The sequence below is a fragment of the Grampus griseus genome (genome assembly GCF_964374135.1).
Source record: "Grampus griseus genome assembly, chromosome: 2".
In the NCBI taxonomy this organism is placed as follows: Eukaryota; Metazoa; Chordata; class Mammalia; order Artiodactyla; family Delphinidae; genus Grampus; species Grampus griseus.
The window spans coordinates 70,718,511-70,790,599 of NC_139018.1; positions in this window are offsets into that span (position 1 = coordinate 70,718,511).

The following is a 72,089-nucleotide window of genomic DNA, read 5'->3' on the forward strand; positions in this document are numbered from 1 at the left end:
ATGATAGCTATAGATTTAACAATTTGAGGAACAAACCGCCTCAAAATGGCTGTATTATTTTACACTACCACCAACAATGTATGAGGGTTACCATTTTCTCCACAGTTTTGCCAGCCTTCTTACTATATATCTTTAAAAATTTTCTTTAACCATCTTAGGGGTGGTTATCTCAGTGTGATTTTGGTTTGCATTTCTCTGATGACAATTTAATTATATTGAACATCATTCTTGCGCTTTTAACCATTTCTATATTTTCTTTAAGAAATATATTTTCAGGTCTTTGCCTATTTTTAAATTGAGTTATTTGTCTTTTTGTTGAAATGAAAGAGATCTTTATATATTCTGGGGTAAAGTCTCTAGTGCTTTTACTTTCTTGATGGTGCCCTTTGAAGAATAAAACTTTTTGATTTTGATGAAGTCCAGTTTGTAATTTCTTTTGTTACTTATACTTTGTTATCATATATAAGAAATGATTGCATGGTCCAAGTTCACAATGGTATTCCTCTATGTTTTATTCTAAGAATTTTATAGTTTTTGGTCTTACTTTTAGCTTTTTTATCCATTCTGAATTGATGTTTGTATATGGAGTAAGGTAGGGGGTCTAACTTCATCCTTTGACATGTAGATATTCCATTGTTCCAGCACTATTTGTTGAAGAGACCATTTTTTTCCCCCATTAAATGGTTTTGGAACTCTTGTTGAAAATCATTTGTCATATTGTATGGGTTTATTTCTGGAATCTCAATTACGTTCCATTGGTTTAATTGCTATTCTTATCCCAGTACTACAGTGTTTTGATAGCTGAAACTTTGTAGTAAGTTTTGAAATCAGGAAGTATAAGTCCTTCAGCTTTGTTCTTTTTAAGATGGTTTTGGCTATTAGGATCAACCTGTCAATTTCTGCCAAAAGAGGAAAATGGGATTTTTTAATAAGGATTTTGGTAAATCCACAGATCAGATCTGGGTTGTATCACTCTCTTAACTATAGTAAGTCTCCCAATCTATAAACATAAGATTTATTTTTCCATTTATTTAGGGCTTCTTTATTATTTTTTACTATTTATTTATTTATTCATTTTGGCTGTGGCGGGTCTCAATTGTGGCATGTGGGATCTTCGTTGCAGCATGTGGGATCTTTTAGTTTTGGCATGAGGAATCTAGTTCCTTGACCAGGCATCCTGGGGCTTGGGGCCCCCACACTGGGAGTGTGGATTCCCAACCACTGGACCACTAGGGAAGTCCCAGGGCTTCTTTATTTTCTTTCAATGATGTTTTATAGTGTTGAGTGTACAAGTCATGCATTTCTTTTATTAAATATATCCCTGAATTTTAAATTGTTTTGGATGCTACTGGAAATGAAATTGTTTTATTAATATAATTTCCAAATTGTTCATTGCTAGTATATAGAAATACAATGGACTTTTCTGTATTGATCTTATATCCTAGAACCTTGCTGAACTCATTTATTAGTTCTAAAAGTTTTTTTGTGGATTACCCTGGATTGTACATATATAAATCATGTCATTCACGTTGCGTCAATGAGACAGGCTGGGACTTGGGACCCTTTGCTGCAGTGCTTGCACCTGTACAAACATCTCCTTCAGCAACAAAATACAAAGAAACTATAAGAAATTAAACATAACTGCATGTATGCCCGAATTATGGCAAATTATGAACAACAGGATACAAAAAGACCAAAACCCAACTGCCACTTCTGAGGTGTCAGGAGCAAAGGCAGGGTACTGTGCATGATCCCTCCACACAGCACCACCAAGGGAGTGGGCAGACCACTGGAGCCACCCCTCCAGCCCAACCCACCAATCTGCCCCTACCCTCACCCCATTTAAGGGGTCAGCTTGCCCCCTTGGGGAGCCAGCAAGGGCACCCCTTACTTGGTTTTGCTCCCTCGTGCTACAGCACGAGCCCCAGTAAAGCCTCGCCTGAATTGATCTGGCAATTCATCATATCAATTTCAATTGATTAAGGAGTCTGAGGACCTGGTTGGTAACATAAACAGAGATAGTTTTACTTTTCCTATCTATTTTTTTTTTTTTGCAGTACGTGGGCCTCTCACTGCTGTGGCCTCTCCCGTTGCAGAGCACAGGCTCCGGACACGCAGGCCCAGTGGCCATGGCTCACGGGCCCAGCCGCTCTGCGGCATGTGGGATCCTCCCGGACCGGGGCACGAACCCGCGTCCCCTGAATCGGCAGGCGGGCTCTCAACCACTGAGCCACCAGGGAATCCCTCCTATCTAATCTTGATGCCATTTATTTCTTCTTCTTGACAAATTGCTCTGGCTAGAAATCCAATACAGTATTAAATAAAAACAACAGTGAATATCTTTTACTTTTCCTGATCTTAGAGAGAAAGTATCTGCTCTTTCATATTAATCATAGTGTTATCTATTGGTTCTCCATAGATGCCCTTATAAAGTTGAGGAAGTTCCCCTATATTTCTAGTTTGTCGAGTGTTTTTATCATGAATGGGTGTTGGATTTTGTCAAATGCTTTCTCTGCATCAATTGAGATGACAGTGTTGTTTTGTCCTTTATTCTATTAATATGGGCTACCTTGGTTGACTTTCATATGCTAAACCCGTCCATCCTCCCAAGGGATATATAGCACTTGGTCATGATATATAACACTTTTTATATATTGTTGGATTCAGTGTGCTAATATTTGTTGAGGATGTCTGCCTCTCTGTTCATAAGATAGACTGTTATGCAATTTTATTTTTTGGTGATGTGTCTGCCTACTTTTGGTATCACGGTAATACTGGCCTCAGAATGAATTGTTTGAGGTTCAAAGAATGAAGAGAAACAGATAGTGCCAGGTGGACCAACGAAGGAGCTATTGCAATAACTCTGGTGGATATGACTAATGTACAGCTTAAAGTAATGATAATGAGAGTGGAAATGTGGAAGGAAGATGTCAACATTCAATATCAGAAAAAAAAGCTGAATTTTTTCTTGGTAATCAAGGGAGAGCTGTGCATGTAAGACATAGTACCTCTCAACAAAACAAATTCTTGATCTTTCATAGGCTTTGAGGGAAAAAAATGGAGCAAAATAACATGTTCAGGACTTGGCAGACTTTCAAGGGGGTGGGGGATGTCGATTGTGGCACTGATAACTGTCTGCTACTAATTGGTTGGTTTTCAGAAGCATGGTTACTAATGTGAAGTTATAATTGATCAACTGGCATGGGTTTAAACTTGGCATGAGTTTAAAACTGATTCTATTAATTACTTAATATTATAGAAAAAGGAGAATAGGAATATATTATTCTCAGAGAGAAATGAACAGATTAAAAGTGAATTGAGGGCATATCTGATTTGATGGGGCAGTGAATTACATTAAAGATGCCATTCAGATTTCTGGACAATTAAATGTAAGCTCTGCTAGGTCAAGAATCTCTCTTTTCCTGCCTGTTGAATACAAGCTCCTAGGAAAGAACCTGGCCTGTAGTAGGCATTTTATAATTATTTCTGAATAAGAAACATTCCATTACTATAGAGTACATTAATGGAATTACAAAATCTGGACATGTTCAATTTCAGATATCTGCAAGATATCCAAAAGAAAATAGCTTATAGTAAACAGGAAATAAAAGTTTTGAATTACAACAGATGTTTGTTCTGCTTAGATTCCATAGCCTCCTGCATATAGGTGGTTACTGAAAACATAAGATCAAATGAAATATTTTCTAGATATTATGAGAGAAAAAAAACACCACTAGGACAGATATCCGTCAATCACAAACACTTAAGGAACCAGGGCAGTTATAGAAACTGCAAAGGAGACTGATAATAAAAGACCTAAAATAATGAAAGAAATGTGGAAGCTAAGGGAAGTTTCTTTTTTTTTCTTTTCCTTTGATTTTTCCCTCCTGAAGAAGAAAGAAATTAACCTTGTTAAATGATCTCTAGAGTGTGAGCAAGAGAAGGAAAAGGACTGCAAGGTAGTCACTGGATCAAACAACAATCGAGTCATTGGTGTCCTAGACAAGAGTTGTGTCAGTAGAGTGGTGAGTTGTGTGTGTGGAAGGGGTCTCAGGTGAGGAGAGTGAATCGAAGGTTTAAATGTGAAGTAGGAAAGCAGGATAAGTGGCATCTGGAGGCAGGCTTTGGATTGAGAAAAGGAGGTTATTTTTATTTTTTAAGTTGAGGGAAACTAGAGCATGTTAAATGCTGATTGAAAAGAAAAATAAACGAAGAGAGATTTAAAATACAGGAAAGAGAAAACCTGATCAAAAGGTTAATATATATAGCAAGTGGGAATTTATGATTCTACAATTTTCTCTGACTCTCAAAAACCCTTGTAGCTCTAAATTTCTATGGTGATTTGAATTGTCTACATAAATTACTATATCTTATAAGGAATTTATTGTTAGACATCATATTATAAGTAATACAAAGATACAATGTGATACATTAACAATCCTTTTTATTCTTTTATGGGGGATATACAACAGTTAAAAAATCACTGTGCTTTTTTTTTTTTTCACAAATTTTATATTGAAAGACTTTAAATTTATCAAAAGGTTGCAGGAACTTTTTGATGTTTGAAGAACAGCAAATACCTTTTCCCTATATATGTCAATTGTTAATATTTTACTAATTTTCTCCCTTTGTCTCTTTCAGTCCTATTCTCTCTCTCAGCCTTTCTCTCTCTCTCTTGCATATTCTTTAATAAACAATTTTAGCATTAGTTGCAAATATTGTGACACTTCATCTCTAATTAATTCAGCATGAAATATTAATCATCTAAGAAGAGGGACATTCTCTTACATAACCATAATAAAATTGTCATAGAAAGGACATTTAACACTGATGCAATACTATTATCTAATACATAGCCTATATTAAATTCTACCTACTATCAATTATCCCAGTAATGTGTTTTATAAACTTTAAGATCCAGAATGCAAATAAGGTTTGCACATTTCATGCAGTTATCATATATTCTTTAGTTTCCTTTAAATTATAAACTTCCCACAGACTTTTTTCTTTTTTTAAAAACAACAGAATGTTGACATTTTTAGAGAGTCTATTCTAGATTGTTTTACAGAATATCCCTTAATTTGGGTTTTATAATTGTTTCTTCATTTTTTTCCTGATTAGATTCAGGTTAAGAAATTTAGGTGGAAGTACTACCTGGGTGAATAGTTCATCATATTGCAAAGCACATGATGTCAATTTGTATTATAGGTGATATTTAGTCATGTGATTAAAATGGTCTTCACCAGATATATCTGTTGAAAAGGTACTTCTTCCCTTGGTAATTAATAAATAATTTATAAAACGATGCATTGAGCCTGCATGCATATCCTGTTTTTCAAAGATATCTTACAAATCTTACTGATATCTTATCAGTGTTTTTATCATCTATTGATGACTTTTTCCTGAGTCTATTATTACTATGGTGGTTGTGAAATGGTGATGTGCTATCTCTATAATTTCTTCTATATTTAATGGTTTATTTGGCCTTATTATTTTTTTGTAAATAAGATATTTATCTGTCACCCTAAATTTTATTTTTTTAATAGCTGTCAGTATAAATTAATGGATTGATTGTAATTCAGTATCATCATCCATTTCCATCATTGCTTATTTTCACACTTAGTATGTCCTAAATTTGGCCAGTGAGAGTCCTCTTAACATCTTTCATCTGTCAATTCATTCCCATCAGTGTTTGAGTACTTTCCTACATAATTATAAAATTACATTCATAAATGTTTAGAATTATGTATATTTGTGTACCTACCTATATGCATTATACATATATATTAAATTATGTTTTATTCTGATCTCCAAATAAAGACACAAAAGTTTTCTTTTTCCTTCCATTTTCTATTATATCTCCTTTTTTCCATAGCGAGAACTTAATTCCCAGTGATACAGATATATTAAATCATTTGCTCAATTCTATTATACAAATGAAATAGTTTCAAATTTACTGCATTATTTCCACTAACAACAACACACTTAAGTAATATTCAAGATTTCTTTTCATTCTTAAAGTATGTTCTATCCATTGATAGGAATAGTAACTGAATATTTTACTCAATCTTTAAAAAATAAGCCTGTTGATAGATGCTTTTATTAAAATAAGCCCTGTAATAGCATACTTGATCACACATGTAATTATAATGATATATTAATGAAGAGAAAGCCAACTGAAATTTAAACCAACATTATAGTGTTCCCTTCCTTACTTTTATTTTGTGACTATCACATTGGAAAATGACTTACTCGAAAAAATTGCTTTGAAGTTAAACTCATGGCAATTTGGGGTACAAAAGGCAAAAAAAAAAAAAAAAAAAAAAGAATTCCCTCTTTCAAGTTTATTAAAATATCACCCCAGTATTAAGTCTTGTGTAGAGGGAAGAAGGATCATTGGTGCTCATTAAAAATAATAATGTTCATTTCTGAATGGTTTTCAGAGATGTATATTTTGGGAGAAAGAGCCACCTGTGTTCTCAAAGGTACAAATAAAAAGGGATGAGCTCGTTTCACAGGCTTCGTTTCACATTCTATGTCTTTATTACTTCAAAATGACACCTTTGCAGTTTAGACGGACCAGTAGGCACTGTTATAACTAAAACTGAATAAAATTCCTAGCTGTGTCAAAGACATTGTTCGAATTCACTTAAAAGTGTTTTATGTCATTGCTCACCATCTCCCCCTCTCTGTTCATGATCTGCCTGTGGCAAACTGTTTCTCTCTGCGACTGAAAAGATTACTCCCACTGATACTCCTCTGACAGTGTGAATATTGACTTGCACTTATAAAGGTCAGACAGTTCCACTAGTTAATAGGAGTGAGAAGAACAGTTCCAACAAGTCTCTTTGAAAGGAATTTAACCTTCAAATGGCAAAGCATGCTGCTCTGTGGAGCCAGTTTTGGCAACTAACAGAATACATGCTTCTCTGCTTTCCAAAAATACCAACAGGAGCCTGAAAGTTAGCATTACAAAAGGGAAACAAGCATGCGATGTAGCAGACAAACTTCCATGGGAACACCATCCAGAATATGCCCTGTTATTTTTATTTTTCAAAGAGAATTGAATACTGTGAGGTAATTCTCTGGGCCTTTAACTTTCCTCAATGTATAATAGCCTTTTCAACTTTTAAGAGCCATGTGCTGTAAAATGATAAGACACCACATATATTTCTCTCCGCATCATTCTGACACAAGATCAAGAAAAAGGTTTAATCCCAGTGGAGCATGGCATCTCCTTACCTATCCTTTGAAAAGTCCTTTGCCTTCTCTTATTGTCTCATGACTGAGAGTTCAGGAAAGGCTGACATAATTTAAGGTCTCTGGGAATGTGGCCTATCTGTTAATAGCAGTGTCCTGAGGGACAATGCAAGAAGGATGGGAGTGAGAAAACAGGACAGAAAATGAAAATGAGACTTCACTTTTCATCCTGATGGAGAGTAAAACCAACATTTTTAATTTTTAATAAAACACATTTATATTGTGGCACCAGCAGCAGAAAGAACGTGCTGCATATAAATGAAGATGATTCCCTAGTTTGTCTTGAGCGGTGGAAGACAGGAGACATAATGATGAAGAGGGTCTTTTACAAGTAATAAGTAGGAAGAAGAATAAGTCCTGGGTGTCTTGGAAAGCAAAGCTTTCATGATTCCAGAGCATATTTTAGAAATGGCATTATGGCTTTCACCGCTTTAAGTCTGACATCAGCGAGATTTTAGATTGTGCTAAAACCATCCTTAATATCCTTTCTGCCTCATCAGTGGGGGACCATTCAAGTAACAAAGTGCCAATCAGGGGCTCTTGTTCCTCTTTAGCTTGGAGATATACTGTGGAGATTTCTGTAGGAGCATGATCTCTCTGCTTGAGATGCCCTTTATTGTAACTATAGTTAAAGGTCTGCTGACTTAGCCATTATAAACCTCTAATGTTCTCCACTACAAAACTCTGCTCTAAAATAAAGCTTAGCATACTAAGTTGGAGCCCAGGAGAGCTCTGATTTTGATAAATCTGAAGGGAATAAAATAGTCATTTGAGTTAAAAAGAGAGTAACAAAAATATAAATATCGAAGCTATGTGAGTTATGTGTGTCACTGCTATCTCCAAAAATAGCATCGTTAATTAAAATGAAGTTGGAAGGTAATTACCTCATAATGTGCACTAATCACTTTTGTAAGTTTGGAATATAAAAATGTAATTAAGAAAAAGAAAAATGGGTTATAGACAGGATAGGTTTCTTGATTCAGAAAATTGTTAAACTCAAATATTTTCTGAAAATGTGGGACCTGTACTGCTATTGCAGAGTCCTTGCAGTCTTTGAGTCAATGAGTCAGATACTCCTAATGCTTAAGTCTCTCCCTGTAAAGTTTCTTAGCCATATATAAAAGCTTTACTAATTGAATTGAAGCAGAAATAGAAATTTGTAAAAAAAAATGTAACAGCAACCTAGAGGCAGAGTATTATCAGGAAATAGATCTCCACATTTTTTATTTTGAAGACTATTATTAAAAATGTAAACTTTTAATGTCTTATTTTTAAGAAAACATCTAAAAATGCACTTTTCTAGTGATGCAAAATCTTTTCAGAATTTTTTTAAAAATCAAAACATGTTAATAATAAGTTTCCAAGCACATCAAACTTTCTGCAGAAAACAAAACAAAACAAACAAAACAAAACAAAACAAAACAAAAAAACTACCTTAAGTCTCTGGAAAGTAAACGATGGCAGGCAGATTGTGGGGATGCATTGATACTTGTAATATCTTTGAGAGTGAAAGGATGTCTCTTTCTAGATAGTGTGGTCAGGAAAGGCCATTCTGAGGATTCATATTGGTGCTAAGAAGTAATATATATGTCTCAGCCAAGTAATAGAATTTCTGGGGAGGAATACTGGAGTCTAAGGGAAGAACAATTGCTGATGTACTAGGGCAAAACTTGGTATGTTCCAGAAGCAAAACGGAGACCCATGGAGCTGAACACTAGAGATTAAGAGGCAGACTGATGAAAAATAAAGTTGGAGAGGAAGACAGGAGCCATATCAAAATGAAATTTACCTAAGGCCTACTTTATGCCAGGGACTGCACAGAAATACAAATAAGACACGATTCTTGCTCTAAGGGATCTCCCAATCCAGTGGTGCAATGAGTTTTTGGATTTGCTGTCAAAGAAGATTGTTGCAGGTGGATCCTAGTCAGGTCTATATTCAATCATCTCCCAGCTCAGAATTAGACAGAGAAAGTCCTCAAAAAGTGTTTTTTGGATTGACGGATGGATAAATGAACGGATGGATGACACACTGAGAAAGTCCAGCTGGCTGCTGCAACACCTCACAAGTGATATTTTCTTGGTACTGTCACCACATACAGACTCTGAAATTGAGTGTAATTTGATGGCTAAACATTCAGATAAAATGTTATAAACCCATATATGTCTACCCAGTTGGCTTCTGACCAGTTTAAGATTTGGGGCAGGTGGCATAACTTTTGTTTCCCCATCTATAAAATATCCATAACTGTACCTATCATATATATGCATATATATGATATTTTCAATTTTCTTTAGCAAAACTGAGTAGTTCTAGAAGCAATAATCAGGAGTAGGAGTGATATAAGGCATTATAATTTTTTTTTTTTTTTTGCGGTACGTGGGCCTCTCACTGCTGTGGCCTCTCCCACTGCGGAGCACAGGCTCCGGACGCGCAGGCTCAGCGGCCATGGCTCAAAGGCCTAGCCGCTCCGCGGCATGTGGGATCTTCCCAGACCGGGGCACGAACCCGTGTCCCCTGCATCGGCAGGCAGACTCTCAACCACTGTGCCACCAGGGAAGCCCAAGGCATTATAATTTGAAGGTCACAGAGAAGATTAAGAGGAAAGGAGTCTTTTGGTTGTTACAAAGTAGTCTCTTCTGGAATTCTAGTTTCTTAAGTTTTTTTTTTTCTCCCTTATTTTGTTGTATCATTATCCCTCTTTTCACTGACTTTATATAAAATATGCTCAAGTTCCTCACATCTCACAAAACTATTCTTCCTTTAACCTTGCATGTACAACTCCCTGCTGCACTATTCCCAAGCTTTCTTTCCTAGTCAAGCCTCGAGAAATAATAAGCTATACTCATCATGTCCACTTCTCCACCTTCCATTCATTCTCCAATCACTAAAATATGACTTTCATCCCCATTATTTTTCTGAACCGTTTTCTCCAAGGGTTCCATCAACACACTTAATAAATCAACTACACATACATTTTAATCCTAAGTATACTCGTCTTTTCTCAGTTTTTGCCTCTGTTAACCACGGCATCTATCTTAAAAATAGGTTATCATTTTCTATCATGCAAATTCTTCCTGACTCTCTTCCTATCCTTTCTATGAGCATTCCTTCAAGAATATTCCCACTGGTGTTTCCCCAAGTACCTAATCAAACCATCTATTTCTTCTCCTTATGTAATTTTTGGGGGCAAAAATGTTAACTACCACATGCTCTCAGATCAACCATTCATGTATATCTGGCACCTACAAGAGTTCTTGGTGCTAAGGAAGTATTTAATCAATATGTTTTGAATAAACAGATGGGTGGATGGATGAATCTATCACCACCTAGAAACCTTTGGGATGAATGTGAACCATGGACATTTTAGAGATCACATAATTTAAAATATACTGCATACCAATATTTAGAATATTTTTAATGCAGATTATAAATTCTTTTGGGAAAAAAGGGAAATCTAGCAGCATTGACCCCACATTCCAGCACGGCAATGATCCTTTCGAGCTGAGCCGTATTTGTGCCCTGTAGTGGAGCATGTGTTGTCCAATTTGGCACAAAGTCCATCTCCCTCATTTATGTTACCTGCCTCATCCCAGTAAGCATCCATTAAACACCTCAAACAAAACAGATTGCAGATATATGCATCCAATATAACACAGACAGTATTAGTTATTTCTCCTCTAATTTTCTCATCAATATCCTCCTTACCTGTGTATCCAATTGCAATGAAGAAAAATACTGTCCATGTTACTTAAGCCAGAAAACAGGGGCCTTGGATTTTGCTCCCATTTACTTACTCCAACTTATCAAGCCTACAAGGTATCAGTATACATCATAAATATCTCTAACTTATTTCCTCCTCTCTTTATTTTAGGCACACGTCACCTTTCCCCACAAATGTTGTGATGGGCTCTTAACTCCTTTTCTGGCTTGTTCTTGTCTTCTCTCTATTCATCCATCAGAAGATCTCCCATATACCTCTCAAGTCTCAGCTCTAGTGCTGTGTTCTCTGAGAAACTTATCGGATAGGAGGAAATGTATCTATTTCTCCCTGTATCTAGTAAATTAATATTTATGTAATATAGTATTAGAAAAATAATAACAATGATGATAATTACAGCCAAAATACATTAAGCACTTTACATAGAACAAGCACCATTCTAATAACTTAATATATATGTTCTCATTTTATCTGTGCAAGAGTAAGAAGTAGATAATTATCAATATACAGATTGAAGAAGAAGAGGTACAGACAGATATATTAATTTGACCAAGGTAGGGTTAGGGTTCAAAATCTGCTATTCTGATTTCAGAGTATACAGTCTCTTTTAAATCTGTATGTGATTGTTCAACTATTCAACAAACATCATCAATTTATTTTAAGGCTTTATAAGAGTTTTGTAGTTCTTGTAATCTGTGTGATTTATATAGTGACCAACACCCAAAACAAGGTAAAGGAATTTTGCTGAGTAACTGAATGAATGGCACAGCTGCCTGAATTGGTAAGGAGATCAGTCTCCCTTTTGTTGTCTAAGACTCCTCAGTGAATGCCACTTAAAAGTGAGATTTTTTTTTTTTCCTTTGTCTTAAGGCTGTCCTCTAAAGTAGCTGAAGCCTATGTTTAGATATTAAACATGCTAGAGCACAATTATGACAAAGGCATTTGCATTTAGGCCTCAATGCTTTTAACTTGATATTCAATGTGTTGAGCGATTCGTATCTGGGCAGCCCAGCCTCTGAGGGCCTAGTCGGTAGCTTAGCCTAAGTTTGTGAATCTATTCATTTATTTATTTTTGGTGTAATAGCCAAGTCATATAGAGTATAAAAGAAACTGTTTCTGGCCCCTCAGCAGCAGCTAGAAAAGTTGCTTTTGAGTAGGCTTTGTTTACTGACTATGAGATCCAGGTACAATAGAGAAATGCGTGTAGCTAGGAAGAGGCAGATGAGTTACAGAGAAAGTGAAGTTATGAAAAGAACAAAAACAGAATAAAGACATTGCAAATTCAAAATTTTGTGGGTTGAACAGTTCCACATGTTGACATGCTGCCAGTTTGAATCTACTGCCAAGTGACTAAACTGAAGAGGAATGAAGGTCATAGGGTTAAATAGTTTGAGAAAATTTAAGGTTGAGGTAGTAGCTTTAGATATAAATATTGAAGATACAGCACTTGTTGCCTGTACAACATTCTTGACATTAAACATGCTATTTCCCTAAGACATCTGCTGTCTAATATGTAATTTTTCAAGTAAGCACATCTTTTTTGTTGTTGTCATTAATGAAACTATAACTACCTAAGGGAAGGTACTAATTACTATACTTTTAGTATCTACCATGGTGCTTAGCTCAGTATACCCACTGGATTCTGGAAAAATAAAGGTGAACTATACATCAATCAACTAGAAAGCATTTTCAGCCCAGTGAGATTCAATATATTCGGGTTCTCAAGCTGATGATCTATAATTTAGAATTTGTTTATATCAGAGATTTTTTTTTCCTTTTGATCTTGTAACTTTGAAGCAGGAATTTAATGATCCCAAATAACTCTAGTTGAATAACTGTATTTGAAATAAATTTGATTTGAGAAAAGTATTGGTTAAGCCTTATTTTTTTTTTCCTGGAGAAATATGTATTTAGACTGTCAGAGCAAACTAATAATTTTCCTTCAAATTTGTATTAATATCTCACAGAAGAACAAGAGAAGTAATCTTTGTTTACAGAACTTCTTTTGTGTTAGTGGGATGATTCATACCAAAATGCAGTTTCTCTCAAATGTGTCGTTATAATGGAGGACTTCACACTTCTTTTTGTTAAATTACAATACTATAATATGTGGTAATGTTTTAAGTTTTCTTAATGAAAATATAACTTTGTGAAACATTACTGCTATTAAGAGAATAAATCCATGCATTGTGAAGTTCATGACACACTTTGAATGTATAGATGTTATGACTCATGTATATTCTAGCTTAACCTCCAGTTTAGAATTACACAATTAAATTCCAAAAAAGTTTATTCACCTTCTGCAAAATGTTAATCCCACAACAAAGTTATAAGGGTAGTATTTAGTAGGAATGGTAGCTCATTTAGATGATCATAGAAATTGATTTTTAAAGGGATTTTTGGATTATTTTATAAATGAGGAAACTGAAACTCCGGTGATGTGCCCAAACTCCTAACATTAACTGGTACTAGAAAACTATTTAAGAACTAACCTGGAATTTTCTGTTAACATCTATAATTGCTAACTACTACTAGAATAGCCTTCTTACAAAAAACAATCATAAAAGTGGATAAAATTATGAGTCAATTGTTTTTAGGCATTGGATTACAAGCAGCAGAACACTGTGGTCCCTAAAAGAGGGGAACTCGGAGGTAAACACCACAGCACTCAGGGTTGATCTTTGGAAGAGGAGGGAGGTATAGTATTGGAGCCACAGAAATCCATGTGAGGAGGTTTCCTGGGAATCCTGCGTTGGGGGCTGGGCTATGAACACACAGGGTGAGACTATAAAAAGATTACCAGAAAGCAGATGCTACAGAGTTGAGAAGAGAACAGAGATAGTAGAGGTTAAGTGTTGCTGGTAGATGTTGGAATTTTGTCCCAGACAGAGTAGAGAGATTTTAGTGATATTCTGTTGTTGCTGTTGGGCATGATCATAGGCTTGTTTATTTTTTAACTTTGTTTGTATTTCTACTTAATTATAGATTCATTTGCAGTTGTAAAAAATAATACAAAGAGATTCTAGATATCGTATCAGTTTCCCTATTGGTTATAACCATTGTACAATGTCACAACGAAGGAACTGATGTGGATAAAATCCATATACCTTACTCAGATTTCACTAGTTTGCATGTACTTTTGTGTGTGTGTGCGTGTGTGTTTTAGTTCTATGCAATTTTATAACGTGTACCAATTAGTTCAACCATTCACCTATTGAAGATCAGCTCCTATGGGCACGCAGACACCAGGGATAGGGATGCCAACCAGCGCTGCTTCCAGCTGCTTTATTTAGTCATATTGTTACCAGACTAAGGTGGAAGTTCAGATCACTGTTAGACCCCACTGACACTAAACTGTGTAAACTGGGGCACAATCTGTTTACCCAGAGTGGAGGACGCAAGATTACCTCCCTGAGCAGCACTGCAAACGCTACATAGGGGCACTGCCTGCTTTGGGTGGGGGATGGAAAATAAGCTCCCTGCTCGCCCACCAAAGCCATGTGGGGTATGGAGGGGAAGTTCTAGTCTTTTGAGTGTTGCAGCTGGAGGACTAGAATTACAAAGAATTATTGGACTCTGATTGACCAAGACAGACCCCATTTCTCCTAGGATCTCCTTCTGATAACTAAAAAACTCTGGCATAACAGCAAATTAGCACAGAAACACTTTCAAAGGTAAAAGAAGATGATAGGCTTCCTAGAACCTTGAGATTTTAGGAACAACATAGTGGTACATTTTCTGAGTTTCCTTGTTGTCATCCTTACAGCCTGGCCGGGGAGGGGGCGCGGGGGTAGGAGAAGCCTCTATCTTGGACCTGTCAATAGGAACAAACAAAACACTCCAAGGAAAGCCTCTTCCTCCTAACCAAAGGACAGGGAAAAGGGCAGTCTGACAACAAAAAATCTTTTTGGCAATACCCACCCTATTCCAGCCAAAAATCAGTGGGTGTTTAGAAAGTCTGAACATTAAAAACTAACTGGAATTAATTGACATTTACAGAACATTACACCTCCAGAGCACATACACATACACACACACACACACACACACACACACACACACAAACACACACACAAACATAATCTCAAGTACACTTGGAACATTCACCAAGATAAAACGTGCTAAGCCAATGAAATAGTCTAAATGTATTTTAAAGGTTAAATCCTATAAAGTAGTGTTTTACATCACAACAAAATTTTATTAGCAACCAATAAGAAAGAGATATTTGGAAATTAAACATTTCCAAATAACCTATAGATCAAAGAAGAAATTCTAAGGTAAATGAGAAAATATTCAGAAATGAATAATAATATAAATAAAGTATGTCAAAATATCTGGGATGCAGCTAAAGAGGTACTTGGAGGGAAATTTAGAACTTTTAATGCCTATATAAGCTAAGATAAATGATATAAGTTTCTATAAATAAAAGCCAAAAAAGAGAAATCAGATAACAAAGAAAGTCAACATATAAAAAAGCCGATCATTGAAAATTTTAATAAAGTTTATAAACACCTAGAAATGCTAATTAAGAATAAAAAGAGTAAACGTAAATTATCTATATTAGGAATGCAAGAGGAGACATCACAAACAATCCTATGCATATTAAAAGAATAAAATGAGAATATTAATAATTTTATGCAAAAAGACCCCACAAATTTTGAAAATGAACTTTAAAAATTATTATAGAAATTGAATTCAAAACAAAAATCATCCTATAAATAAAATTCTTAAATGATTTAATTCCAAGCTTTCACAAATTTTACCAGAAAACAAAACAGAACTGATTTCATTTTATGAGACTGGCATAAACCTGATACCAACATCTGACAAAGAGATTATTAAAAGAAAACCAGTGATCTACCATATCCTTCATTAGAATAGACACATAAATCTAAAACAAAATGTTAACAAATTGAATAATAAAATAGATGAAAAGGATAATCCATCACGAACACATAATCATATTCCCTGGATTATAAGATTGAGTCAATTTATGAAAATCAATCATTGCAATTCACCATACTAACAGAATAAAAAAGAAAAATCATGTAATCATACAAGAATGTTTATTCTCACCCCTCCTATTACATATTGAACTGGAGTATTATCTAGTTTGATAAGGCAAGAAAAGCTTTCATTTTTAAAAATCAGAAAGAAAAAATGAAAATTATCTCTATTTATATAGATAGTATATCTATCTAACTAGGATGTCTTAAGGAATATAAGAAAATATTGATTGAATTTAGCAATATCACAGGATTCAAGGTCAAATACAATAATCAATTTTACTTCTGAATACTAGCAAAAAGAAATTGGAAAATAAAATTTTGAAAAGTCAATAGCATCAAACACAAACTGTTATGGAAAATATTAAATATATAGAATACCTTTATACTAAAAATGATTAAACATTGCTGAGGGAAATTTATAAAGATCTAAATAAATGGAAAGATATACCATATTCATGTATTGAAAATTTATTATTTTTATGATATTCATTATGCCCCAATTTTTCTATGGATTCAACAAAATAGCAATCAAAATATCAGCAGGTATTATAGAAACTGACAAACTGTTTCTAAAACTTATTTGGAAATGCAAAGAATATAGGTTAGCAAGCATTTTGAAAAAGAAGGACTAAATTAAAGAACTTATACTACCTGATCTTCAGACTTATTTTTAACATTACAAAAAATAAGAATCTAGACTTTGTATTCTATCAGAAGTATAGGTCAATTAAACAGTATAGAAATATTGTCAATTAATGATATATGGCCAATTGACTTTTGACAATGGTTACAAAGTAAGTGAATGTGGAAAGAATAGTCTTTTCAGAAAGTGGCTCTAGAGCAACTGAATATCTACACAGAAAAAAAAAAATGAACCTCAATTCCTAAGTTGACCATTGTCAAAAGTAATTTGAAATGGGTCAATAAGAAAAGAGAAAATCTTCACAAACTTGAGGTAGGCAAGCACTGCATAACATAGGCAGGAGACGAATACCACTGAGAGTATTAACCACTAGAGAGTTAAGTATATTTAATTTAAATTAAAAACTATTGCTCTTTGAACAGACTTGTAGTTGCCAAGGGGGAGGGAGGTGGGGGACGGATGGATTGGGAGTTTGGGATTAGCAGATGCAACCTATAATATATGGGATGAATAAACAACAAGGTCTTACTGTATAGCACGGGGAACTATATTCAATAGCCTGTGATAAAGCATAATGGGAAGGAATATGTATAACTGAATCACTTTGCTGTACAGCAGAAATTAACACAACATTGTAAATCAACTGTACTTCAATAAAATAAATTTTTTAAAAACTATTTCTCTTTTAAAGATACTATTATAAAATTAAAAATACAAACCAAAGACTGGAAGAAAAAATATATACACATATGTATATGTAATATATGTATACACACATGCACACACACACACACACACACAAACAACTGTACACAGAATCCATAAGGAACATTTAGAAACTCAATAATAAGAAGACAAATAACTAAATAAAACAATGGGCAAAATGTTTGGACACAAATTTCATTAACAGCTCTAAGCACAACTATGCTCAACTTCAGTCATTAGAGAAATGTAAATTAAACTCACTCTGAGAATATTTTTTTACACTTACTAGAATGATTAAATTTTAAAATAATGGCAACCATTTGATAATTTAATAAAAATTTAAAATTAAGTGCTGGTAAGCATGTGGTATAACTAGAAGATTCATCAATGCTGCAAAGTATTTTAGTAGTTTTAATCCTAGGCATTTTAGACAAGAGTAATGAAATATAAGTTCAAAAAAGAAAAGCCTTGGGACTTCCTTGGTGGTCCAGTGGTTAAGAATCCGCCTTCCAATGCAAGGGACGCAGGTTCAATCTCTGGTCAAGGAAATAAGATCCCACATGCTGCAGGGTAACTAAGCCTGCGCGCTGCAACTACTGAACGCATGCACTCGAGAGCCCGAGCGCCACAACTAGAGAGAAGCCAGTGTGCTGCAACAAAGATCTCGCGTGCCACAGCTAAGACCTGACGCAGTCAAATAAATAAATAAATGAAAAGCTTTACACTAGAACCAATTCTAATTTCCATCAACAGGAGAATGGAAAACAAATTGTGATATATTCCTACAATGGTGTGTTATTCAACAATAAGGAATAAACTATTGATAAATGCAGTCATAAGGATGAATGTATCTCAAAAATAGTATGCTCTGTGAAATAAGCCAGAGACAGAAGAGTACAAATGATATTTTTCTATTTATATGGAATTCTGGAATATCCAAAATTAATCTATACTGATACAGCAGATAAGTGATTGCCTGAGGTAGGATGGGTACTGTAAAGAGGAAGAAGCAGCTTTCTGAAGTGATGGAAGTGTTTCATATCTTGATTGGTGTATCATTTGCCAAAATTTATCAAACTGTGAATTTATAATTTGTGCATTTTATTTTATGTATGTTATTGGGTTGGCCCAAAAGTTCATTTGGGTTTTTCTGTAAGATGTTATGGAAAAACCTGAACAAATTTTTGGGCCAACCCAATACATTCTGGTAAACGGAAAAAAAAAAAAAAATACTAACCTAGTTTAATACTACTGCCTTTAGAAAATATGATGATGTCTGTCCTGGGTTTTGTAACTTGCAAACTTTTAGAATTAGAGGGATTCTTGCATATTATTGCATCCTAAGCTTTTGATATACAATGAAGGACAACTAAGTCCTTAAAATATTATAATTTCCTCTCTATTCAGAATTTTTTACAGAGTTGGGGCTAAAGTTCAGACTCCTTAATTATAATCTAGTGTCATCTCAGTGATACAATGTGGTCCTCCAACAAATTAGCACTGTTAAGGATATGGAATGTTTTGGGAATTCCCTGGTGGTCCAGCGGTTAAGGCTCCATGTTTCCACTGCATGGGGCACAGGTTAGATCCCTGGTTGGGGAACTAAGATCCCATAGGCCATGCAGCACAGCCAAAAAACAAGAATGTGGAATATTTTATTATCGGTGTTTTACTATGACGCGTATTCATGCACCAAACTTAAAATGACTCGTGGTTCGGTCTATCTCCTTAGTTTAAGAAAGAATAAGCCATATATTTTTTATCTTATTTTTAGAAAGTTGCCAATTTTATGAAAACTAAGTAGATTCTTATGGCAAAGAAAATGAATTCCCCCTCCAGCGTGCAGCCCACTGCATGCTGATAGGGCCCACTCTCTAACCCGTCCTCCTGTGCCAAAGTTGATGCAGAAAGAAAGTACCCATGTCACTCTGTCTCATTTTCATAAATCTCAAAATTCTCAGTTTTCTTATTATACACGAGAAACACACAGACCTCAAAGATATATAAAATAAGGCAGGGGCTTCCCTGGTGGTGCAGTGGTTGAGAGTCCGCCTGCCGATGCAGAGGACACGGGTTCGTGCCCCGGTCCGGGAGGATCCCACGTGCCGCGGAGCGGCTGGGCCCGTGAGCCATGGCCGCTGAGCCTGCGTGTCCGGAGCCTGTGCTCCGCAACGGGAGAGGCCACGACAGTGAGAGGCCCGCGTACCGCAAAAAAAAAAAAAAGGCAAAAGTAACTGAGTGGACTGACAAGATTGCTTTTAGGTACTTTCTATAGTTCAGCCTCATACTGAAGAACTTTATTTTCATAGTTTTTTTAAGCTAAAAAGTTATTGAAAACAAAATTTTTTTCATTTATAGACCATTAGAAATAATTATCACCTTCTCTCTAAGGAGAACTCTTTGCCTTTTTTTATATAACTGTGATTTTATCTTCTATTTTTGACATAATTTCAACTTTTCAACCCACCAACAATGTTGTCAGCTAATTCTTTCTAACTTATAATATCCAACTTTACATAAAATATAATTTGTGGGAATATCTCTCTTAATTGATAATACCTTTTCCTTGATCTGTTGCCTCATTCATACAATAATCTCTACAGTAAATAAAAAGAAAATGTAATTAATACTCATTATTTTGCATATTGACTAATATTACTGAAAGTCTAGCTTTAGTTTATATACTTCATATGCTAATATATTTTAATCCATTACAATCTTTTCTCCTTCCTTCCAGTCTGGAAATGCTTCTACTCACTTTACAATGATCCATCACTTTACAATGATCCCCAAATGATCTATATTCAATCGTTAATCTCTTTGACTCTTATTAACACAATTGTCCTTGTTCACCATTCTAACTTTTTTTTTTTTTCCTGCGCTACGCGGGCCTCTCACTGTCGTGGCCTCTCCCGTTGTGGAGCACAGGCTCCGGACGTGCAGGCTCAGCGGCCATGGCTCACGGGCCTAGCTGCTCGGTGGCATGTGGGATCCTCCCAGACCGGGGCACGAACCCATGTCCCCTGCATCGGCAGGCGGACTCTCAACCACTGCTCCACCAGGGAAGCCCCACCATTGTAAATTTTTGAAATTCTCTTCTCCTATGAATCTTGGACATCATGTTTGCCTAGCTTACTTCCTATTATCTGAAAATACTATTTCTTTTTCATTTATTGGCTCCACTTTCAATACTCGTTATCACATTTTAGTATTCTCTGAGATTTTGTTCTTGGCCTTCTTACATTTCTCTGTACACACTCCCTGGGATAATTTCATGATTGCTTCTACCAAAACATGACTAGTGATTCTCAGATCTTTATCTCTTCTTTTGTTCGAGAGAGCTCTTGAGCTCCCAATCCAATAATACTGGCAACCAAAACTTAGGACATCAAATATGGTACTCAGTACCTTCATTCTCACTCCAATCTGTTTCTCCCCTACTCATTATCTCAGTTATTGATGTTCTGATATCCAGTTAGATATGATGGTACCATCTTTGATTCCTCTATGCTCTTCACAGGTGATATAACATTAGCAAAGAAGTCTTAACACATTCAACAATTAAAACATCTCTTATTTCTGTTTATCCTGCTCTGCCCCCACTGCTACTGCCTTTGTTCAGATTCTTATCATTTCTTGTCTGAATCATTATAGCAACTTCCTTTTTGAACTTCCTGTTGTCAATATTTCCCCTTTCTGGTCTTTCCCCTACCTGCTGCTACACTAATCTCTGTTTAAAACCTAACCTAGGGCTTCCCTGGTGGTGCAGTGGTTGAGAGTCCGCCTGCCGATGCAGGGGACACGGGTTCGTGCCCTGGTCCGGGAGGATCCCACATGCCGCGGAGCGGCTAGGCCTGTGCTCCACGGCTGCTGAGTCTGCGCGTCTGGAGCCTGTGCTCCACAATGGGAGAGGCCACGACAGTGAGAGGCCTGCGTACCGCAAAAAAGAAAACCTAACCTAATTCTACTGCATTGCTAGTTATAAATTTCAAATCCATTACTTCTCATAAAAGATCCTTCATTATCTGCCTTTAAACTACTTCTTCAATCTCACTGTCTCTTACTTATACCTGACATTTCAAACAATAACCTTTTGTTTTGAATATCTTGAATAAACTAGTGTTTTTATGTTTGTGTCTTTGTACATATTACTGCTCCATGTTTACATTTCTTCTCCTTATTATTCCACTTGGAATCATCTATTTACTCCTCAGTACTTAATTAAAATGTTTTTTCTTCCAAAACAATGTTTCTATGACCTCAAAGACTTTAATATATGCCATCTATCTATCTATCTATCATCTATCCATTCATCCATCTATCTACACAAGCACATAAATGCACTCTTGCTTACACAGAAAAAGAGAGACTAAAGACTTGTTCTTCCTGCTACTTACAAAGAAAAACATTTCCTGGAAGAAATCCCCTCCAAAAATAGTACTGAATGGGAAATTTCCAGACCACTGTTTATCAGATCTTCTCAGAAACTCAGAAACTTCTTCTTAACTTCAAAATACAGATGCAATACTTAACTAATTTCTATTATAAATTACATCTATGGTAGACATATAGATGTGATAGTCTTTGGTAACTCATTTCACTTTTCTGGACCTTATTTTTCTCTTCTTCAAATGAAGTGTTTATACAAGCTCTCTAAGTTTGCTTCCATACATAAAAGTTAAACCTAAATGGTTCTAAATATATCCTCATGTTTTACTCAGAAGAAATCATTTACATTAATCCCATCACTCAGATTACAGTCATTTTTATGTGCATAGATTTGATAGTCAAATATATACATATCATATATTCTCAGTATATTTTAATATTTCACTATAGTAAGATTTTAAAGCTGAGTTTACAACTAAAGAGGAAATACAAATATGGAAACACTAGCACATTATATTTCCATCTGCAGTGAGATGAATTAAAGTCATTCCTTTGCTATGTGCGGTTGTTCTAGTTTATAAAGCGTGTCTCTGCCTTTGGAAATATGCCGACAAAAGGTTAAGTTAGATATTCTATTCTGTGCCACTACTGCAGTTTAGCCTCTTTAGACCTTTATTAACTTCTTACATTACTAGCTCACTGAAAACAATGCTTGTTTTCCTGGACTGTGAAAAATATATCTATTAGGAGGCAAAATGGTGCAGTATCAAGACAAGCAAGCTGGAACTCCAAAGGTTTGAATCCCTCTTTTGTCACGGTCACATGCATCCTCGAGTGAGCTCCTTATCAGTCTGTGCCTCTGTTTTCTCAGGTGGGCAATGGGGTTCACATAGCATCATGTCTTTTGTTTTCTCTAAAGGATTTTGCAACAATAAATAACAGTTATGGAAACAAAGTGACCTTTTAAAGAAAAAGCCACTTTATCATTTGGTAAAACATTATTTCATATTGGGATGTACACATACATTTATTGCCTTTTATCATCTTTATTTCTTTATACTTATCCAGCTGTAAACTAAAAGATAGGAATACAGGAGCTAGTATCCTTGTTCGTCATCTGCTTTCAAGGAGACAAACTGTTCTTTCCAATTGCTGTAATATATTTTCAGTGAGGAAGGAGGAAGAGAGAGCACAGATAGAGGCTTACCAGCTATTTTTCTAATTGTTAGAAAATGTAATGGATTATGAGTTCTGTGGGTTTTTTTTTTGCAGTACGCAGGCCTCTCACTGTTGTGGCCTCTCCCGTTGCGGAGCACAGGCTCCGGACGCGCAGGCTCAGCGGCCATGGCTCACGGGCCTAGCCGCTCTGCGGCATGTGGGATCTTCCTGGACCGGGGCACGAACCCGTGTCCCCTGCATCGGCAGGCGGACTCTCAACCACTGCGCCAGCAGGGAAGTCCACGAGTTCTGTTTTATTGTGACTCACACTCCAGAGAATAAGAGAGAGTGAGGAATAATCCTGTTCTGACATTGTCTGCTGGAAAAAACACCATGCACAGAGCAGCAAACAAAACCCAAGACAAAAAGGTAGAGTAAGTGATGAATGATCTTGTGGGAATTCTCATAATTACTAAATATTCAAACTTCTTTATCCCATGGCAACTATTGAAACGGACCTCACTGTAGCAGAAAAAAAAGACTAAAGTAGCCCTCCAGGACCAAATTGGAAAAGATGTGGAAAAATTTCACATGAGCAAATAAATTTCAGAATAAACAAATTTGCTTCTCTGTGGCATGAATTTAATCACAGACTTGCAGTAAGCCTTAATAAACATCTTTGCCCTAACTAGACATCGTATTAGTACAACTGTACTCACCAAGATAAAAATCATACTCATCTACCTCTTGAAGCAGAACTTCGCAGTTTTTCTGGATAACAGTAGAAACATTTAAATACACAAATTCTTTTCACTGACTGTGGTGGTAAACATTGCATGGCATAAAACAGAAACCAAAGTCTATGAGGCAACAGAGAATCAGGAGAAGACCTTCCCTTCTTTAGCCTTATTTTTAAATATTTTATGTAATCTCTTAACCATATGTATTTTCTCAGTATTGCTTGCTTTTACAAAGATTCAGGCAGCACTCCTGCTGCATTAAAGTCACAGATTTAAAGTACCATCTTTCTAAATGTATTTTTTTTTCTTAATTTTCATGTGAAGAGCTGAACCTTAGTGGATGTCTTCTGGAAACTGACCCATTATGAAAATGTCTTAATAAACTGTGGAAACTCCTAAAGCTTCTAAATTGGAGTATAGAGTCATATACACTTTGTCTAACAGAGGACACTTTCCCTTTCAGTACCAGGTAAATAAACCATAAAAATGTGAGAATACTGATTATTATAAAGACAGAACAATACAGTTTACAGTATTATCATCACACAAATGCTTTCCAGGGTGAAACCCTAAAATGACGAATTCAAATTTCCAATTTTCATCAAATATCTATCTCTTATAAAGTACTACACAAATAGCAAAAGAAATATCTCTAAAAATATCACTGCTTTAGGAAATATTCCCTAAACAGAGCTGGGTAATAAGGAAAAGCCTGAACAAACTGTGTATTCATCACAAGAACAGGTGAAATTTGATGTGGATAAAAATATAGCACAAGTTTTTCTTTAATTATTTACTTTTTTCACTTTCTTTTATAAATCTATTCCAGTAATATCTATAAAACACAAAATGGAAGTTATTATCACAGAAATTTAGCTTCAGATCACCTTAAGATAACCCAAAAATTGTATAGTAGATCTAATTCATTTAAAAAATTTTTAATTTGCATCATCTAGTGTTTATCCCCATGTGAAAGTCAGGCACAGGTATGATTCTGAGATCCTACCATTATACTCTGCAACTTCAAGACAGCTGGTGAAGTTTGATACATCAGGGAATTAATAAATCTCACTGTCGGTGCTACTTATTGAACGAATGACTGACAGAATTTGGGATTTGGCATTGTGGGATTTATAAGATGAAGATAAGACCTAATCACTACACTTCCATAAAAGAATTCCATGAAAGAATAATATACTTAAGAAACTACCAGTGAGCACTTTCCTGTCGATGCTTCTTGACCACTCTCTACTACTTAACACATGACTTGGTTTGCAAAGTAACTTCCTTCTGGCTCCATCTTTGGGATAATTTCGTGATCAAGAGGATAATGGTCATAACATATGAAAATGGTAGGAAATTCAAAATTTTACAGCAATCCTAGAAATGTTCTAAATATTTTATGCCCCAAAGTAGAAACCTGCCAACCTATCTCTTCTTCAGACAAATTACTAAGATATATTTCTGGGAAGCATATATGTGACCTATAACCATGGCCCCAAAGGGAAGAACTCCGACTGAACATCTTCATGGATTTTTGGAATCTAATGCCGTTAGAGCTATCCTCATCTGACCCTATTCCATCTTCAGAGCTAACCTGACCACAGGTATGAGTCAGAGACCCTTTTACACACTTAAGGACATATGCTGTCATGTGATTTCATTCTGAAGTTGTTATTTGTGTGTTTGTGTGTGTGTACATTAATTCTTATTAATGTCTGCTTCTAATTTCTGGTGTGCTGTTTCATTTCTCATTATGATAATGTTTTTGCACTACTCCTTGGTTCATTTCTTTGAAGAGTTCCCCTTCCAATTACTATATTATCATTAGACATACTCCTTCCAATTTTTTCACAGAAAATTAACATTTATGATATTTTAATTTAAATATATTGTGTTTTTTAGGATGTTCTCTTGTTGAAAAGATAGAAATCTAGCTGATTTCATATCTTAAATAAAAACTATATACATATAATAGGCTTTGTTAGATTTTTTTTTTTTTTTTTTTTTTTTTTGCGGTACACTGGCCTCTCATCATTGTGGCCTCTCCCGTTGCGGAGCACAGGCTCCGGACGCGCAGGCTCAGCGGCCATGGCTCACGGGCCCAGCCGCTCCGCGGCATGTGGGATCTTCCCGGACCGGGGCACGAACCCGTGTGCCCTGCATCGGCAGGCGGACTCTCAACCACTGCGCCACCAGGGAAGCCCTGTTAGATTCATTTTAAGACCACTTTCTATCCCTTAATACTTTGAATCTATGAAAGTCTGCCTGTGGTATTTAGAGGTTTTCCTATATAATCGTATGTTGCCTATATAAATGATACCTGGGTTCAGACTGCATAAGGAAAAATATAATCACCAGGATATTTTCCAGGGCATTTTCTTTCTATGCCTCAACAAGAATTGAGTTAATGGAGGATTTAGTACCCTGGGACGTAGAAGAGATTAACTGTACTAATTCTGGGCCTATTCATATATTATTACACACAGAAAAGGCCCCATATAGGCAGAGTGTGGAAGAAGGGTGTGAGGTATCAAATGTTCATGCTGAAAATTTCATTTCTAAGAATGGGATGATGGTGACCAAATAGTTTCACTTTCTCCTGTATAATCTTACAGTTCAAAAGATTCATGAAGAACTACCTTCATCATAGCTGCAAATCATAGAATTAGGCCCTAAATTTTCTGCACTCTTCCATAGCACAAAATGGAATTTCTGTCAATGTTCCAATCAATTCCATTTCATAAAAATCTGGACAGATCTTTCAAAATGAAAGCAAAACTAGAAACATACTCTTCCCCAAATCTAAATATATATCTATACACAAACACACATACACACACACACACACACACACACACACATATCTCCAAACACTAAAACTGTGGGTCTTATTGAAATGGATCTTAGTTCTGTCATTCAATTATTTAACCTACTCATAATCTAAGAAGCTCTAAGTGTGGCTTGTCTGGGTAACCTTGATGAAGTCCTGAAGTTCCCTGAATCTGTACTTCCTTATCTTCTAAATAGGAATTCTAAAGTCTTACCAATTATCACTCATTTTAAAAATGAAGTGCTAAGGTGGCTGGCACTCTGTAAGCCTCTAATAGGACACCATTTTAAACTCATCATTAACATGTGTCCTTAGGGTATGCAACTCAGGAACTAGCAGTCCTTAATTGGACTTTATTAGATTTAAGGGAATCCAGGGCTCTCTCCACAGTGAGAACAGCTCAAGTGCAAACCATGGAGTCAGAAGAGTCATGGAGAATGTCAGGAGAAGGACAAAGTAACATTTTCAGGGCTCTAGGAATAGAAGTGATTATTTTTCTTGTTTTGATATCATCAACATGCTTTCACAATCCCACAGGCCAGAATAACATAATCAGCAATTACTTGGGTGACCTAAAAGAAATTTTTGAACTTTTAAAATAAATTTGTAAAGTTCATACACATACACAAAAACAAAAACCCACAACTGATAAAGGTCCAGAAAGTAAAATGATTGTTTTTAAGTGAATGAGCAAATGTGTACAATATTTCTGTGGCTGATACTTAAACCATAAAGTTATAAATGTTACAGATAAATAATAGTATTTGTTTAGAGATTCTTAAAGTATACAGGAATATAAGAAAAATAATTTTTTTGGATAAAAATTTTGTGGTATATACTGAAGGGCTAAACGTAGGAGGAACTCTAATTGAGTAAGAAGCCAATACTCAATTTTTCTCAGATTGTTTCATATGTGTGTCACCCACCAGTTCAACCCTTTATTCCCAGTATCGTTATTATAGACAACAGTCAATATTATTTTCAATAAAGGATCTCAGAATTCTACTCAATGTATGATCTAATCCTTCTACTTCTTAGTTATATGCAGAAATTTTTTATTAAAGTGTTAAGCATCTAAGAGACAGTCAATAGATGTTTTTATAAGAAAGAAAAAGGAAGGGAAGGGCAAAGTTGAAACACCAACGTGAGTTGGAAGAGAAGAAAAGTTAGAATTGTCTAGAGTTAATGCCTAGAACAATTTTTCCCTACTTTTCATTCTAAGGAGATTATAAAAAACAGATTACTAGGCCTACTTATGTTGCACCCCACACTTGTATTTTTTAAAACAGTCTCCTGAGGCAAAGCTGATGTGCAAATAAAGTTGAACACAGTCGACTCCAGAATATTCCCAAATATTCTGCTAATAAATACTTTTAACTTCTTAGTAAATAATCAATAGTACATAAATGAAAAAAGAAAGTTCCTTGCTATGCCAGATCCACTAGGCATCATTAATAATACATGTTTCATACAACAGCAAAACATTAGAAAATTTGGAATCAGATAGATGTGGGATCAGATTCTACTTCTGCTACTTACTGGGTTTATGATTGTGACAAGTTATTTCATACCTTTAAGGCTGTTTTCTTATATATAAATTGGAGATAAAACCTAACTCCCAGAATTTTTGCTAAGATTAAATGACAAATTTTAATGAAAATCATAATAAAATGCCTATGTGATGTGCAGAAAAGGTCAGTATCAGTGCCCACCATCTTTGTCTTAATTTGTTGTTATAAATTCAGACATTTTTACTTTTAAAGCCAAATAACTTTTAACATATATTATGAAAAAAATGTCATTGAGAAACCTTTAAATTATTTTAAATATCATGATTTCTCTCCATATTTTTTCTATTCGGTATTCCACCCACTCTGTCTTCATCTTTTCTCTCCTTTCCTCTTCCAGCAAATATCTGATAACTGAGAACTACACACCAAACAATACAGTAGATGACAAAAAGAATTGTTAGTCATCTCTTGCTGTGTAACAAATTAATCCAAACCTAATGGAATACAACAAATATTATATCAGTGATTTTGAGAATCAGAAATACAAGAGCAGCTTACTGGTGGTTCTGGTTTGGAGTGTCTCATGATGTTAGAGTTGAGATATTAGCTGGAGCTTCAGTCACTTTAAGGTTTACCTGGACTAGATGATACCCTAGCAAGTTGGCTCAATCGCATAGCCATTGGCTAAAGACTTCAGTTTCTCACTGGTTATTGGTAGAATATCTCAGTACCTCAAAATGTGGACTTTATATAGTTGCTGGAATGTCTTTACAACATGCCAGGTAGATTGTCCAATGCATGCAAGAACTTTTGAGGATCAAAATTACATTGGCAAAATTACCACCAGTTTAAATTGTCCCTTTCAGTCCAAGATGACATTGTTTCTACCAAAATAACTCTTTTAAAACTGTTTGGATCTCCTGTTAATCTTAATGTGCCAAAGGTCACACTGACAAACCTCTTTTGACATATGCCCTTTTCTACTTTAGACTTTTGCTGATGGGCAATTTCCTTAAGCTCCTTAGTACCTCTATTATTTGATTTACAGGATCTGCAAGGCATACCCTTAAAATGTTTGGAGGAGCTTTTTTCTGACTGAATGGTATTCTGAAGCTTCACCTCAGAGTCTTATGAGATCTTAACAAAGATTTTACAGTCCCAGTCTTGATTTCATCTGTACAGCATGTTTTCGTGGCAGTGTTTACTATCTGGAGTCGTTGAGAATTTTCAAAGCAATCAAATCTTGCTTCCTTGTGTTTAACAATACTTACTTTAGTTCATCTCTCTTTTCTCACATTTTACCATAAGTATCAAAAAGAAATCAGATGGCATCTTCCAACACTTGTTCTGGAAAGCTCCATAGCTAGATCTCCCAGTTCATTAGGTATATTTTCTACTTTCCATGTTTTTGCAGGAATCATTGATAGCTTTATTTTTAGCCCTCACACAAAGCCTTATGAATTATCACCATTCTTCTACATAGAGTTTTTTTCAATGCTTTTAAAACCTTTACCACTTTTCTTTTCAAAATCCTACCAGTTTTATTCATTGTCCAGCCAAAGAGATTTTACATCTCTGTCATGGCAGCATGATGGATCACTTCCAGGTACTAAATTTTGGGTTGATTATGACCTAGTCTTGGAAGTTATACTCTGTGATTTCCACTACATTCAGTTTGTTATAAGGGAGTCATAAAGTACAGCCCACACTCAAGGAAAGGGGATCTAAATGAAATCTTTGGAAGGAGGAGTGTAAACACTGCAGGAAGACAAAAATTGAATAAGACATATCCTTTAACTTTAAAGCTTTCATAACTAGTAAAAGTAACAAATACATAAAATAAGCACGATACAACATAAAATATACTTGAATAGATTTATGGGAAGTACTATTTTTGGATACAGAGAAAAGAATAATATATTTATGTAGTTTGAATGAATTTGTAAACTTTAAGGATGAATAGCAATTCACAACTCAGAGAAACTGGGAAATGGTTATTTTAGGCAGAGAGAACAGCATGAAAGAATTCAGAGATGCACAAAGAGCATGGGAAGTTTGGGGAACGGTACTAGTAGTCCATCAGAGATAGCTCAGAGAAATGTAAGTAGTAAGGAGTCACAGGATACGGTGTTAGCTGGGGTCCAATTGTTAAAAGAATTATACACTATGATAAGGAGTCTGAACACAAATCCAAAGAAGATTGATTTTACAAGCATGACATTTCTTCAAAGTTTCTTATTTTATTTCAAAATTCATATGGCATTTCATGCTATTCTGTAATAAATCGGTATTTTTTATTTAAAGAGTTTACCCAACATTTAAGTAAAATTGCCATTCCTGGAATAAGTGCAGTTGTTTATAATCTGGTTTCACATACAGTTTGCATGTTACAGAGTAATCTTTGAGCAAGCCAAAGTAAAGATGCTACTCACGGCACAGACAGCAAGGCTGAAACACAATGAGATACTTTTAAAGAGGGTATCATAGTAAGATTTGCATTCGAGAAAGTTAACTCTGGTGATAATGACTACAACTTGCATTTGGGGAAATTCGGAAGGGCAGGTTGAAGGTTATTGTAAGAGCTGACTGATGCTTGAACAAAAAGTGTAACTTGAGAGAAGGAACAGCTTCGAGAGAGTTACAGGATAAGGGACTGCTTCCTGAAGCTAACTGAATTATTTATATTTTATAAAATATTTGTTTTCAAACAACTGGCTCAGATAACTATGTGCATAGAATGTATTTCTCTTGGGGAGCCACTCATTCATTTCTTGGTCCATCTTGTAACAATCACCATCAGGGAATAGACTGTAAGACAATACTCAGTCAGAGCACATCCTACTCCAGAGATTCTATTTCATTTTTCATTAATGACTAGCTATTTCCATAGCAAGTCTGAAACAAGTCTAATTAAATGATCTTATCTTTATTTATTTTATTTAGCCAGGGAAACTAAAGGGTGTAATTTGTAATTTTAAAGTTATTGTATTAAAGAGGCCAAAAACTGGTTCAGAGATTAGATGCTATGCATATAGACTCCTAATCTACCAAAATCTAAATTCATGAGTTAATTTTCACAGAAAAGAAGTGATATTTATCTGGCTAACACTCTATTTTCAAATGAAAATGTAGTATTTTTTTCAAATAAAATTCAACTATAGATTAGTTATGTAAAAAACTAGCTGTCCTTATACCCCTGTAACTTCAACTTTAGCAGTTCACTACTATTCCTGGAAGAACTCAAGTAGAAAATAAAATCTGTCTCCCAATCCATCCCACAAACCCAGTTTCTGATGTGACAGAGGAAAAAAAAAAAAAAAAAAAGAATGACTGCTCCCTAAATCCTGTTTTTTAAGAGGGTGATATAAATCATGTATACTGAGAAGATGTGGATGTTTAAATGCCTTACTTATCTTCCATTAACAGTCAATTAGCCTGAGGAGAAAACTTTTGGTGGAAGGTGTGAGAGGAATTATTGGACTGCTTACTGGAGATGGATCAAAAAGTAATAACAATCTCCAGGCCAGGATGCCTGCTACTCCCCAAATCCCCATGAAATCTCAACAGTCCCTGAGTTAAGCAGATGCGATTCTATATGCTTAAAACAGAGAGAAGGAAGAGAAAACAAAAAACAACAACAAAAAACAGAACTAGCAATATGGAAAGAATTCACTTAGAGAGGAAGAAACAACTTTAAACATTTTAGAGTGAAAAATAACTGAAAACTAAGCTAGAAAAAGGTCTTTACAATAGTGGTTGCTTGAAATTGTAATTAGAGTAAGGAAACAGTTCTGTCCTTTAAAAACCTTTCAGGAGGGTAGAACGTAACCCTTAAGAAAGAAGATGTGCAAACAGGTACATTGAAGGTTTTCCCCTAGAATTCCATCTCAACATAGTTTATACTTAGTAGTGAGCACAGAAAATGTGAGTCAGGAAACAAAAGAGGAATTGGTGTTTTACTGAGGTTATAAACCCAACTTTCCAAGTAAGATGGGGTTTCCCGAACAGTAAGTCAGGATATATCTTTACTTACAGAATTTGTATACCTTATATTAACTTCCACAACCTGGCATTGCCCTCCTACCTCCACGCCAGAACGCTGTTTGCTGGAAGTTAGAAGAGTATAGCATGCAGCAGCAGATAGGAACTCTAGCTCTGGAGAGGTTAGAAAGTCAGCAGCATGTTCTTCAAGCTGTGTAGGATCTTAAATGAACTACTGACAATTTTTAAATGTTTATTTTGAAAAAATTATAGATGTATAAAAAGTTGAAGAGGAATGTAAAAGGAGGTCCAATTTACCATGTATCCAGTATCCCCCAGTGTTGACATCTTGTATAATAATAATGCAATCTCAAAATCGGGTAATTATCATTGGTATGATTTAGAGTTTATTCATATTTCACCAGCTATATATGTACTCATATTTATTAAGATGTGAGACATAGGCAGAAGGTTGTTTTTTTTAATGCCTTTGTATGTAAAATTTCTCCAAAACAATTCCTTCCTCCATTGAATTGCTTGTGTAACTTTGTCAAAAAATGATTGCATATACCTGTGTGGATCTATTTCTGGTTCCTCTATTTGGTTCCATTGATCTATGTAACTTTCTCGTAACAGTGTTACAATGTCTATTTCACTTTACTATATAACTACTATAACATAGTGAGTCTTAACAGTAGAAGAGTGATTTCTCCCAATTTATTTTTCGTTTCCAAAATTGCTTTCAGTACTCTAGGGCCTTTCCTAAATACACTTTAGAATAAGCTTACCTATGTGTACAAAAATCTTGCTGGGAATTTGATAGGAATTGCGTTAAATTTATATGTCCTATGTTGAATCCTCCAATCCTTGAGCAATCTTTCCATTTACTCCAGTCTTCTTTTATTTCTTTCATCAACATTTTATACATTGCAGCCTATAGCTCTTGCATATGTTTGTTAGATGTATGGCTAAGCATTTCATATTCTTTGGAGCATTTAAAATGGTACTGCATTTCTGATGTAAGTTTAATGTGTTCCTTATTAGTATATAGAAATATAATACATGTGTGTGTGTGTGTGTGTGTGTGTGTGTGTGTGTGTGTTGATCTTGTATTCAGCAATCGTGTTGACCCTACCTATTCAAGTTTTTTTTAAGACTCGAGATTTTCTATCTAGACAATCACGTCATCTGCAAACAGGGATAGTTGTATTTCTTCCTTTTCAAACTGTGTGACTTCATTTCCGTTTTTTCCCTTACTGTATAGGCTAGAATTCTCAGTCCCATGCTGAATAAGAGCAGTGAAAATGGGCATCTTTGCAATCTTCACAATCTTACAGGGAAAGCAATCAGTCCTTCACCATTACCTATTATGTCAGCTGCAGATTTTATTTGTAGATGCATTTATCAAGTTCAGGAAGTTTCCTTCTTTCTAGTTTGCTGATAGTTTTTATCATTAATGGTATTGGTTTTTCTCAAATACTTTTTCTGTATCGATTGATATGATCATATGAGTTTCTTCCTTATCTTATTGATATGGTAGACTACATTGATGGAGTTTTATATTTTGAACCAGTCTTATATACTTAGAATAAATTTCACTTGGTTGTTGTGTAGAATGTTTTTTCTCTATTTTGCTGGATTCAATTTGCTAATATTCTGTTGGTGATTTTTATATCTAGGTTTATGAGAGATTTCGGTCTGTAATTAATTCTTTTTTTCTTTTTTGTAATCTCTTACCTGGTTTTGGGATTAAGGTAATGCTGGCCTCAGAAATTGAATTTAGAAGTGTTTATTTAACTTTGTACAGACTTATTAACCCTCACCTTTTAAATGGGATTCATGACCTTTCCCTATCTGTAAAACAAGGATAATAAGCTTTTAAGTTAATTAAAATATTTAAAAACAAAAATTCTTAAAAGGGTTAAATGAGGACCTAGAATAGAGAAGATGCTCAATGAATGGAAACTAGAGCTATTTATATAGATCTAATACCCAAAATAAAGAGGGAAAGCTAAACTCAGCGGTGTCCCTCTCTTCTGCACTCTGCTCTGGAGCTTCCTCCAAAGCTCATGATACATCCACTTACAGGCTTTACCCATGATAATGTCAGACAGAAAGAAAATTTTCCTCTATCCTTCTAGGTTCTTCTGGCTGGTCTAAGAATTAAATTGACATGGGACAGATTAACAGGATAAAATCAAATTTCAATTTCATAAAATGAGGTATATATGCCATCCTGAGCTAAGGAATGGGATGGAGGCCTAAGGCTTCCAAGGACAGGAGGGTCATTCACAGGATGATAATAAGAGCAGATGTTTGGTATAAATGCTTGCCCTTTAGATAAAATTTACCTCTGGTAATAGTGGTTTTTTGGGGAAAAATCCCCAATTTAAACTCTTCTAAATAGTTAAGGAAGAGGCAGTAGTTCTCTTGAGCCACAGGCTCTCCAATGCCTTTAGCACAAAATAATCCACATGCCAAAATTTGCACATTTTCGGGAGGCCTGTTCTGAAACATTAACGAAACCATCATATTGCATCATACTCTCCACCCTTCTCCATTAATACCACAATTTGGGCTTCAAAAAAATTAAAGAGTAGAGCATTTCTTACAAAAAGACTAATAAATCTAATGTAGAAACACCAAGATAAACTAGCCAATACTGAGAGATTCAAATGAGAACAACTCAAACAATAACATTAGGAGGAAAATGTAAATGTAAACCACCCAGCTTTAATTCATTAGCCACTGTAGTCACTGATTGATAGTGTACCCTGAGAGGAATCTGGGAATAGAAACAGGATGAGGGACTCTGTGCTTTGGGAAAACAGCCCCCTTAGATGTATATCTCAGGAAGACTTTTAATGAACCCAGATTCTTGCATCTTCTCATACAAATAAAAGCACTAAAATCATTAAGTTGAATTAATCTGTTTTTTTGTGAATAGCAGTAATCTTTTACCAAGATGTATGCTTAACTGCATGTATTCCCTAGACAAAAATCATACATAAACTAGGCTTCTCCTTCTGGCTCTTTGGAGCAGTTTTCTTAGAGCTACTAAGAGGCTGTTTCTCAGGCTATAGTCCTCAGTAAGCCCCCTGATTACAGCTCTTAGGTTGTTCCTTTTACTTTAGGTCAACAACATCAAGAGAAGAATAAGAAATTAAGATTGAAGACTCTTGTTATTAAAAGTGTAATCTAGGCCCAGCAACATTACCATAACCTAGGAGTTAATTAGAAATAAAAATCTCAGGTCCCCAGCTCAGATTTACTGAATCTGAATCTGCATTTTTAACAGAATCCCCAGACGATTCCTACGCATATTAATGATTGAGAATAAAAAAACACTTGCTCAGACTACAGAAGACAAAAAAGAATACATATATTCATTTCAGCTTCTCCAACTTTCTTCATTCTCTTCTGCTTGAGTTATGGCAACAGTGGTTCTACTGGCTTAGCTTGGAAAGAAAAGCGGAATGAGATGCCAAGCTGATGAATTTACTGCTGAGTTATTTAGAGCTTTTCTTTTTTCTTAGTATTTGTAAAGTTTGTGATTGTCAAAATAAATAGTATTTATGCCTTGAAATTTAGGTTCAATGATAAATCCTCAATTGCAAAATTTAAAGGCTTATTAAATTACTTGGCAAATACTTGCTACTCTTATCTCCAAAGAAATGAACAAAAGGAAGGAAGTTAAGTTATTCTTCACCTGGGTTAATACATGCCATTGAATGGCATTGGCAGTTAGAAATTTCAAAAAGGTGCTCTATTTAGGTTCTCTATTCTTTTCATGAATGAGGTATAACAATGAAAGCTAAAGGCAGTTGTAGGGGAGGGAATATAATTTTCTTTTTCCCTTTTTAGGTTCTTGCTGAGACCACCCTACACTAAAAGACAGATTAATAGGAAAAAAAAAAACATCAGAAGTTTGATAACATGTATACCTACTGTATACTTGGGAGAGACAATGGAAAACCAAGTGACTCCCTAAAACAGCCCAAGCCACCACCTTAAATACCATCTCCAGTTAAAGACAAAAGGAAGATGTTGGGGGTGGAGAAGCCAGTTACTGGAGGTTATCAAGTAAAGCACAGTAAACAAGGGTATAGTTGTTATGCAGATTTAAGTCCTTGCCCTCTTCATTGATAAGTTTCTAGAGATTTAGCCACCCTTCTCTCCCTGGTACAGACAGGAAGGCACCCTTACAAATGGAGATTTCCCTTATAAATGTAAATGTCTCTTACAAAAGGGTAACTTCTACTTGGTGTTCAGAGCGTCCCCCACCTCTGCTGTTTTTTTAAAAATAACCAGCTCATACAGACTGCCAACAAACACATGAAAGAATGCTCAACATCATTAATCATTAGAGAAATGCAAATCAAAACTACAATGATATATCATCTCACACCAGTCAGAATGGCCATCATCAAAAAATCTAGAAACAATAAATGCTGGAGAGGGTGTGGAGAAAAGGGAACACTCCTGCACTGCTGGTGGGAATGTGAATTGGTACAGCCACTATGGAGAACAGTATGGAGGTTCCTTAAAAAACTACAAATAGAACTACCATATGACCCAGCAATCCCACTACTGGGCATATACCCTGAGAAAAGCATAATTCAAAAAGAGTCATGTACCAAAATGTTCATTGCAGCTCTATTTACGATAGCCAGGAGATGGAGACGACCTAAGTGCCCATCATCGGATGAATGGATAAAGATGTGGCATGGGCTTCCCTGGTGGCGCAGTGGTTGAGAGTCCGCCTGCCAATGCAGGGGACACGGGTTCATGCCCCAGTCCGGGAAGATCCCACGTGCCGCAGAGCAGCTGGGCCCGTGAGCCATGGCCGCTGAGCCTGCGCGTCCGGAGCCTGTGCTCTGCAACAGGAGAGGCCACAACAGTGAAAGGCCCACGTACCGCAAAAAAAAAAAAAAAAAAAAAAAAGATGTGGCACATATATACAATGGAATATTACTCAGCCATAAAAAGAAACGAAAGTGAGTTATTTGTAATGAGGTGGACAGACCTAGAGTCTGTCATACAGAGTGAAGTAAGTCAGAAAGAGAAAGACAAATACCGTATGCTAACACATATATATGGAATTTAAGAGAAAAAAAATGTCATGAAGAACCTAGGGGTAAGACAGGAATAAAGACACAGACCTACTGGAGAATGGACTTGAGGATATGAGGAGGGGGAAGGGTGAGCTGTGACAAAGCGAGAGAGAGGCATGGACATATATACACTACCAAACATAAGGTAGATAGCTAGTGGGAAGCAGCCGCATAGCACAGGGAGATCAGCTCGGTGCTTTGTGACTGCCTGGAGGGGTGGGATAGGGAGGGTGGGAGGGAGGGAGACGCAAGAGGGAAGAGATATGGGAACATATGTATATGTATAACTGATTCAGTTTGTTATAAAGCAGAAACTAACACACCACTGTAAAGCAATTATACCCCAATAAAGATGTTAAATTAATTAATTAATTAATTTTTTTAAAAAAAGAATGAAATTAGAACACTTCCTAACACCATACACAAGAATAAGCTCCAAATGGATTAAAGACCTAAATGTAAGGCCAGACATTATAAAACTCTTAGAGGAAAACATAGGCAGAACACTCTATGATATAAATCACAGCAAGTTCATTTTTGACTCAACCCCAATAGAAATGGAAATAAAAACAAAAATAAACAAATGGGACCAATGGAACTTAAAACCTTTTGCACAGCAAAGGAAACCATAAACAAGACGAAAAACCAAACCTCAGAATGGGAGGAAATATTTGCAAATGACGCAACTGACAAAGGATTAATCTCCAAAATATACAAGTAGCCCATGCAGCTCAATATCAAAAAAAAACCCAATCCAAAATGAGTGGAAGAACTTAATAGACATTTCTCCAAAGAAGACATACAGACTGCCAACAAACACACAAAGGGATGCTCAACATCACTAATCGTTAGAGAAATGCAAATGAAAACCACTATGAGGTATCACCCTCACACTGGTCAGAATGGCCATCATCAAAAAATCTACAAACAATAAATGCTGGAGCAGGTGTGGAGGGAACCCTCTTGCACTGTTGCTGCTAATGTAAATTAATACAGCCACTATGGAGAACAGTATGGAAGTTCCTTCAAAAACTAAAATAGAACTACCATATGACCCAGCCATCCCACTACTGGGCATATACTCTGAGAAAACAGTAATTCAAAAAGAGACGTGTACAACAATATGCATTAGCACTATTTACAATAACCAGGTCATGGAAGCAGCTTAAGTGTCCATCATCAGATGAATGGATAAAGAAGATGTGGCACATATATACAAGGGAACATTACTCAGCCATAAAATGAAACGAAATTGAGTTATTTGTAGTGAGGTGAATAGACCTAGAGTCTGTCATACAGAGTGAAGTAAGTCAGAAAGAGAAAAACAAATAACGTATGCTAACATATATATATGGTGTGTAAAAAAAAAATGGTTCTGATGAACCTAAGGGCAGGACAGGAATAAAGACGCAGACGTAGAGAATGGACTTGAGGACACAGGCAAGGGTAAGGGTAAGCTGGGACGAAGTGAGACAGTAGCATCGGCATATATACACTACCAAATGTAAAATAGATAGCTAGTCGGAAGCAGCTGCATAGCACAGGGAGATCAGCTAAGTGCTTTGTGACCACCTAGAGGGGTTGGATAGGGAAGGTGGAAGGGAGGCACAAGATAGAGGGGTTATGGGGATATATGTGTATGTATAGCTGGTTTACTTTTTTATACAGCAGAAACTAACACAACATTGTAAAGCAATTATACTCCAATAAAGATTTTTTTTAAAAAAATCAAAAAAAATAACCAGCTCAAAATATCCTTATGACAGAGATATTTTGGGGTGGCAAGTTCTGCTACCCTTCACAGTTTTGGGAACTGGGAAACTGCAAAGAGAAATATTGATATAAAGATATTAGCATATTAAATCAAGCCATCCAAAATATTGATCTAGGAATTTTCCCTTTAAATGATCTAGGATTAAATTAATTAAATTACTATTGGCATGTTTTGTAAAGGAGTTACAACTAAAATGTATGAACTTAAAAATAATATAAACTGTTGTAGAGTGAATTACATTCTCCCTTTGGATTTTCTGTTTCAAATAAAAATTTGTCTAATTAAAGTGGAATTATTGCTCAGATTTTCTGTGCTGTCTTTTTCATTGTTGTTCTTTCTCACTTAATCTTATAGTGGTCACCCTGGGAAATTAGAATTAGAGTAGCAAGGTTTTTTAACCTTTTAAGCCAGAATCTCTATGGAATCAATTGGCTAAATTTTTAGCAGAGTGAACAGCTAACATACTTCATGTCTCTTCTGTGCTGTTTGTGGGGAACGGTTTAGAGTTAGTGTCAATTCTTTAACTAACAGTAACCTTGAAATAGGACTATACCTCTGCAGACTCGACTATTTTGTGTTTCATTTTCCTTTTCTATTCAGTAAATCTAAGTGTCTAGTTCTGACTCTACTCTCTTTTTGCAAATGACCCTGAAAATATTTGTGTATCAGTATCACTTAGCATTTCCAACTACAGCCTCAACGACATGCTGGGCATTGATGGGTTTTTAATTCTAATGATGTCAACTCTTCTATCCTGCAGGGAATCAAAATCATACCTCTAACTCCCCTCCTATGGCATATTTCTCCCTTAACTAAAACAAGCAACTTATTCATGTCCCTATGGACTCCCATTTAGAGCTATGGTATTTCTGTGAGAAAAAAAGAACTGAAAACCCTGCACCTTGAGCTTAGCCTAATTTATGTGTCTTTCTTTAAATGCACACCTTGCAGTAAAACAAAATGTGACAATAACACCTCATTATTGTATAAAAGTATGCTAATTTAATACTCTTATGAAGTGCTTGTTTTATTTCTTACAACTCCTCTATTGCTTTTTTTGTAATTGAAATCCAAGTTACTTAAATTTAGTATATCCACTGTTACCCTGTCTCTCCAATTTTCTGCTAGCCATGAACCGATATTTCTAAAGAAATAAAAGCATCCATGCTATATATTTCAGGGCATGCCTGCTAGGAATAATACCACTATAGGGTCTTGGGAGGGATAATAGAGATCATCTTTTGAGAAACTCAAGCAGCATCCTTCACCCCAAATCAACATCCATACCAGATAAGAATCTGCCAGAAAGAAGTGGGGCTCAAACCTTACCAAGTATCCTATTCTGTTGATGAGCAGTTTCAATGGATAGAAAGGATTTGTTTATATTGAATACTTATGCCTTAGGCCACTGGTTCTTATCTCTTAGAACTAAACAGAAAAGTATAATCTCCCTTATGAACTACAGACCCTGAAATATTTTTAATTTTTATAGGTTTCTTCCTTCTCTAGGATTAAGATTTCATTTATTATTTGACAGATCCTCAGTGTACAAAGTTTCTGGTACATAGTAGGCAGTTATAAATATCTGTTGGATGAAGGACAGCTTCTTCAAATCATGTAGAATGGAAATAAAATTCCCTTCCTAGGCTCACTATGCTTCTATTTTATAAATTTGAGTTTGAGTCATCTGACAAACCTGAAAAAGAAATGTTAGAAAATGGACTATTAAACAAAGGTATTTGAGTAATCATAAAGGAATTTTAGGGGTACTAGGAACCAGCACTAATTCAGTAACAGCAAGCCTTGCTGAACTAATGTTACTTATTTACTGGGATTGTATTTCTGAGTTTTAGAAAAGTTTAACATATTCTCATATAATGTATATAGTAACACATTTTTTTGTAAAAGTTGATCAGTAAATAAAGTCATGAGCATTCTAACCTCTTTGCCAAATACTAGTGAGAGTAATGGACAGATGTCTGTTTTGTTCTATAGTTGGTCCCCTCAAAATTATCATGATTTTGATGAATCATAAAAAACATGCTTATTGAATTTTATAATGACACAGCTCAGAAATCATGCTAATGCTCTGCAATAGTGAATCCCTCTATTTGAATAAATGTGGAATGACTGAAGTAAGGTTGAGCAAGAGAAAATCCAAGGTGTGTCAGACGACTCAAACTCAAACTCTGATATAAGATACAGATATTTATAACTGCCTACTATGTGCCAGAAACTTTGTACACTGAGGATCTGTCAAATAACAAATGAGATCTTAATCTTAGAGAAGGAAGAAACCTAAAAAATTTTTTAAAGATGCTCATTTTACTTAGATTATAATTTTTGGAATCCATATTTTTCGAAAACTGCAAACTTCATTTTTTGGTTCTATTTCCATTCTCCATGATTTTTGTTCTATTCCTATCCTCCACGATTTCTCTAATATTTCCGACAACTTCTATGATGTGAGAGAAAGAGAGGTACAGATATGGACATACATATATATTTCTTACACTATTCTATTAGTTAATTTATACAAGCCTGGTGTTTATGATGAAATTAAATTACATATGTAGTCTCTTCATATACCCCTAACTATCTCATTTATTTTTCTCATTAAGCAAGATGCTATGTTTCTCAATTTCAAGAACATCTTCTTTGATGCAGCAAAATAAAACTGACTTCTGTTTAATTTTGTTCTCTGTAAATATTGCCTCAATTGTTGGTCTCTCTTTTTTATGACCAAAACAAAATTTTAAAACCTTCTGTTTCTGTTTGTCTCATTTCCAATCTAATCTCATTGTCAATATCCTTTGAAGTTTAAGTCAGTATTTTTTATTTGCTTGTATGTTTCTTGATCCTTTAAAAATCTAAACTGATAGAATAGTAATCTATATGATTATGGTAATTTTTTAGCAGCTTGTTTTCCTTTTACTATTTCTTAGATATTTTAACATTTCTTTACTATGTGTTTTTACAAACGTTCCCTGTCTTCAATCTATTTCTCTTTATTTCAATCCATGGTTGATGCCTTTTATTTCTGTGAAGTTCTTAACGTACTTCCTGAAGTTCATGTTTCTGATTATACATCCTAATTCCTATTTATATTTTTTAATCATGATCAGTTTGTGCCAACAATTTAGTTCCATGCTCTAACTACCGTTTAGTAATTGTTCATTAGTAAGACGGAACAGATGTTCAAATTCTTGACTTTTCAGCCAGGCAAATAAAAAAGGATCAATTCTTCTGCTTTAATTGAATAAAATTTCCAGTCAAAATGTGGATAAGATTTTCTCATTTCACATGTGTATTTTCTTTCTTTGCTAAAATTTTGCTAAACTGTGCTTTCTATCATTCTAATAATCATCACTAAATTCATTCATGAATTTATCTTGATTGGGTGGCTATGCTTCACTAGTAAATTAACCATAACATGTAAATTGCTTACAAGCAACAACATAGAAAGTTTATTTCTTGCTCATGATATATGCTCAAGTAGACCTGGTAGTGGGGAGAGTCTTCTGTTCCATGTAGTTATTCAAGGTCCCAGGCTGACAGTATCTCTACTACCCGGAATTTCACAATTCACTGATTCACTGTGTGCTGGCTGGAAAATCATGTGCATATTTTCAATGCTCTGTCTCAGAAACATTACACATCACTTCTGCCCATAATTTATTGCTCAGAACTAGGCATATAGTTAATCCTGCCTAATTGCAAGAATTGGGATATAAATTGGATATCTGGTGAGTATCACTGTCCCTGTCTGGGTTTGTGGATTACTTTGCATCTATGTACTTCCTTACATCCAACTTCTTTGACAGAATTGCTTCTTAAAAGCAACAGCCATATTCTAATAATGAGTTCTATTCTATTGAATTTCTGGCATAACCACGAGAACACATCCACCTACTTTTACTAAAATATCAGGTCCTCACTTTATTTGCATAGTTTTGATAAACAGTTACTGAAGCTCTATATATCAGTATCTTTATATCTCTATATGAACTTCCTATGCATCCTCTCTACAGTGATTACATGACATACCTCATTCTTTTACAAAATCTAGTTTGTTTTGAGAATTCCCTCATCTGATATTTCGGCTTAAATTACTGTGATCAGACAGGAATGTTTTGCTAACTACATTATTCTGAGTACTGTAAGATCCAATGTCTTCAACAATAAGAATTTTAAAATCCTATTTTTAACTTCATATCCACAGCCATCTGTTCACTGCTCATAAATACATGTTCTTTCAAATTTTAACCTTCAATTGCAAGTGGTGAATATTCTATGTAATGTTCTCAAATGTTTCTATTTACTATTATATTTACTAATTTGCTCATCAATATCACTAGAAAGACAGTCAAGTTTTCTGTTTTCATTTATTCATTCATTCTTCATGTGTTAGTTAATTTAGCAAATGTGTATTACTAACTCTGCCAGACATTGTAATGGTGTTCGTATAATCTTCCCAGTACAATTCAAAAAAAGCTGAAGGTGAGTAGAAATTAAAGTAAGGATAGTTGATTGAATACAAACATCTATTTTGTTATCTAATGAAATTCTACCAAACCAACAATAATGTGAATTTTTAAGTCACTAACCCACAAAAGTGAAAAGAAAGAAAAAAAAAGACAATAGTATCACAATTGTGGAAGCTGGAAAGCATTAAAATGAGTGGAAATATACCTAACATAGCCAAGAAATCTGAATCATAAATCCATAAAGGGTCAATTCAGAACCAATTTAATTTTTTCCATAGAATCCTGAAAGTCACTAGGCATCTTGGATGCAGAGTAAATGACAAGAAGGCTAGACTGAAAACCTGTTCAAGAGTCACTCAAGAATACAAATCCCTTTCTCTGCTTTGCTTAGCAAGATGATTTCTTCTTCATTTTGCAAAACAACTGGATATTTATTCTGTGGATGAAAAAGTTAAAAAGAATAAGCAGCAACAGAGTCTCATTGCTAGGCACCATACTTCAGACTGAAGAAAATATGAGCGTGCATATAAAAGGTGCTGATTTACATGCAGCACCTTTCCTTCACTGGGTTCCTTGGGTGACTGAAACACTGAAGCCAGGTCTTTACTCTCCAAGAAAAATATTTGAAGAATCTTCTATCAGGAAGCTTAGTAGCCTAAGAGAAGAGAAGAGATGGGACGGTTCTGGACAGAAGGGAAGGGAGAGAAAGGAAAAGAAAAGAAAGACCATGATAGCACATCCTCAACTAAAATATCCAGTTCGATCACCCCATCGTAAAGCTTATATCTGCATTTTCCACTCATATGCTCAGTGCTTTCACAAGCTTTGTAGTGCTACAGTCTTAAATATGAGAAAACAACAAAGAATAACTAGAAAGATTTGAAAGCTACTAATGGGCAAGATGCTGATCAAAACAAACAAAAAGAAAGAAAACATTTGGAAAAAATCACTACATATAGAGGAAAGAAAACATAAAAATAAAATATACCAGAAAGATATATGATACAGGAACTGTGAAACAAGAAAGGCATCCCTTGGCAAAGAAACGTTCAACAAATTTGAAAGGAACTTTTGGACATTAACATTTTGGTGTCAGTGCTAAAAAACTCACTAATAAGTGTTGGAAGAAAATGCTAAAGATATCTCCTAGATATTATGGGAAAGAGAGAAGGAGATGGACTGTAGGAGAGAAAAGAGCAAAATATTAGAGGGCCTTCCCAACATGCCCAAATAATGTCCAAATAATTGGATAGAAGAAAAAGAAAAAATAAAAAAAAGTACGGGAATACATTTTTAACATTCATAAAGATAATTTCCCAGAACTCTAGGGCATAAGGTCCAGATTGAAGGTACCCAACAATTGCTCTGCTCAGGGAAGACAGACCCAAACATCATTCAGGAATTTTTGAAAATGGGGGGCAAAGAGAAACTTCTAAAAGATTCTAGAGAAAGAAAATAAGTCCTAATCAAAAGATCAGGAATCAAAATGGCATTACTCCTCTACATTTCTAGAAATGAAATTGATGAAAGATGGTATTCCCTACCTAAAAGTTTATAATGACCTGACGTATCAATTAAGTGTGTCTGGAGAATAAAGATATTTTCATATGTACAAAACTGCAAAAAGTTACCTATAAAAACCCCTTTCTCAGAAAGAGTCAGAGAACTACCTGGGAAACAAGAGTTAATTAGTAATATTATACTTCAAAATATTTATTTAGGACAAAAGTAAATATGTAAGATATAGTACCGTTCTCTTTAATCCAAACTTATATCTAGCTTTGGGGTTTTGATTTTGATTTCAAGGATACTTGAAGGTGAAGACAATATTAATGACACCTTTGCTTTTTTGTGTTTTCTTTTTCTATTTAGCTTATTGGTAATTTTTTTCACTTCAGTAAATATATATAAATAAAATTATTTAAATAAATACAGGTTTTCCATGGTCCTCAAAGTTCACATAACTCTTTTTTAGTAATTAGAAAAGTTCATTAATACTTTCTGTAGCAAAATCTTACTGTGGGTTCCAAAGTTTTTGAAAGAGGTTTCACCTTTGGTGCCTCCAAAACACTGTTTGGACAGTGGAATAAACTCTAGAATGGACTAGTAAGATGGAAAGTTAAGAAATTCTGTTGGATTTCTCAAATTGTTTTTAAACAATGCAAGATAAGCTCTGATCATGTATTTCTCTACCAAATACCATGAGTATGAGTCTCTGTTTTTTCTTATACTTGGCTTTAGGCATCCATATAGAAGTGGAGAATATTATTATTATTAATATAATATTATTATTATTCTCTTTTGACAATCATTATAATATAATGCCAACAAGAGCAATGAATTTTGTTTCTTTCCCCCACCCCTCTGATACATAGTGCCTAACAAATTACCCACACAGTCAATAAATGTGAATAGATGAAATGGATGGATAAATGAAAGAGACAAAGGAGTGTGATAGAGTCCTCAGGATGATTTGGAAAGGAGATTCCAGGATGATAGTTGTACATGTACATGGGGTTGCCCATCCAGATTATAACAGGTGAGATGATTTTGAAAGACACTTTTTCATAAAGATTAAATCTTCAGAATACCTGCTGCACCAAAATGTCTTGAGAGATGATATAGGTAATAGACAAAAGTTTGGGTTGAATTAGAGACATACACATATGAAAACTAAACAAACAAGAAAGCAAAATTAACTCCAGAAAAAAAATCAAAGAGTAAACAGCGAAGAAAAAAGCTAAGCCCTTATTTTCTATAGTTGGAAGTCAAAACATAATGTTCCAAAACTAAAACAAATGAACAAAAACCCAAACAACAATAAAAAAACAAAAAGATCTAATAATAGAAGGTCATTATCTAGAGATATTGAGTCAATTTTCAAAGTAATCAGCTAAAAGAAATAGAAGCCACTGTTGCTGAGAAACAATGGCAGTGGGATGCTGTTTCTCAAAATTAACCTCTAGAAATACTTGACACTTTTTACTATGTGCAAGGATAACTGAATAAAGTAAAAACTTCTAAACAAATACACAAAAGAGGACTGATGTACTTGAGGATGGCCTCTGTTTGCCAGGCACATGCCCCCAACCATAATTCCACTCCAGGAAATTGTCTATGCCCATTTTCCTTTGGAACCAACATCACTAGTTATCTTTTCCTCCTGAGGTTAACAACTCCATTCTTTCAAACTTCTCGCGACTGCAAAATCTCATTATTGTTCCATTAGAAGTTGAAGGGCTAGTTCTTCTAAATTTTGAAAACATCTTATAATTTGTGAGGAAACTATACTAGTCCTTGACTCTTTTGTTTCCATTTTTTATCACTGTTTTTCATCTGCCATGCTGCTGAGGATTATCATGAACTTTTTCAGCATAGCATTCTTCCTGGATTTCATCCGGAATTATTTTTGTATCCAGTCTAGGAACTTTACTTGTTACCTTTTACATTTGCTTTATATCAAAACAAGTTTCCTTCTAAATCCACTATTGATAACAATCTCAAGCAGGAATAAGTTTCAAGCCATTGAAGTGAATAATTTCAAGTCATTGAAGTGAACAGTTTGTTGCACACATTTTCTGGGGTTCAAGATTTTCAATCCCTCCTCCACATGTCTTCCTTCCAAGCAGCCTGTATGCATGATACATTGAGGAAGATCAACTTTCAGTTTATCATCCTTACATCCATCTACGTCCAGATTTGCTAAGAATCTACTCTCACTATTTTTAATTGCTCAAGTAACATTCATTTATTTCTTCTTCTATTCTGAAAATCTCCTTCTAACTCACTTTGCCACCTAATAATTATGTAACACACTGGTAATATTCAAATCAGATAGGCACTTTATGACCCTAATCTTGACTTGACCTGACTTGACTTCTTTGTGACATTTAACACTAATAGCCATTCCCTTTCACTTTAAATTCTAACTTCATAATTTCCAGGACACTGATTCTTTTCCTGCCACTATAGTTTTTGTTTGTTTGTTTGTTTGTTTTTTGGCCACACTGCGGGGCATGTGGGATGTTAATTACTGGACCAGGGATCAAACCCGTGCCCCCTGCAGTGGAAGCACAGTCTTAACCACTGGACCACCAGGGAAGTCCCAATATAGCTATTTATTCTCAGTATCTTTGCTGGCTCTTTTTCTTCTCTACTTTATCTATCATTATTTAATTTATTTATTTATTTATTTTTTGCTAAATGATTTCACCTATCCCTGCAGCTCTAATGTAGCCACCTACATTTATTTATCCTCTTTATATCTCAAGGTCAGGGGTTTCCAAAGACCTCCAGGTTAGAATTTGGCTCTCTCAGAATCCTCACCCTTCATTCATCATTTTACCTAAACTTCTCCTCTTTCTATGCTCTTTATCCTGTTACGGAAATGCCTAAAGAAGGGAATCACTGTGATGATTTTTGTGTGTGTGTGTGCTTTTCTTCACAGCTCTCTTTACAGGATCCCTGCAACCTACTGCAACTTACTCTTGTCTTTTCTCTGTATCTACTCCTTTCCATTCCTAGAGCAGGGGCTTCAAGGTTCTGTCTTGAGAAAGACATCCCAGCTCTATACCAATTAGTGGAATACTTAAGTAATTTATTTACTCTCTGTAAGCCTCAGTTTCTTCATATGTAAACTGGAGATAACAGTAATATCTAAGTCATAGGATAAAGTGTTAATTGATGTAATACATGTAACTGTTTTCAGCCCATTTCCTGACTGTGATACATACTACTTTTATTCTTAAGGAGGTAGAAGACTAGCAAATCTATTTGTAAAGTGAAAAAGAAAAGTAAAAAGAAGGAAAAAGACAAAGAAAAAAATATTAGTGTGTTGGAAATGGTGTAAACTCACGGTTTATCGAACATTTGATTATGTCTCTTCGTCACGCCTTTGTGGCTGTGACCAGATTCTTCCTTACCTTGACTGTGGCCTTAATTTTCACATTATGTTTATGATTTCTTTTCCTCTCTTTGAGGAAACTTTTCAAAAACTACTTTCTTACAGGTAGATTACATTGAATAGTATTTCCAAATATTGTTGTAGTAACTTTTAAAACAGTTGCATTTCTACAGGTTAGACCAGAAAGTGAATTTCTGTGAAACCAATCAGATTTTCACATTGAATTCTAATTTAATTCAGGGATGTGTTCCCACCTTGCTGATGACAATATGCGGCAGAAGATGACAAGACTGCAGCTTCAGCTGTCATCAGCACAAATCAGGAAGAGTCAGAGATGCAAGCATCAGCTCTTCCCATAACATTTTCTTTTCTTTTCTTTTCTATCCAGGATGCAACAGATGTGAACAGCAGGGAATCAACTTTTATGTCTCTAGCAGAATTCCATTAATTTAAGACTTCAGAGACCACATTCCAACTTTGTCATTGATTTTCTAATTCCTTTTTGGCAAGTATCTATAATGTGTATTGCCAAATAATAGGTTTATACAGGTATATACTCCACCAAAAAGTATATGATGTGGAAAGTTATATCTTTATACTCCTCCACAGTAAATAAATCAATTTAGACATAGGCAAATCAACGTTTATAGAAAATTATGTTGTTCTAAGTATCCTACTTTAATTTCAAGTGTGGACAGAAGGACTTTATTATTCAGTATTATGGTGCATTTTCATATTAATTATCCACTGGAAAGAAAATAATGCCAAGAAGTGTACACTCTAAACTTGTTCATGCACGTTTCAGTTTGGCTTAACTTTTCTCAGTTCAGGTTTTTTAATTGAAACCGGTTCATCCTTCCAAAAATATTAATGGAAAGGGTTACAATTGAACAAACAAAATAGTGCTTGAAGGCTCTGTGACCTTTAGCAATCCCTAGAACATTTTAAGCTACTCTTAAAAAAAAAAAAAAAAAGAAAGAAAAAAAGCAGAAATGCTGAATGTTCTGCCCACACATAAGCATATGGGCCTCCCTAGAGACTCAAATCACAGGAAATTTTTCATGTTATCCCCACAGCTTCAGTTAATGCATGTAATAGAAATGGATATTAAAAATCTATTCTCATTTATTGTAATATGAATGCAAGTGGAGAAAACAGTAAAAATCTGCAGTGTCTGCACATTTCTTAGCACTCCGGTTTGTGGGAGAGTAGGAATTATTTATGGACATTCTGGCACAGCTCTAATATTAAAAGGGCTACATGTCTTTCTCCATCAAGAATTGCAAGTTTTAAAGTGTCCTATAGAGATTTCCATGAATTAACCTTCTTAAAAGTACAGGGAGAAATATCTGCTTTTTCATGGATTAAAAAGGACTTAGATGTGTGATGTCAGTGTAAGTCTTTTATTTGCATTGCTTTATATGAATTTACCATGTGATTTTATTAAAAAGAAATAGAGGTAGTTATCTTTAGTAGAAAAGATTAGAGACAAAACTACTCTGGCATTTAAGACTCCCTGAAATCTTGTGTTTATGCCTGTAGTTCTGTGTTATGTGTTTACCACATATACAGAAACATACAAAAAAGAGGAAAGTAACAAGGCTTTCAATAAACTAGCTTACATTTAAAAAAAATATGCTGAAGATAGTGGAGTTCATATTCTCCTAATTAAGGAGTATTTTCCCTGGCTTACTGGAATAACAGGTAGTTAAACTGATATTCTGTTTTTTAACTGATTATTAAACTAGGTCAATTTCTATATGTCGATTCCAATCACCAACACTGATTCAAATATACATATTTTCTCATATTGAACACTAGGACTGTACAATAGTATCTAAAATAAATCTGCCCAATCGTCTGAACTCAGGGACAGAGCCATGTGTTACTATTAGGGAAAAAAAACAATAAAGTAAATAAATAAATAAACAAAGACCTGAGCAAGCTGGTGAGCCTTCCCACCTTAATTCATACAATTGAATATTTATACAGCAATATAATTTTTGTCGGGAATAAACTAGAAATCTATGTAGAACAGGATATGAAAAAATGGGACAGGTAAGTAAAATATTTAACGGTACCATAAAGTGTGTAGCTGGGAAGCAGCAGCTATTTTGCTGAGGAAGGAGATTCTTTTTATCCAGATGATAGAAACATGTGCTGATTGACAATACCTTTAAAGATATCTGAGGAGGGGTTTGGGAGTGGGCAGATATCCATGCAATTAAAATCTCAGTTTTCCATTGCCCTTGACAATGGAAAACTAAGAATAACTACATTCACTGTAAATATCAACCTTCAGGGGAAGTTCCCTGATAAGGAACTTATCCCTGATAAGGTATCAGAATAAAAGGGAGACTTCACAATCATATTCTTTTTCACCTGTATATACTTTATATTATATAGCATAGGCTTTTTACTTGGTATGTTCATTACAGATATGAAATACAGATTTTAACTTGTTCAAGATATTGTCTGAGGGAAAAAAAAAAAACTTGGAAGAGTAACAAAAATATAGTCCAAAACATTTTTGGTGCTTTTGCTTACCAACTTCTTTTCCTCTTTTGCAAAACTCAACCCACAAAATAAATCCTGTGTGAAAATATAAGGTATTCTCTCCATCTCTTACGGCTTCCATATAGTTACCCCAAATGACCCTACTTCAAACTGGCAGCATGCCTAGCCAGTTATCTAAGCAGATTTTTGTCTTAGTTTCTGTGGTTATGCTATAAGGCAGATTCTTTATTATTTTCCAATAAAATATTACCTGAAGAGTGATATAGGCTTAGTGTGTGATCTGCAAATTAGATTTACCTGTTTTGAAGGCAAATTATTCACCCACACTATCCATCTCTTCCCCCATATATAGTCATGTCCCTATTTAACAAGACAATAGAAATATTTGGAGATCGCCTTTAGCATAAAACAAATAAACAAACACTACATTATTAGAAAGATGTGTGCAATGTAAGTTTGAAACAGAATTACATATATTTAATAAACAAATAAACATATATTTGAAGAATGTTTGAACTCATATTTGATATTTGTGGAATTAAACACAGAGGAGGTATCAGTGTGTGTTTGCCCCTAGAATGAACCCGTTTGATTTGATAAATCATAGCACAATTTCAGCTTTAACTTTCTGTAATTCTCTGATTATGTATTTTTTTAAAATGAAAAAAAATATAAACAAGGAGTAATAAGCAAAGCCCCAAATCACCATAATTTGTAGTTAATCTTTTGAATCCAAAGTTCCAGAAGATAGAGTTTACAATTGGACATTTTAGCTTTTTATTCCATACTATCAATTTCAGCCATTACTACCAAGAAATTGACCATTACAAGCAATGGTTCCACTTCTCATCTGGAGTCCAGAGCCTCACTTTTTTTCCACAAATACTTGTATTGATTATATTCAAGGTTTCAAATGGAAAGCCTTCTGAGTTAAACAAGTTTTATGTTTTAAGTAATGTATTGTGTACATTTATTATGAGACTCCTTTGCTAAGCTAGTTTCTTCCTGAAGAGTCTATGTGTACATGTTGTCTTGGCATTGATGCTATATCACCTTGCTGAGATAGGTTATATTTTCAGTCACAATGAAACAAAGTAACTCCAAGTAAAATGCATTCATCTGCGGAGCTTTAAAAAAATCTCAAGTAACAAATCAAAAGTAATATAAATAGACTTACTCATTTGAGAGAGAGGAAGAAAATAATGAAGAACTTTTCCTTGTTTCCATCCTTGTTCCATTTTGGTCACTACTGCTTCCTCTGCTCAATGAATTTAATATCATCAGACATGGCAAACAGTCTGAGGCAAATCTGTGCAAACTTCTTTTTGTTTCTCATACAAATGAAACCTGTGATAAGTAAAATATTGTTTAAAAAAATGGAAATTTAGTCAGGATAATATAAAATTGTAAAAACTGAATATAGCTGTAATAATTGTAAAACTAATTCTGTTGGATATTCTTAAGTGAGAGTCATCTGAAAACATGAATGGACAAAACAGTGATAGAATAGTTCCTTCTTGGGAGATGAATTTTTAGTAATGTAAAAGTATAATAATAAATACTCATTGAATAGTTATAGAATTAATAATAGTTGCATCTCTCTGGGAATCAAGCAGACATCTTTAGCACAAATCTACAGAAAAAAAGCCACTGGAATTGAAGTCATTTGCAGATGATGTCACCACCCTTCAATAAAAATTTAAAAGCAGGCAGATAAAGTTATATAGTCTATAAGAAATGTTCATTGGATAGCTTTGGCAGTTTCCAGAGCTCTTTGAAATAACTGGAAATAATATCATACGGTGCAAATGGATAAATTAGAGTAAACTCAATCACAAAAGCAAACATCAACAAACAGAGGATTTGGTTTAAGAAAGTACATGAGAAACTCATTCTGAAAACATATCTCAAGCTAGGACAGTAATTTTCATTTTAATTTTTTCGAGTTCTTTGATCTAAAATATATATGCTACTCTTCACATGTCTCAGCAGTAGACTTGGCCTTGGGTCTGTGGCTTAGCTGAGTACCGGAATGAGAGTGATTAGAGTGGTTGAAGATGGGGTAGATGACTGATGAGGCAATTTGCCCTTTCTATATCCACACAAGCTTTCCTGAATCTAACCTCCTATCCTGAAAAGAAAGACAGCAAAATCTCTGAAATGTGACATTTTCCAGATAGAACAATCTGAGAAACCCAATTACATTCTCATTCACTCATTCTTTCTTTCTACTACTCTCCTTTACTGTAACTAAACTCAGAGATATAGTTATGGTCTCAGCAGGGCAGCCAGTATCTAATTGCATCCATTTTCAATTAATGTTTGATGAAGCAGATTTCTTCAAATTTTCATCCTGCCTAGGCAAAAACCAGTTGCATTTGATCTACACTTTTAAATTATAAAATTCTGTATTGTACTAAATTTTAGAGGTAAATGAAATAGCAACAGAGAATAGTTTGTGGTCAAAGAGTTTGCAGGATGAATATAATTTGCGCAGAGTGAAATTAGAATAAATATCCATGAGATTCTCGTCAGTCTTTCTTTTTAGCTCAGTTCCTGACAAAGGCAGATAGTATAGTGTGAAAACATTTATTTTCCATGTGACCTGGTCAGTTACTTGGTAATGGCAGTGGCTGACATTTCTTAGGGAAAAACCTAACAACAACTTTGAGTGCACTGCAAGATAGCCAGCAACATGATTTTATTTTTCAAAGATTTCCCAAGATGGGAGAAATATTCATAGATAGACCTGACAAGCATAGTGATTGCTTTTCCTCTGGGTAATAAAACCAGCTACATTTTTCTTGCTTTCGCCTGTAGTTCTTAAATGCAAAAGAAAAGCAATTATCACATGAAATATATGCCTAAGGTACTCTTCCTACATTAGGCATCTATTTCTCTTTCTATTCAGGATTTCCTTTTGGAAGGACAGAAAAAGTCCAGGCTATGTAAGATATGTCTCCCAAATAAAATATTTGTGAGACTTGCACGGTTTATTTTTAATCAGTTTTAGTGACTCTAATCTAGACTGAAGTCAGTTTTTCTCTAATTATAACAAGAGAGATTCCCCTAAGCCTATTATTTTAAAGAAAAAAAGGCTTAGAAACAAGAAAAATTCTCATAGTCACCTTCTAACAGTTATTCTCTTTCATTTTTGAAGCTTTAATATAAAACAAGCATCTGAGACAGGTAATTAACTGATGGGAGATTTATGTAAAAAATCCTTATGTTCTCTTTAAAAATTGTATTTCTTAACTTTCAGATCTTTCACAGATGTTTTCTTTTTGCTTCAAGCAGGAAATTTAACTTAGTATACCACTGTTTCCTAATTAATATCCAGAAATGATAAAAACAAAATTAAATTATGATCTGGGTTTGGGTATTTTATAATAAATCTCAGGCTGAGAAAAAAAAAGGATACCTTGAATGCCTTTGGGAAAAAGTAATGAGTTTGATTAGATAGTAAAAAATTCCATTTCAATTTTGGCATAATCTATCAATAACTCCATTTCTCCCTCATATTTGAAAGGTCACCCTAGTTGGATCTAGTCAATTTTGAATCTAGAGGGTCCTCAATAAACACATGTTTAATGAATAAACGAAAAGATTAATTAGTGAAGTATATGTCCAATATCTGTCCAAATACGCATATATACTGAAATACACCCCTGCACATACATCAGGAACTGTGCTAAAATGCAGAGAACACAATGATGAATGAGATAAACATTATCTTAGATATGATGGAACTTTCATTCCAGAGAGAATGAAAAATTGTAAACACGTTCTTTAAAAAGACAAAAAAATTTACAACTTTTGATAAATTCAATAAAATAAAATCAATAAATCAATGGGGTAGGGAGTGATCAGATATTTTGTTTAGAGTTAGGGAAAGTCTTCCTGAGGAAGTGACTCTCTGAGCTGAAATCTCAAGGAAAGGAAGGAGCTATCCATTATCCGAACTGACAGGGAGGAAGGGAAGGGAGGGAAGAAGGAAGGGGGCAGGGAGAAAGGAAAGGAAGGAAAGGAGGAAAGGAAGAGAGGAATAAGAAATACTTGTTAATTCTGCAACATCTGTACTCTAGAATTACGCTTCCCCAGCAATGTTCTTCCTGTGCAAAGATCTTGAGCAGAGAACTGGAGAAGAGTCAAAAAGGAAAGGTAAAAAAAATTCCTGGCTTTCACAAATAAAAACATATTTGGTTCTGAAAAGTAAGATGAATAAATGTTACACAGATCCCAAGAAAAGTTATGCAATACATTTCTAAATATTTTGAATTTCACTTATGAGAAAGATTAATCACCCATAATTAGCATCTGTTCATTAATACCAAGTGTAGCCAGATTTAACTATAATTTCCTATATTGATCATGCTGTAAAATTGCTAAGAACAGATTTCTAAACTTCCACAGGGCATTCAAAAATCCTATAGTGTGCATAACTGGGGAAAATATGTCTTAGGGAATAATAAAGTTATGTAAATATATAACTGACAATTGGTAATAATGCCAAATTAAGAGGTTTTCTCCAGTGATATGCTATAGAAGCCTGCCACCCTATATTAAGGATTAAATAAATAAGAAACCCAGATAACAACACAGGCATTACTGGTAGAGCATCTATGATCTCTGGAAAGAAACAGAGCATTACTAGCTAGGAAGAATCTCCTTACCAAGGTCTTTCTATAACTTTTTTTTTGTTTTCTTTCTATAACTTTTATCTTTGGATCCCAGTTTGATCATCTGGAGGTGTACAGAATATTTTCAATCTTTCTTCTATGTAACACCCCTCTGAACATTTGAGGAAAAATATCATATTCATATTTTCCAGCTTAATCATTCCTTATATCTTTACCTCTTACTCTTATTTTTGACCATGTTGGCTAAGGTTCTCTATACACATTTCAGTTTATCTATATACAATGTAAAGTGTGGTTCCAAGCAGTGAGCACAGTATGCCAAAAAGACGGTCAGCTCTCTGATATTTCAAACCTGGAGCTAGATGATGACTGGGAACTCAGTCACTAGTCAATTGGCTCTATAGTTTTTAAGGCCTCTAGCATATTAGACATCATCCATCAACAACGGTTCAACAAACATAAAGATTATGTGAACATAAGAATGAATTAAGTTTTGTATACTATTTTATCAATAATTCTGTACCTACAGAGAAAAGTCAGTAAAGGAAAATCAGATTAAACAAAAAAATGACTCTCAATTCAAAAATTCTACCAGTAATCTGATACAGTGTAGCCTTTCTCATTGAAGTTGCTCTATTCTTAATCAGTAAAAGCAGCTTCCTACATACTCTAGCTATGCTTTGGGTTAATGCTTTAATCTCTATTAAAGCATCTTCATTGGCTCATTGATCCGGATGTCTGAACTTAGTTTATGGGTGTGACAAAACAATTTTAAAAATTTTAAATGTCACTGAGCTATTTCTATGTAAGCTGAATTAATTGATCTTTAATGTGTATTATACTAAATGCAATTGTGACAACTTTTCAAAAGCATATTAATACTGAGAAAATGTGACGTTTATATCAAAATAGATCACATATCTTGAGTTTAGTCTCTCAATTTTTCTTTACCTTGATTTCCTCATCTTTGAAATATGTTTTGATTCTGTTATCATCCTCTTCCCAGTATAATTTTGCAATTATGCCTTATCTTTCAATGGTGAAGAAATAAATATTTGAATGACAAAATGAATGATTGTATAAATGATTGAATAAATGCAATGAGTATTTGGTGAGAACTTGAGTTCTGTGAGAGATGAAGTTCAAGAAAAACAGAGCTTTGAGATTTCACTAAGCAATTCTTACAAATTGGATATAGCTAAAGTCAACTGAATTTGTAATAGTTAACAGATACTCTTAGAAGTGTATATTAAGGTTGCCAGTGGGAATCAGGAGGTCAAAGGACAGAATAGATGCATGATTATTCTCCAGTATAGGCTCAACACACAATCTCAGAACTATAGATTTTATAATCTCCTAAAATCCTGAGAAAGATGAGGGAAGGTTCTAATAATCATCTTAAGAATTACAAAAGAATTTTGTGCTGTGGGTATTTGACAATAATTGTGAATTGTTTGAACAGCAAACTGATTATAAGGTTGTCCTCATCACAACAGTTGAGCACGACAGCTTGATAACAATGCATTTGTGAATTTGAAAGCCAAACATATGCCATGCCTTTTACATATGTAATTGCTTTTGCTCATACAAATAGTAAAGAGAGATATGTTTACCTGATTTTTAAGTACAAAATTGGTGGGTTTTTTTATTATTATTATTACTTGAAAATGAACCTCCCCCCCCCCACACACACATTAAAATGCCTCCAAAAGTAAAAATTACCCATTGTAAATAAAAGAAGTAAATGAAATTTGCCTTGGTGTTTCTCCACCAAAGGAATAATTTCTAAGTTTTTGATATACATTATTCCAAATTTCTCTCTAGGCCTGCAAAATTCATATTTCTTATATTTTGTAAATAAGTCAGATATACACAAATGTGTGTATGTATACATATATTTTTTCAAAGTTTTTCAACACAATGAAGTCAAACTATTCCTGATGCTTTTTAAAGCTAAAACCTTTTGTGTACACCTTTTTAAATTAGTGTATATACACAGATTCATTCCTTTTAATTGATATAGTACATTGCATGTATGTTCATACTTTATTCAACCAATTTCCTACTAAAGTCAATTTAGACAGATTCCAATTTTTATTAAAATCAAGACTACAACAAATGCTACAGCACATATTTTTCTACTTTTTCTATTTTTCATGTTATTATTTTTGTAAAACAGTTTCTTAAGATTATTGGGTAATAAAGTTTGGGAAATTTTTATAGATAAAAACTGACTTCTAAAATATTGTTCCAATATATACACCTATCAAAACTATACTGGAGTACCTATTGCTCCCCACTCTTTTCAAAAATAAGTGTCATTAAACTTTCTTTTTAATTTTCCTAACTTGCTAGAGAAACAAAAGTGACAAGTCATCATGTCTTTGTTTGATTTTCAGAGAGACAATTTATATTTAAAGTCAACATGCAGGTAGTGAACATTCTATCCATGGATATAGAAATACGACAACTAGATTTGTCCTCGGGAGATGCTTTTTGACTGATATTTCAGCCACAGACAGTGGGATTAGCAAACAGCAGTGAACAATGAAATAACAACCGTTTATTTGACTTTCGATTTCTCAGAACCTTTCAGTATCCTCCCATTTACTTGCTTCTGAGAGGGTTAGACTTAGGTCTTAAAACACCATGGTATGTGGATAAAATCTTATTCACTTACCCCCTTACATCAAAAACATTAATTTTTACCCGTGAGAAGTTTACAATTTAGTGATGAGTCTCATGTGTAAAACAAATAAAATTTTAAAAATTTAAAACCATATGGATGGCATTGTACAGACTTCATGGATACAGAAGAAGTAAAGTAGGAGAAAATTAGTTGCAAAGCCCTCAATTAACAGAACAACTAACGATCTGGTTTTGTTTTTAAATCACAGAAAGCACCTTCAGATCTTCATGATTATCCTTGTTATCACAGAGAGCATTATAGGAAGTAAGAAAATTGTGCAATCATCAGCAAGTAAGCTAACCTCATTGTGGCTAGTAAATTAGGAAAGATAAGAAAGCAAAGTTTACCATACAAATAGAAACTGATAAAAGGAAGAAAGCAATCACTTTCCCTCAACACTGGTCACCAACAAAAAGTACAAAGGAAAGCATTAAAGGTGTGTGTGCAGTTTTAGGATTGCAGCTGTATTTACCATGCACTCTATCTCTGTTGCTGTTCTGCTGGCAGAATTTGACCCTGAGAACCACCTTTTAGAGATAATAATAATGATTTATATACACTTAAAAATCAGAGGAAAACTTATGAGTTTCACACAAGTAGTTTGTATTTTCAGAAAATTAATGTCGTTTCCAAATACAATGCTATCAAGTAGGTAGGCAAAATGTAAATATCTTTGAAAAATATACCTCTATTATCCAAGTTGAATATTTGGTGGGGAGTAGAAGCTGTCAAAAGCCTAAGCATGTGCAGTATTTCAACACATGGACCTAAACACACACATATATACACCTAGTTTTAGTCACTGAATCGCTCATCACCTTGATCCCAAATATATACTCACAAATCAGTCATGTTTATAATATGGATGAATTTATTTAGCTCTGTTTCAAAACTGAAGCTTCCTTGGGGCTAATCTGACCTTAACTTTAAGCTCTGGGCACACATTGAAAAAGAAACCCTTCTGGTGTGTCAAGTTCTCGTACCTGAGTATCTGACTTGATAACCCACCATATAACAAGTCTTTCTGGGATGGAGTATTTGTTTACTGAATGAGGTCACTTCAAGGACTGGAGTTCTGCATCTGAATCTGGGTTTTATGGCTAGAACCTCCTAATGGCCCAAATCCTCTTAATTCTATAAGGACCCGTGAGTATCACTTGCTCTGAGATTCTTAATGACGTCTTACTGATCACCAAAGGCCAAGAGTAAAAATCACATGGACCTTTGAGTATTTTAGATTTAGGAAATGTAATTAGCCTAAAGATTACTTTATTTCCTAAACTCATACTCTTTACAGTATTAATACAAGGTTTCCTTTTTTAATTATGGAGGAGCAGATCGCTTTAAAAGGGGTACAGCTTAAACTCTGAAGTAATAGATGAATGATTCATTTCACTACTCCAAAGCAAAGACACTTAATAAGAAGCTTCAGCCAATCAGAGCTGCTATACAAATTGATGAGGCTCATCTGGACATTTCTGCCTCCTGGTCTTCACAGAGACCATGAAGCCATGGAGCCACGGAACTGCCACAGACAACCAGCTTTAGGAGGGAAGGATCTACACTTCTTTGCCTCCGTTTGCCTTTGGTATATTGTGCCAGGGAAAAGTTCTCATAATATCCTGGTTCACTACCCACCCACAGAATCCGAAAGACCTTTTTCCAGAAAGATTCAAGTTTACTCATCAAGCTAATAATGTAACAATATAAACTTTACAGCATGGGCCTAATCCAGCACAAAACACGAAAGGTAAGGTAGAGAAGATGGTGAGTGTAGGGAAGAGATATGTGAGTGGGCATTCACAGGTGATTAGTCAGGAAAACAAGTAAGGCCCAAGTAGTGTGATACTCGGGCCTTATGTTATGGGCTAACATAAGCCCAAGCTTATGTTAGCACTGCCATAGACTTCAGACCACTCTCTCCCAACAAGAGCAGGAGTGTGCTTTGTAAAATTAAGAGGACTGAACACAAAATAACATATTCCAAACTTGCACAATACAAAGCACATAAAACAGTACGTGCCTATATAGATGATGGTAAAGGCTTTCTTAGGAAGGAAGCAATTCCACTTTCTCCAAAGTACTTCATTTTAAATGGCTAGTGTAGGCACATTCTCTATCTTCAATACTAGTTCATTTATTATAGGCAGTGTAACAACTGTCAGATATTTTAGAAATAGTGCTAATATGGGCACACACTAGAAAATCTTTAAAGCTTAACAAGAGGAAAACTTTATAGAGTGTGAAAAAATCCTATTGCATTCATATCTTCATTTTTCCCTTGGTGATTTTTATGTTAGAATGACTGCTGTGATTGAAATACTAACACAATCTGTTCACCCAGACCTAGGAGAGAGTGATTAGAGTTTTAAAATAATACACAAGATTTTTTATTAGAAAGACTTAAGATTGTCAGAAAATCTTTAAGTTGCAGCTGTTTCACTCTTCAAAGGTTTGTACTTTAAGTATCTCTTTATGCAAAGGTAATTGATTGGGGATAGAAGTATAAACAAACATGTTAATTTATTATTTTTGCATTATGTTTTACCTGACTTTGGGCAATAACCAGACAGAGAGGTTAATTTTGTTTTCAATTTCATCTATAATTCCTCACAAAATTCCTATACAATTACAAGAGAGGAAAAAAAAATTGAGCATACAAGATTTGTTTTATTTTAATTATCTGCTACACATTTTGGAGTGAGAACATCCCCAATAACGGATATGGCTAAAGGATAAATTTCTTGATTAAAGAAATAAATTTAGAATAAGTATCATTAAGCATTAATCACTGAGTTAATTAAAATCTCATATATAATATATATATATATATATACACACACACACACACACACACACACACACACACACACACATATACCCAAAGTCTATTTTGAGTACTTATGATGTACAAGTGGTGCTGAAGGAAGAGAAAAGTGGTGAATAGATTTGGATGTAAAATTTGCCTCTGCCTCTCAGGAATTTATATTCTAATAAATTTGGGAATAGCCCCAGCCCTTAAAGAATGTACAATCTAGCAGAGTGTTAAAGTTAACATAATTACAAGTGAACAAAATTACAGAACAAATAACGGTTTAATGTAGTGTAGTAGAAAGCATATGTGCTGCAGAAATCAAAGACTGGTTGGTTTGTTAGAGGCAGCTTCACAGAAAAGGTGAGACTTGGGTCAGGAGCATGCATCCGTTTATTATTATGCTCAGTTGTGTGTAACAGAGACTTGATAGCAGTGGCTTAACCAAAAGAGGGATTACTTTTCCCATGAAACAAGAAATCTAGAGGTAGACAGCCTGGGGATAGTACGGAAGTTCTAAGGCACTATTACATCCTGGATCCTTCTCTCTTTCTGTTCTGCCAGTTTTACCATCTTTAGCTAGCTGGTTACAACTTAGTTCCAGCACTGCCAGCAGAGTATCTGTGTTCCAGACAGATGAAAGGCAAAGAGTAACCTACCTTCCTGAAAGCTTCCAGTAAACTCACCTCTCATTATCCAGTTATGTCACATGGTCACCTCCATGTACAAGGGACCTGGGAAAACATGTTCTATTTTATTTTTAACAGTCTACAGTGGCATACTTATGCATCAGAGAAGAAGGAATAAGGGGAAAATGCATATTCACAAAGCAACATGCAGTATCTGCTTAAGATAGGTCCAAAAGTTTCAAAAAAAAAAAAAAAAGAAATGCAATGTGATGGTGAAACCAAGCAGGACCCTGTGGGGTTCCTGGGCACAAAAGCCTTTCAGTGTCCCCCATTTCTTGTAGGGAACAGCCTCCAGCCTCCATGACCTTCCCTGAGTTCCAAAGGGCAGATTCGAACAGTTGCTAATCTGGGGAAGGGAAGGGATGCAGAGTCAATGGAGGAACAGCCAAGAAACAATAGTGCAGCCTTGGGGCAGGGTCCTGGCTCCGACTCAAGGGATACACATGACAATGTCTTTAAGCCCTTTATAGAATTTAAAACCCAGCAAATGGAAGATGTCAGCATTCTTTATACCAGGGAAGACCACCTGAGGCCAAACTAAAGGAACCAGAGAAGCTCATCAAGAAGATTACCTGGGAGAAGTTTAAAGGAGTACAGGCCCTGCACACACCCTAATCTTGTCAGCAACCCCACCCTTGAACTATTGCTATAAAACTCCTCACTAAATCCTACCCGTTTGAGACACACAGTTTTCAAGGGCAGGATCCCGCTGTGCCCCTCTCTGCCTGGCAAAGCAATAAAACTATTCTTTTCTACTTCACCCAAACTGTCTCCAAGATTTGATTTGGCACTGGTGCACAGATGCCGAGCTCTCAGCATCAATAGGTAGTAATGAACTATTAGAAGTTCCTTAACAAGGCAATTGGGAAGAGAAGCAGTGCTTCATAAAACTGAGTTTGGCAGCAGTGATATGGAAAAAAGAGAGGCGATCATGGAAGGAGGCAGGCGAATGACCTAAAACAATGTTGCCATCTCATATAAAATGTAACGAGAGCCTGTATTTGTGTACTGATCGAGATAAGGAAACAGTAGAGGAGATATTTCCATACCTGAACAGGATGCCATTTTACACAGGTGTTAAAGGACAGAGAAAAGTGAAGATTACACATTTTCCAGCCTGTGAAAGTTTTAAAGTATTTGTAAGATCAGTTTCCTGATCTGAAACTGATTTCAAATCAGGAAAACCAGTTTCCTGATTTTCCTGATTTAAAACATAGGAAAGGTCAGAGATGTGTTCAACTTTACAAAGCATCAGTGACACAGCCTTGACCAAACTCATTTTCTAATTCTTAGTCTGGTACTATACCATTTTCACATATCATTTCCATGACATATTGTAATTTATATAAATGTATTTTTAATAAGAATTTATATTTTATAGATATAGTAAATTCTTTTGAGTTGCATGAAGATTAGGAAATCTAGAATCTAGTAAGTTTTAGATTATTTTTACTACTATTTCTTATTTTTCAAAATAGTTATGGTATATTTATGCTAATATACTATAAGAATATTACTGGAAATTACATTTCTAGCCTGCAGAAACAAGAAGTAAACGAAATGTATAGGCTTCCTCTAAAAGATTAGAAAGTGAAGAGAATTATCCTGTAGTGATAGAGACTGAGAATATTTTATTTGCATATTTATCATAGAAAATTTGCTACAAGCAGATAAATTATTATAGAGGGGTTATTTTAAAATCCTGATGTTGACTCTTTGATAAAAAGCCATTCACTTTTATAGTATTTATTTTACTGAAGTTTTACTCAGCCATATAGTGCTCTCCCCACCCCTAAAACTCTCGAGACCAATTTATTCCAAAGAGAGAAGACATTTCAAAGAAGACATATCTTGCTATCTAGGTCTTCCTGCTACAGATTCCAACTAAAGTAGCAAAAGACCACTGATTTCTCATCTACTTTTCCCACCTCACACTCATCAGAACTGACCTCTGCTATCTCCCATTTTTTTTAGGTCTTTTCTTTCTTCTTAAGAATGGGTCGATAAATTTGGGTTAATATGTTTACTTTCAATAATGACATATTATCTTCTCCTAGACTGTGTTTCCTTTTAATAATCATGTACCTTAATGGAATAAATAAAATAGTTTCAGGCTTACTAGGAAAATAGCAGTTGTACATCTCTTCAGGTGCAACCACAAATAACACATCATTCATTTATGCAATCAACAAATAAATCTAGATTATCTACTACATGTTAAACACCAGAGATACAAGTCTGAGAAAAATAGCCAAGACTCCTTCCCTCATGGAGCTTAAAGTATGGTGGGAGTCTAGATGTTAACCACATAAAGATATAGAACGTTCCAAACTGTGATAAATTCCATAAATATAAAGCACAAGCTTCTGTGAAAAATTTTAAAGGTGAGACTTTGGGGGAACAGAACAGAGAGAAAGATTTACTCATAAATGATTCTGCACTTAATATATGATTTTGTTTAACCCAAAATTTCACTTAATGGTCTTTTCTATTTCTTACTCTGGGGTTATTATAAAACTTATAATTTGATATAAACATGTTAAGTTTCTAGCTAGAACAGTTTTTCCTCTAAGTGTGCAATTCATTCTGAAGACTGTATGGATTGCAGTTTATGGAATTTAGAGGGAGAGGACAAATAAGAGAAGTAGGGAGTTTTTTTTTTAAGCTCATGCTGGAAAGAATTATCCTAGAAGTGATATAGCATATTTTAGGTCACAGTTAAAATTTTTCCAGAGCATAAACTCTGGAAAGCATAATTTCTCCACCTGTTCATGAATGATGCCTATAATTTTCAGAAAATCCTGTCTTTTCAAAGTTACTAATTTTGAGTGAGCTTGGAGAAGTAAACAAGAGGCTATATACAAGCCACACAAATGATTAAGGAGTTGGCAAACAGGTCTTTTGAGTAATGATAAGATTAAAGAAGTTGAAATAATTTAGCTTGCAGGAGAAAAAATTTAGTGATAATATATTAATAGTTTTCAAATGTGTAAAAGATTAGTAAGGAGGAGATGGTAACCAGATGTTCTTGATCTCTACAGTGGAAAGAACAAGATTAAATCAGCTTAAAGTTCAGCCAGAGAGATCAAGGACAGACATTACTTTCAGAAAATAAGGGAATATAAGCACAACAGCAGAACACCAAAGGAAATTACGCAGTCTCTGACATCTGTCTGATGCTGTTTAGATACAGATCTGTTTGAGGGTTCCTCCTGCCTTATTTCTCTCTGATTATTTGCATAAATTGGGAACAAGATTTCTTGAAGGATTAACTAAAAGCCAAACTAGTAGTAAGATTTAAGCAGTCAGAGGAGGAAGAAAAGCAACAGATTTCAAAACAATAACAATAATTTCATATTTGCCCTCAGGAAGCAGAATAGGAGTTGAGTCCAAAGTCAACTGAGATCATGTCTTTAAACTCAATTTCTTTACCATGGAATCCAAGATTATTTGGAGGTTAACTCCTTTCTAGTCACCAATATGGAAGAAATTTGATTCATGAACTCTGAATATCTTTGCAATTCTTCAACAATCTTGGATCTTGACAACACATAACATATTAACGTTGAGCCTTTTAGAAACAAACTTGATAATACAAAACTAGTTTATTTCTCATTTGTTTATATATTGGTGGTTAAGAATTAAAGTAAATGGAGCAAAATAGGACCATGAACAATTCAGCGCCAACAAATGGAGAGTATCTACCATCCTTTGAAGCTTAATGTTAATGATAATAATAGCAATTATACTATTGCGTACTTGAATACCAGGCAATGTGATAAATATATATTTTATTTAATCCTCACAACCTTATGAGTTGAGTACTCTCGTTACCTCTAACTTACAGATAAATAAGCTACGACTTAAATAAAAAAGTAAATTTGCTCAAGTAAATGACGGTGTTTGAATTAAACATAAGTCCTTTTGATACCTGAGGATAAATTCTCAACTGCTATGAAATACATTTACCAAAATTCAATGAAGTTTACACTACTCTGTTGTAGAGGAATTTCCCTGAAGAAATTCTTCCTTCCATTCATGTGCTAGAAATGACTATTTCTTGAAAGAATTATAGGAAAGTAAAGTTATAATTTATTATGATCTATTTACTAGTTAATATGTGTCCTAAATTAAATTTTGTGAAATTCAATTATTCAATGGATAGGAACTGCCAACTGCCAACTTTTGAAAAGCTTTATGAAAACTGATCGAGATGAAGGTTTTAATTACTTAATCCACAGGACAAGCGAGACAGGACAAGTTTCAGGGGTGACCAAATAGTTTACAAAATATAAGCAGTAAGCAAAAGGAATTGGATTTTTTAAAAAATAAAAACTAATTAAATATATAAAACTTCACTATACTTAGAATGAAAAACTTTTCTCCTTGATTTAATATTGTCTCCATAATCTTCCCTATATCCATCTTCATTATTGTCACTAACCTTAATTGAGCCTTTAAAATATCTATTTTTTATAAACCTAAGCCCCTTACTTCCTGTATCTCCACTGTTTAATTACAGTTACATACTACTGTTGGATTAATTTTCTTGAAATATGGCTATAATCACACTTACTGCTCAAAATTTCTTGATGGTTTCCTATTGCCACCATAAAATATTATTATAATGTCATCATTATTGATATCAGCTTTCTTTTCTTTTACTGATCACTTTCTATGTGTTAAAAACTGTAATAAGGGCTTCCCTGGTGGCGCAGTGGTTGAGAGTCTGCCTGCCGATGCAGGGGACACGGGTTCGTGCCCCGGTCCGGGAAGATCCCACATGCCGCAGAGCGGCTGGGCCCGTGAGCCATGGCCGCTGAGCCTGCGCGTCCAGAGCCTGTGCTCCGCAACGGGAGAGGCCACAACAGTGAGAGGCCCGTGTACCGCAAAAAAAAAAAAAACTGTAATAAACACCTTGAACATTCTATCTCACTTTATCCTCACAAATATGTTGAAATCTATATGTTATTATCATTAGATTATAGATGAGAAACTGAGGCTTAGAGATGTTTCTGTAGATTGCCTGAAGCCGTAAAACAGAACTTGGATTCAAATAAGCTTTTGCTCTGCTCCTACCAGAATAAACTCCAACTTCTTTCTTCCGGCATCTTAGATCTTAACTAATACGTCCTAATGCCCTGGGTTTCATATAACTCTTCTTCAAGCACTGACACATCTTCAACTCATCTCTTCACAAGAGTGTGTCCTTGTCCTTCCAACTGAAAGGAACTGAACATTTCTATGAACAATAATGCCACTATGTGCATATTTTTTGTCATTAGTTTCCACAGCTGTTTAATTACTTAGCTTATTTATTTTAGAAGGCGAAAACATTTTATAATGGCAAGATCAGTGTCTGACTGAAATACACATACACTAGCACTGTGACTTGCTGAAAAACAATTGTTATATTTGCTTCTGAATAAGTGACATAAACTTCAATTATTATCAAAATTTTAGTTAGGCCTTAGAAAATATTGACAGTAAGAGATGAGAGATGTAGAATAATTATTAAAGAAGGAAGTGGACTTTTCACCTCTGAGGATCTTTAACAAACAGGACAGATTTTTATCTTCCACAACAATTTCCAAGTGGTTCTATCTGAAGAATGGGGATGGAATTTAAAAACATTTAAAATTTCTTTCCAGTTATTTAACTTTATGAATGAATGAAGAAATTTGGGTCCAGTGAAATTAATTAAGAAGAAAATTTAGAAGAAATACAGCTATTAAGAATATATCTCAAAATGTTTATGGTTTCTTTCTTTCCTTTTTTTTTTTTTTTTTTTTTGGTGAATGATGTAAGATCCTCAGTTGATTTAGAGAAATTTCCAAAAGTTTGGCTATAGTTTATTCACTCACTTAAATCTTCAGGGATAAGTTTAGCTGTCCACAAGAAATTTATATCCATATTTGAGTTTGGAAAGAAAAGATGGGAAGAAAACTGTTAATGTTACTTTATAGCTTCTTTCTTTCTGTTCAAGGCAAAACCATAACCATATAAAATGCAGGACACAGGAAATAAATTAACTGTGTTAATATAGGTAGTAGTAGCCTAAAAAAATTTGCAGTGCAGTCTGAGGCTATGAGGAAGGCAGGAGTTATTTCACTGAAACTATTTAACCCACAGACTCCTTGCCTCGCTTTGACTAGAGATATTGTCAAGAATGTAGTGCTGAATGATGGTGAAGTAATACTAAATGCAAACCTCTGATGGGCTCCTGATGAGAAAACATGCCTTAGTCACTAGTAATAAAGTAAATACAGAAGCTGCAAAAATCCATCACAAGAGGAAAACAATAATTTAAATGACTGATTAAAAAAGGCATTTCATCTTTGCATGATGAGAAACTGCTGAACAAAACAGATTATACACCACACCAGAATGGCTCAATGTCCAAAGAAATTGCAAACAGCTTATGATGACAGAGAACAGAAAACCACAGAGACTCAGAAATGAAAGAAGAGTGTCCCTCATATCAAGAATGTAAATATTCTGTTTCTGAAAACCCACACAGAGTATTCTACTCAGTTGCCAGAATTGTATGCAAGGAATACACGGCCATTAGTGACGAATATTCTGGATGCCATTTTGGATGAGAACAGTACCATCAGCAAGGTATAATCTGTCATACATACCTGGCATAGTACCTATATTATACCAGTCCCTTCAAGTTAATGTTTCCTTCAGGTAAAATTCAAATAGTTGGACAAAATATGGCATGGCCTTTGCTATTTAGAATAATATTTATTTTTGATAACCATGGCTCTTTTTGCAGGTGTTTTATGTCTGAAATAATATTACAGCAGTTTCAATTACTCAGATCTCATGAACTCCTCAGACATTAACTGTTATAAGGACATGTTTTTATTACAGGTATATTGTTTCTATTGCTTTGTTATTAGTATTTATAGAAGAATTCTCACAATCCCAGAATCTAAAGTAAGAAGTTTAGACATTGCAAAGTTGTCATGTGATCATATATTTAAAACAAATTCACAAGATTAATGGGTAATAATTTAGAGTATATAACTGAGTTGAAGATGTACTAGATAATAAGATCTAGGTTTAGGTGGTAATTCATTTATGTTGAGCAAATTATCATGGACGGTTGTTAAATATGAAAAACAATGATGACCAATTGAGGAATAAAACTCTGGGTATTTTTATCATTTATTAACATGGAGAAAAATGATGAGAAAAACCTCTGAGAAAAAATTAGGTGATTCAGAAGAGTTGTATCACTTTGTATCCTTTGACTATCATCTTCCCATCCTGCCCCAACGAAATCCTGGAAAGAACCATTCTGTTCTCCACTTCTATGAACTTGACTATTTTAGATTCCACATATAAATGAGATCATACAGTATTTGACTCTCTGTGTCTGCGTTATTTCACTTGGCATAATGTTCTCTGGGTCCATCCATGTTGTCTCAGATGGCAGGATTTCCTTTCTTTTTTTAAGGCTGACTAATATTCCCTGGTATATATCACATCTTCTTTATCCATTCATCCATTGACGTAAATGTAGGTTGTTTCTTTATCTTGGCTACTGTGAATAGTGCTACAATGAACACGGGAGTGCAGATATTACCTTCAGGATGCTGATTTCATTTCCTTTACATACATACCCAGAAGTGAGGTTGCTGAATCATATGACAGCTCTATTTTTCATTTTTTGAGGAACCTCCAGACTGTCTTTCATAATGGCTGTACCAATTTACATTCCTATCAACAGCACATACCATGGTTCTTTCTGCTCCGTATCCTCTCCAACACTAACACTTGTAGCTGTATTTTTAATAAAAGGCATTTAAAAAAGCATGAGGTGGTATCTCATTGTGGTTTTGATTTGCATTTTCCTAATAATTACTGATGTTGAACATATTTTCATATGCCTATTGACCATTTGTATGTCTTCTTTGCAGAGATGTCTGTTTAAGACCTTTGCCCAATTTTTATCAGGTACTTTTTTTTTTTGTTGTTATTGAGTTGTAGGCGTTTCTCATGTATTTTAGATATTAACTCTTTATAAGATATATGGTTTGCAAATATTTTCTCCCATTATGTAGACTGCCTCTTCATTTTGTTGATTGTTTTCTCTGCTGTGAAGAAATCTTTTAGTTTGATGTAGTCCCACTTTTTATTTATGTGTTTGTTACCTGGGCTTTTGGTGTCATATTCAAAAAAATCATTGCCAAAACCAATGTCTAGGAGTTTTTCCCCTATGTTTTCTTCTAGGAGTTTTGTGGTTTCAGGTCTTACATTTAAGTCTTTAATCCATTTTGACTTGATTTTTGTATTGTGTAAGATATGTGTCCAATTTCATTCTTTTGCAAATGGATATCCAGTTTTCCCAACACTATTCCTTGAAGAAACTATCCTTTCCCCACCTTGTATTCTTGGAGCCCTTATCAAAAGTTAGTTGACTGTACATGTATGGGTTTATTTCTGTGCTCTCTATTCTGTTCCATTAGTCTATATGTCAACTTTTAAGCCAGTACCATACACTTTTCATTGCTATAGCTTTTAATATAATTTGAATCGGGAAGTGTGATACCTCCAGCTTTGTTATTTTTGCTTAAGCTTGCTTTTGCTACTCAGGGTCTTTTGTAATTCCACATGAATTTTAGGACTGTTTTGTTCTTTTTTTTCCTGTATCTGAAAATATGCCATTGGGATTTTGATAGGGATTCAATCCGTAGACCCCTTTGGTTAGTATGGATATTTTAACAATATTAATTCTTCAAATCCATGACCATGGTGTGTCTTTCCATTTATTTCTGTCCTCAATTTCTTTCATCATAGTTTTATAGTTTTCAGTGTACCGATCTTTCATCTTCTTGGTTAAATTTGTTCCTAGGTATTTTATTATTTTTGATGCTGTTGTAAATGGGATTCTTTTCTTAATATGTTTTTGCAGATAGTCCATGGTTAGTATACAGAACCACAACTGATTTTTGTATGCTGATTGTATCTTCTAACTTTACTAAATTCATTTATCAGTTCAAAGAGTTTTTTAGTAGAGTATTTAGGATTCTCTATATATGACTATGTCAACTGCAAAAAGAGACAATTTTACATCTTCCCTTTTGATATGGAGAGTTTCAGTTATGCAAATATATAAATCTTCAAGTGTGAAGATCTAATGGATAGCATAGTGCCTACAGCTAACAATACTGTATTATATGCTTAAAATTTTCTAAGAAGGTAGACCTTATACTAACTGTTATTTCCAAAGAAAAAAATTAATAATAATAAAGGGGTTGGGAGGAAACTTTGGGAGTTGATGGATATATCTATGGCCCTCATGGTGGTGCTGTTTTCATGGGTGTATACTTACCCCAAACTCATTGAACTGTATACAGTAAATATGTTCAAGCTTTTTACATGACCAAAAAACAGTAAAATAAAAATAAAAATTACTAGAAGGCAAAAAAAGAAAAAAAAAATACAGAGAAAGAGAATTGTGTCAGAAGTGAAGTAAAACATATAAACAAACCAACTAAAAAAAAATTAGGGAAGGAGAATCCAAAAGTCACATGAGTCAAAGAAAGGAAACAAGGGGTAAAGAAGCTTTGGAAATTAGGAGACAATTTAAGAGGACTTAGCAACAGAAAAATCAATTGTGTTAAAGAAAAAAGGATTGTTTAATTATTCTTAATGATATTGTGATGAAAACACAATAAGAGAACAGACTAAATTGGCAAAATGATTACAAAAGCATAACTCATAGTCTTAAATCTCTAGCTTCAAAGTACATATTTTTTTTATAAAAAATAAAAAAAGCTGTAATATACTTGAAATACAAATAAGCAAAGTACTATCAGAAGACTAGAGAGTTTGAGAAAGCCCTATCAGCTGTGTAGGTCAGCCCCTTACTGAACACTGTACTTAAGTGTTGGCAAGAGAATCACTTGCCCTTTCACTGGAGCAACAGTGATAGCAATTTTCATTGAAGTGACAGGCCTATGGCAAGACTCCGGAAAAGCAATGAGGTCTAATACCCAGAAGTCAAAATTCTAGTGTCTGGTAACACATCTCACCATTATTCATGACCCACTGAGTAAGGATTTGAGAAACTAGTAGAGCGTCAGAAAATAACTAGGGGAAAACTCAAAAACAAAGATGAGCATATAAGCAAAGTTTTAAAAATATTATTAAATGAGCACCAAACTCAATAATCAGAAGAGCTAACAGAGAAAACAGTTATTAGAACAATAACAAAAATGTAAAACCTGTAAATAATACATCTAGTGGGTTAAGAAGAATATTAAATCCATGACACTGTAGTTATTAAAAAAAAGATTATGGACTTTAGAACTAAAAACAGTCATTTGCATATAACTACCTTAGGAATTAGCTGAAAAAGATTAGTAAATTATAACAGTTAAAGGGCAGTCTCTGGAAAAATAAGATGAAAATAAACAAAATGATTAACTAAAAAAACCAAATTGAGATTCACAGAGATTAGTTCCAGAAATTCCGTCTGTCATCTATGATGAAGAGAG